At 39.9% G+C, this 60,948-nt stretch overlaps 1 protein-coding gene across 3 annotated transcripts; it reads left to right on the top strand.

The window, feature by feature from the left end:
- Positions 1 to 349: 349 nt before the first annotated feature.
- On the top strand, positions 350 to 39,236 carry LOC110073536 (actin, aortic smooth muscle). 3 transcript variants are annotated; one of them, XM_072985929.2, is made up of 10 exons: positions 447 to 782; positions 5,053 to 5,200; positions 7,282 to 7,410; positions 15,791 to 15,901; positions 18,776 to 18,860; positions 21,795 to 21,956; positions 24,390 to 24,581; positions 26,900 to 27,081; positions 28,813 to 28,976; positions 38,719 to 39,236. In XM_072985929.2, exons 2-9 carry the CDS (start codon positions 5,072 to 5,074, stop codon positions 28,954 to 28,956), a joined length of 1,134 nt encoding a protein of 377 aa, XP_072842030.1. In that variant the 5' UTR covers positions 447 to 782; positions 5,053 to 5,071; the 3' UTR covers positions 28,957 to 28,976; positions 38,719 to 39,236. The 3 variants fall into 3 exon arrangements, with proteins under 3 accessions (XP_072842032.1, XP_072842030.1, XP_020638502.1); XM_072985931.2 differs by lacking the exon at positions 38,719 to 39,236 and having other exon boundaries at positions 350 to 668; positions 28,813 to 30,939; XM_020782843.3 differs by lacking the exon at positions 38,719 to 39,236 and having other exon boundaries at positions 28,813 to 30,939.
- Positions 39,237 to 60,948: the final 21,712 nt, after the last annotated feature.

The following is a 60,948-nucleotide window of genomic DNA, read 5'->3' as shown; positions in this document are numbered from 1 at the left end:
GAGCACTACTGGCAACAGTTCTTGAACAATCTGGTACTATTCAGCCTTGTTGTCTTGGCTCAACTCAGTGCTTGCATAGATAGGCACATAATGAATGTTCAGTGGGCCTTCTCTGACTTAAGTCTGGATCCAACCCAATACAGTACTTCTGCTAGCAGATTAAAACCATGCTGTCTCCCATGTGGACCTTAAGTCCATCAGACACTGAGATAACTTGCAATTATCGCTTAGGAGGTGACTAATTGTGGAGTCTGCTGCCATTTTCAGGCACTGAGTCACCTCATCTCCAGATAAGATGTCTATTTTCTGTCTACTTACTACATAAAACTGATAATGGCATGTACAGTTCATATATCAGTCCTCTACTTGGTTACTTTTCCTTTTGGAAAAGTATGAGTGGAGCTATTAATAGTTAAATAAATGTTAATAAAACCAATCATACATTCCTATTCTGGTTCTAGACGTGTACCTAGTAACCACTTCAACCCATCTGCTAGCTGGGAAAGGAAGAGAAGGAAGAGGTTGGGCCATCTGAAGAACTTTGAGTGGGAAACCATCCAAGAGTGTCAGAAATTGTGCCCTAATTTATCCAGCCCTCCAAGCTGTTGCTTTGATAAGTGCAAGCTGGGGGGGGGGGGAAGCTTCCAAAAATGGTATGGCAGATCTACGTAAGTATTATATGAACTCCATTCCACAAACTGATATAAATGTAATAGAAGGTGAGATCATTTAATTTGTTTCAAAGGGGCTACTGGACATTTTGTCATCTCCTGGTGCCTTTGGTAAGTATAACCTAGATGTCTTTTATATTTGGTGAAACAAGGTTTGATCTGGCAGGAAAGTGGGTGTCTGGTCTTCCTTATTGCTTCTCATTATAAGCAAAGATGCCCAACAAGCATCATATTCAATGGCAAATGGATTTTGAATTATCTTTTTATCATCTGCCTATCGTTAGAACATTTAGGGTGTGCAACAGAGCCATGATAATTGTGGCTACTCCATTTGGGCGCTATAGGTAGCTACTGTTGCAATCTTAAATATATTGATTACAAATGTAATTTTGATAGTTCCTTTTATCTTCAAATCTCCCATGTAGATGTAAGGGTAACTTCATAGTGTGTTACTCCTAAATTGCTTTCACAACTGCATTGGGAGTGTTATGCCCTGTAAACATTTCTATGTTTTGGTATGGTAATTTGAAGTGCAAAACTGACTGAAAAAATAATCCCCCTACGTAAGTGTGTTTATGCTCCCCACTTTTCACCAAATGGTTTCCAGTCCTGGGAGAATTCTCATGCTATGGAGAGTTGATCAGTTCCACGAACATAATAGGTCTACACATTTCTGCGCTTTACAGAAGTGCAAGTTTCCCCACTCCCCGAAGATGATGATGTGTGATAGAAACAAAAAAGGCAACTGCCATGGTGTATTTGTGGTTTGCTGCATGTCACACACTGCTCGCACCATGCTACTTCTAGTTCAGCGAAATGTGTTTGTGCATCTATGTAAGAAAAAGAAAGAGATGGGGGAAGCACCTTAAATGTCTGAGTATTGAGAAAAAGAATAAATATACCAGCATAGCTCACAATAAATAATAAAATCTACCTAAAGAAACAGAATGCATAGAATAGTAGATATGGCCTAGGTTGTTTTTTTTTCTTTCTGTAATGGCATCACATATATGGAATTTAAACTATCAAACCCTCTCTACACATGTAGAGGATGTATTACTAATATACGTGGCCCTTGTTATTTTTAATAACTGCGTTTCCATGCATTTCATCTAGTTATTACCAACTAAAAGGTGCAGGCGTCTTGTTATTTGAATTTGGATTTGCTTACACCTTACAAAATTTGGCAGATATTTTTGCATGCCCAGTTCTGTTCCAAATGTAACTGCAATTCTGGATGGCAGTGTTAATCTACCAACTTTCTGATAGCTGAATTACTGGGAACAGGTTGATAATAAAATACAGTAGAGCTTCTCCATTTGCCACTAAATTGGTATGTGATGTGATATGGTTCAATTGCCATTGTACCATAAGCTCAAATATACTTGTGTACTGGAGAACTATTTTAAGTAGTCAAAGAAAGTCTCGGGTGGAGTAAGGGTTTATATGTGCTTTCCACTTCACTGGAATGAGAATTTTGGAGTAGCTGACTTTTGCTTAGGATTAGTGGCATGGTCTTCTAATTCTTTAGATTGAGGGGCAAATTATTAACATTTGGTCTTGTCATGAGCATCAAGAGCCATTACTGGTGTTTCTCATTAGTTTGTGTATCTCCTGATGCAGATATAAATTCCTACAATTAAGCATGCTAGTTGTCAGAGAGCTATTGAGATCAGTGTAGAGACTCACAAGCCAAACAATGTCACTCCACAGAAAGCATAACATTCACACACAATCAATCAATCAGTCAATCAGTGGAAGACCGGTTTGCATAGTTTGTGGTGCATCATCTAATGGCTCACAAAATATCGTACAACTCTGTTAATCTGACATTTTCTCTTGGAAGTGACAGAAAAATCATGATGTCTTCATTTGAGATAACATACAAACAATGCTTGTTCTGTGGCAAAATTGTTATTCTTTCTGTTCAGTCCATTGCTGTGCAGGAACCATGCTGAACACTAACAGGAGTGTTTTAGGTTTGGGTGCAAGATTAAAAGATCTATATGTCCCCAGAAAACAGAGCTTGTTACAGAATCCTTGTGTCTAGAGCTTGGTAAAACTGCAGTCTGGCTAGAGATTCTGGGCACTATATTCAAACAGTGGCATTTCAAGGCTTTGATTCCAACCTTCCAGACACAGACTGGTTCCCTAAGAATGGCATAAGTGGTGGGAAGCACCCTGTCCTTATATATTGGAATTAAAGACTCCCAAACAAAAGTCACATGTCCATGCTGTTTCTGGAACCAGCCATATCTCACTGCACTTCCCTGAACAGTTCTTTTGATAAGGAATTCACACTTCACAAATATAGCATAGTTCTTGTAAGTAAGCACTTAACAGGAGCAGCTGCCATTGCAAAACATTAACCAATGCTTTTCGAAGCTTTCCATAAAAGATCTATTTTTAGAGCTTTCCTACTAAGACTGTTTATATCACTAAGGATAATGGAGACATTCTGGGGAGGGAAAACTGTTTCTTTATTGCCAGTGTGGAATAATATGTGTGCACTTCATAGTCGCAGCTTTTAATGGTCTGAAATATTCAAGAGTACCACCTGTGGATAGCCTGTGTCAAAAAGGAGAAATCTGTACCCCAAAAATACAAGAGGTTCATGTGTATAAGTAATATCCTGCAGTATGGCTAAGATGGTCATTTGTATAATCTCACTAAATGACTCACAAATAATGCAGTTACCTCTAAGAAGTTACTCGGGATGGAAAGGTTGAACAAAGTTAAGTTACGAACAAAGCTAGTGAGGTGTTTTTGTTGTGATGTGATAAGAAATGTTTCTAGTACTCTTCTAGTTACCTTGCTACCTTTAGGAGATTTTGAGTGGAAGTTTTCAGCTTTCATGCCATCCTCTTATTAATAGTGAATTTTATTTTTAATGAAAAAAATAAAAACAGGTTATGCAGCAACACCACAATGAACCATGAGTAGGAGTCAACTTAAAAACAACAACACTGCAATAAGTAATGAGGGAATTTTTTTTTAAAGTAAAAGTAACTTTCCAAGCTGTGGTAGTGCTGAGAATTTTGATTTCCTCTTGGGGCTAGGGACACTTCTCTAGAAGAGAAGAGTGTCTCTTTTCATATAAAAGATCCCAATGTCAATCTGAAATCTTAATCTGAATATCTGTCTATTTCCAAGGTAATGAGTACTAGTCCATTATCTGAGAGAGATAAACATCTTTCAATTATTAATTACAGGAGGACTCCAGACGAACAGTGGGACCAGTAGCCCCTCCCCTTGATGCCCACATATTAAGCATGAACATCTGAGAAGGGAAAGGTCATTTGTATACATGAGTGTATGTTCATCAGTTTTCTCTTTCCACATAGCTTTTCCATGTCACTGGAACATACAGGATCCCTGGTAATGCAGGGAAGAAAGTGTTACACAAAAACAGTTAGTTGGGTACCCATCAACTCTACAGAGAGATTTAACCAAATGTGCATTGCTTGGACGCAGGGCCTCTCACTTTTTCTCAACTTATCTAATCATCCTGAACACATGTTGAAAACAGGAAGGTTGTTTTCTTCTGCATTTCCCAGCAATTCCTGATGCTAACTCTTAATCTCTTCTAACTCTACTCTCTCTGTTACAATTTGTCTGCCTTGAATGCATCACTCCTATTTCATATGCCACTTCTCTGATACTGTACATTCCTCTCTCTTTGAGGAGGTCTTCTTTTAAGCCTGTTCACCCACCTCTCAATGCTTCCTTCATCTCTTTAGCTCCTGCCAAAGTACTATTAACTAGTACTCTATTTGGTCCAGCAGAAACCTCCACTGGCGGAAGAGAAAGAGGTGATTTTCACCAAGTCCCATTCCCCATGTTATGTCCCCTTCATTTTCAAGGGTGTGGAAAATTTGGAGCAAGATTTTTCAGGGAGCGCAGAGGAGCCTTTGAGAGATGTTCTAGTATATTTTGAGACCTTCTATGTCAGGAATAGCCACAGGCATGAACCGCTGGTTCAGTGGTTTGCGCCAGTTTGTTTATTGGCTGAACAGGTGTTCGGTGCTTCAAAGCCCCACCTCCTCTGGTGGGCTCCCACTCAGAGGCACTGCCTGGAGGAGGCAGGGCAGGAAAGCCACAACAGTGCCTTCAAGTGGGGCTTTGAACACCTGTTTGGTTGATAAACAAACCAGCACGAACCACTGAACCACCAGTTTGTGCCCACCTCTACTCAGGAATCATTACTTTATAGGGTATGTGAGCCTGGAAATGTATGGGTGTTAAAAGCAATGGGCTCATTGGTATATTTGCTGATGTTACTGAGCATCACTGCTTGTTTTGAAATAATTGTGTTCTAGTTAAAGTTTCCAAATAACCCTGACCTACTTTCCCTGAGGTTCTTCTGAACTGTTGCTTCTAGCTTAGGACTGTGAGCAGCCATGTGCGATGAAGATGAAACCACAGCTCTTGTCTGTGATAATGGTTCTGGCCTTTGCAAAGCTGGATTTGCAGGAGATGATGCTCCACGGGCTGTTTTTCCATCCATCGTTGGACGACCTCGGCACCAGGTTAATTTTTATAAAATGTCCTATCAGAAAACGGCACCAACTACCGATGTAGCAGGGGCTTTCTACCACATGCAAGCCATTTTTCCAAGCCACTTGACAGTTACTATGATAGATAATGTGTTGCATGGAAGGAAGGAGGAAAAAAAACTTTGCTCTTCCCATGCAGACATGAAGAAGAGTTCAACAGCTATTCTTTCTATTTCACATTACACACAGTTTGTCACATTGTCCAAACCTTAACAAACTTTAGTTGATCTAAACCACTGGTTCTTAACCTTGGGTTACTCAGGAGTTTTGGACTGCAACTCCCAGAAGCCTTCACCACCAACTGTGCCGGCTGGGGTTTCTGGGAGTTGCAGTTCAAAAACATCCGAGTAACAAAGGTTAAGAACCACTGATCTAAACTATGGCTCGTCAAAATGTGCCAACTTCATACCATAGTTTGTGAAGCAAGCTTGTTTCAACTTGCCAAACTTACAATGGACCAGAGTTTAAAGTTTGGATTCTGCATTTAACTGTGTTAATCTAAACAACAGCAACAACATCTGATGTCTTGGCAATTCTTACTTTTTAAAATGTTTCCCCTTTTTTTACATCCTAAAAAGCATTAAAGAATTTTTAGCAATGCATGAAATATTTCAGATGTTATGTCACATAGCCTATGCAATTAATTTTGGTTAGCCTTATTTGTTGAGATGCTGAATAATGGCCAGAATTCAGGACCATCATAAAGACACAGCTGACCATGAAATTAATGAATGTCTACTAAAAATATACACAGTGGAAGCCAATTTGATCAGCTAATTAGTACAACCCTAAGGAAATAGAATGAGCATTGCCCATTAAATCTATTTCATTTCATTGTCAGACTCCCTTGTGTACTGACTGTAAGGCGTATTTCTTGCAAGTTGCCCCTTAAAATAATTATTTTTATTTTAAAAATGAATAATAATGTACAACTGTACAAATATCAACATCTCTATAGGTATCATGCGCTTTACTTTTTACTTTACTTTTATTAGACATACCCCGCCCCCCTAGACAATGTCTACTCGGGGCGGCTTACATAGATAAAAGACAACACTAGACATACATAATAAAATCCTACAAATTATTTCTATATACATTACCAAGATGGGGAAAATTAAAGAAAGAGAAAAAGAGTTAATTGACTGGATGTAGTCATTAGCAGCTTTTCAATCATACTGTTTAATAATCTGCCATATGAACAAGCCAGCTTTATAGAAAGCAATCCAAAGTGTATAACAACATTGAATAATTTGAACTGGTGTTTTTAAAATGGAAGCTAATAAGAGTGAAGCAGCTTCAACATTTCCAGATACTATAAAGCCTTTAAAAATGAAGTCAAATAATTGGAATATAAATAGGCTGTTAATGAGGATTTCTGAGGAATGTTTTGAGCAGGGGTAGAATTCATCCAAAGATAGAAAGCTATACATTCTATTTAATGATAGGATTATATTTCAATCCTACATATTTTGTTTACTTTGAAGTATGTCACAGTATGTTTGATGGGGTTTCTTTCAGAGATTTGTAATTTGGGATTATGGTGGGTAAAATCTAGTGCACGCTTGCTTGGGAATGAGCCATACTGAAGCAAGACTTACTTCCAAGTAAATACATGTACGTAAATGATACTTTTAATGCTCTCACACTAAAGCAAAACCCATCGTTTTTGCAGGATGATTTCTATAGAAATTGTATTTCTTCTGCCTTGAATAATCAAATAGGCAGTAAAGTGAATACTAGACTTTATAAACTTATCATTAACTATAGTCTCTAAGTTGTATAGTTATAAGTGTCTTTCAATGCTGTTAGAAAAATATGACCCTTTCAGTAAGGTGAGAACAGATTGTACACAGTAAGGCACTGAATATGGTGATATGAAACTGTCAAAACAAGACACAAATTGGAACAGCATATAAATGTACATTTCTCACCTCAATCTGAGGGGAACAGGGGGAAGGGAGGATTCAGAAATTACAGCAGAGGCTATGCTTAGTAAAATGGTTAAAGTCATATTGATATTTTCTTCTTCTTTGGGTCACTTAATTTTGTAGGGGGTAATGGTAGGAATGGGCCAGAAAGACAGTTATGTTGGGGACGAAGCGCAGAGTAAAAGAGGAATCCTGACCCTGAAATATCCCATTGAACATGGGATTATCACTAACTGGGATGACATGGAAAAGGTGAGTGACTGTTGTTTCTTCCTATTGTTTTTTGTTTCATAGATTTCTGCTTTTGAAATGTAAGATGTGGTACCAACGTCCCCTACTAGAGGCAGACTAGAGTCTCCTTACAAACAGCCAATGATATGGGAACTGCTTTCATATTGGATGTTCAAGCTATGCTTGAAAATATATGTAAACCATTGAGCATCTGTGTGGGGCTGACTGTATGGGCATCTTCTACTAGTTGGCACTTTGTGTCCCTGTGTGTGGTGAAAGGCTATACTCCTGGCCTTTGTATTATTAATTTAAGCTATCTTAAATATATTGTGAGCCGCCCTGAGTAGACTTCTGTCTAGAATGGCGGGATAAAAATCCAATAATATAAATAAATAAATAAATAAATAAATAAATAAATAAATAAATAAATAAATAAATAAATAAATAAATAAATAAATAAATAAATCTTGAAAATGTGGGATATCATTCTTCACAGAAATCACTCCCATATTGCCAGTTGTACAGGGAAAGTATCCAGGCATTGCTTACTAAATGACAATAATTGCATGTCATCAAGTCAATTTTGATGTACAGCAGCCCATTTCCAGGCTTCCTAGGTAGAGAGTACTCAGAAGTAATTCATCATTCCTTTCCTCTGGTGACATGCTAGTACTGTGCAGCTTGCCCAAGGCTTCTCAGGCTGGCTCTTATCCTAGGAGCCTTAGTGAGGAGTTGAACAACCTAACTCAAACATATTGAGCTATCCAGCCAACTGCCTTGCTCACTAGAGGCAAATTAAGATATGCTAAGGCTCTAAACTATGTCATATTTAATAGGACCCCCTCAAATGTGAATTATGTAAAACACGGGCTTGAAAAAACCTTGTTTTATATTTGTAAGTTGCACCTTGCTTAGGTTATACATAAACCCAACACAGTTATTTTTGTTTCTTGTGTATGAAGAAGCAAGATCATGGGGGAAAAAGGCAAGGCAGGTCTAGGTGGGGCCTAGTCATAAGCAGAGAGGCCAAGTGCTTAGACTCAAGAACTTTCATAGCAATTCTCACTCACCACATGGGTTGTTCTGGCATCCTGCTATTGAAGTGATTTCTTTACTTAATTGTCATGCTATCTAACAAATTTGTTGCTGTAGCTGAACCTTGGTAGCAGCACACAGGTTGGATTTCCACCTGGAGGCTCAGTGCCTGATCATGGTGGCTACCCAGACCTTCTTCCCCTTCACCTCAGAACTTACCTCCTTTTTTAATTTGCCTTTTAAAATGAAAGATTCTGAGATTTCCGGCTCTTACCTTGTCTGTAGAAGTGGGTAAGCGAGAGAAGACACTACACACTTCGTCCTCTAGATGGTAGCATAGCTTTTCCATATTGCTGGGCTTCCTTTTGGTGTTTTATAGAGCACTAGGCTGTATTTTCCTCACTGAATCTCAATAATTCACCCTCATTATGCTTCAGATCTGCTTTCTGTGCGGTTTTAGTGCAGCCATGCAGTTAAAAGGCAGCATCTGTGCTGCAGTCTTCACTGTGCTCTCCTGATGCCTCGTCCTTCAGGTTGCCAGCTGTGACCATCATGCCAAGTCTCTTAAAAACTCAAAAGCCATAAAAGCACTTACTATGGCTGCCTTCTTGCTCTGTTGCTCCTCCATCAGTCCTTTACCCCTTCTCCTCCTTACCTGTTGCTGGGAGCCAGGTTTATCACAACCTCCACCCCCTCTCCCATTTTCCAAGTGGTGAAAACTACAGGAGTGAATGTTGTTTTGGGCAGAGGTCTGGTTTCCTTGGAATGAGTTAACTAGAGATGAATAGTGTTCTTCCAATGTATGGGTTTGTTTATTTATACACTGTAGGCCCATGACATTAACATACCAAGAGAGACTGTTGCAGCGTCAGATTTCAAGGGCAGACTGCCTAGCTCCTTTAGAGCTTAACAACATTAACAATTTTAAAATCTTCAGTACTACCTAGTTGTCACTAGAGGAGTGAAGGATAGAATGGGATAGCTGGAACCCTGTAAACCAGACCTGGGCAAAGTACAACCCACGAACCACTCCTGTCCGGCCCGCCGGACATCAAAACCATTTATAGCTTTTTGTCTAAAGTTGATCAGTTGCTTATCTTTAACATACTGCAAAAAACCTCTTTAGTATTTGTTAAGATTAACAAGTTTAAGATAAAAACAATCATAACATCACTGTTTCATTTTATTTTTAAGTAAAGTTGGTTCGGCCCCCGAACACAGTTCAGATTTTTCATGTGGCCCCCTATAGAAATTAATTGCCCACCTCTGCTGTAAACCCTGTAAACACATTGCAAAATTTTGTTTTACGTTCCACTTATAATCAGGGCACCTATGTATCTGATGACTGTCCTCTATTTGAAGGTCTACCAGAGGGCAGTCCACTTGAAGGCATCCTCTATTTGATTCCCTGCCTGATCCAAATCCAGTTTAAAGAAGCACAGGAAGAGAAAGCAACAGTCTTGAGGTTACACATTAAGAGTTGGCAGCTCCCCCTACAGTATACATATACATATCTGTTTAAATCTGTATCTAAAACTTTCTGTATCTAGAAATTTTCATACAAATTTTATGAAAGTTTATTCTTATATCATTTGGGGGGCACTTGTTTCTTCTTTCCTGCCAACCTAGCAGTTCGAAAGCATGTAAAAATGCAAGTAGATAAATAGGTACCACCTCGGTGGGAAGGTAACAGCGTTCCGTGTCTAGTCGCACTGGCCATGTGACCACGGAAACTACCTTCGGACAAATGCTGGCTCTACGGCTTGGAAACAGGGATGAGCACCGCCCCCGAGAGTCAGACACAATTGGTCTAAATGTCAAGGGGAACCTTTACCTTTACCTTTTTCTTTTTTGGTAATGAATGTGATTACATAAAATAATGTTCTATTTCTGAGATATGTGCTGAAGAAAAAGAAGAAGAGGAACATGCAACAAAAATTAAACAGCAGAGAAGGGGCTTCAATAGACATGAGGCAATGTATAGGAAATGTATAGACAAGTACGTTTGTGCCCCAAAGGGTCCCTAAGCTCTAAAATGGCTGCTTTAGGTGACATCATGACTGATATTCATTCAAGTTCTTCAATATACAAAACAACAACAACAACAACAACAACAACAAAACCAGTTTTGTCAAACAAATCCCACAGCTGTCAAACATCCATTCTAGCAGATTCCATCAAGGGAGTTATAGCGAGAAGCAGAGTCATTCCAAAGACTATTCCCTCCTCTTTTCTCTCTCTTCCCCCTTTCCTTTTTGTATCAAGCTTGTGGACAAGAAGGATCTTTTTAATACTTTTTAAATGTTCAGTAAATAAATAGATATTCAAAAAAGCCCTCACAATCTTTAGGGACAGATACACCTTTCCATAGACCCACATATGCAAGTGGGGTATGCAAGGGAGAAGGAAAAAAAGTGAACATGAATGAGAGCATGAATAAATCATGGGAACATTTAATTCTAGAGCTGGAAGCTATCCTAAAAGCTCGATCCCCTGAAAAGCAGGAAATCTGCAGTTAAAACATCCCTGGAAGAAGGCCATTCAATCTCTGTTTTATAAGCATCCTATGATGAAAAATCTACCACCCAGTAGGGCGGTTCCTTTCATTGTCAGATAGCTCTATCAAGAACTTTCTTCCAAATGCTTCTTGGAATTTGAGCCACTGCTTTGGGCCCTACAAGCAGATAACAAGGCACACAATTGAAAACACACAAACACACAAAATAAACTTGTCAGAAATGTGTAAGTCAAGCAAAAATGTTTAAATAAATGAGTACCTCAGGGAAAGGGCAAAAAGAAAATGTGCATGAACTTACACACACACACACACACACAAAAACACACACACACACACAAACACACACACACACGCACACACACAGGTCTCAGAGCTGGTGAGGAACAAGAACAGGAAGAAACTGCAGATGGGATTTGGAGAACGTGCAGCAAAACTGAGACCAAGAGATTTTCCCATCCCTACTGATATTTCCTTTTGGTTCTCAAACTCCCCCACCCACTCAAGTTTCTCTCCACTAAACATGACATTTCCCTCTCATTAAGCTCAAGACTTGCTAATCACCACAACATATCCAAGAGTGCCACAGAGCCCATAAAGAGCCTAGTAAGTGAATGGGAAAGAATACTGGAAATATAACCATTTCCGGGGCATAGCACATACTTGTTGGAATGTTACTCATGCTGACTGCATGCACACTGTGCTCACACACATTATGATTCTGTTGATTGCCATGTTTCCATTTCTGTTATGTATTCTGGGCTCTTTATTGCCATATGGTACAGGGTTGTTTTCAGTGAGCCATGAGAAACAGAATCCATGGACAATGAAAGGAAGCATCCTGTGGCATGCTTCAGTTCACAATATTCAAATTTCGGCTGTTCTAGTTTCCAGTGAGCAGCCACTTAGGGCAGCGTGTAAGTGTTAATGCATTCACAGCTACTGCACATTTAATGTAAGAAAGGGGAAAGCATAAGAATGGCCATTGTCTTCTAATGACTTCATAAATGGCTAATGGGGCTGTTCCTTTCTCTTCATATGGCATATGCAAGAGAAACTGCTCACAGCTCCTTCTTGCATTTTAATTCCTAACGTCTAAGAATGCCTTGGCCTCTGGATAGCAGAACTGATCTCTCTTTGCTGTTTGTGAGATCAAGCAAATTAGAGCTGAAAGGAACCTAGCCGGTTATTACAGGCTTTGTAGGGAGGAATAGAAACTTCTTGATTTAGTATGTAATACATCATAGTTGACTCAGGCTAGATTTCATGGTTGTTGTAAAAGCCCAGACCCTTGGAAATGCAAGTTCTTGAATCAGAACAAAAGTGCATCAGTCAAAAATCAAAAGAGCTGATTTGAACATGTGCTATGGTCCCCGCATGCAGAAACATGCCAGACCACAGCATTTTGCGGCCTAGGGCCAATCAGATTATTTTGGCAGGACAGGTAGATAATAAATTGAATTAAATTAAATATGCTGCCTTTTCATGACATTGCAAAACTTGCTGCCTCATCTGATTACCTTATTCGACAAATGGACCCAGAAGTGGGTGATCAGGATTGTAAAGAGTGTGGAAGTGAAGCCCTATGAGAAATGATTGGGAGAACCCGTATCACCTGTTCCAGTCAGGCCGGATGGCTGAGGGGCCTAACACCAAGTGAGGTCCGAAGGGAAATAACTAAAAATCGGCAGTGGCCCCTCTCCTCTGGAACAACTTACCTGCAGAGATCCACCTGGCCCACTCACTGAGAGCCTTCAAGACCAATCTGAAGACATGGCTATACAGGCAGGCCTTCACTACAGCCATCACCTAGCCTATTTCTCCCCCCCCCTCCTTTTTCCATCTTGGACTCTGCAATTAATTCGGATTTTACCTTTAGTTTATTTTTTATGCTTTAGGTAAACCGCCCAGAGTAGACGCGTTCTAGATGGACAGTATATAAGTTAAATGAATGAATGAATGAATGAATGAACAAATGAACGAATGAACGAACGAATAAAATAACCTAGAGAAGAGAGGATTAAGAGGCAGTATGATGACTACCAGCTGTCAAAAGCTGACACGCGGAAGATGGCGCAAGCTTGCTTTCTGGAGCTCCAAAAGCCAAAATATGAACCATTTACAAAAACAGATAGTACAATTAAACATACTTTAGGATAAGAACAGTTCAACAGCAGAAGATTGCCTCAAAGGTTGGTGGACTCTTCTTCACTAGGCATTTTTAAACAGGAATTGGATCACCCTTTTGCAAGGATGCTTTAACTGGGATTTCTTGCAGTGGGAAAGGATTGGACTTGATGATGTTTGGGATGCCTTTCAGTTCTACATATTTAATTCCATGAGTGAATAAGTTACTAGTATAATCAGTTTTGAATAACTCAGTTGCAAGCTCTGGTAGGACCCCAGTGTGATACTTTGTAGGTTTTTTGCTGGAGCCTAAATGTGATTTGTAGTTCTGAGTCTTGAAATCAAGCATATCACGGAAGTGAGTACACCCCCTCACATTTCATAAATATTTTAGTATATCTTTTCATGTGACAACACTGAAGAAATGATGCTTGGCTACAATGTAAAGCAGTGAGTATACAGCTTGTATAACAGTGTAAATGTGCTGTCCCCTCAAAGCAATGCAACACACAGCCATTAATGTCTAAACTGCTGGCAACAAAAGTGAGTACACTCCTCAGTGACAATGTCCAAATCGGGCCCAAAGTGTCAATATTTTGTGTGACCACCATTATTTTCCAGCACTGCCTTAACCCTCTTGGGCATAGAGTTCACCAGAACTTCACAGGTTACCACTAAAGTCCTCATCCACTTATCCATGACAACATCACAGAGGTGGTGGATGTTAGAGACCTTGCGCACCTCCACCTTTCATTTCAGGATGTCCCACAAACGCTCAATAGAGTGTAGGTCTGGAGACATGTTTGGCCAGTCCATCACCTTTAACCTCAGCTTCTTTAGCAAGACAGTGGTTGTTCTGGACGTTTGTTTGGGGTCATTATCATGTTGGAATACTGTTCTGCAGCCCAATCTCCAAAGGGAGGCGGTCATGCTCTGCTTCAGTATGTCACAGTACATGTTGGCATTCATGGTTCCCTCAATGAACTGTAGTTCCCCAGTGCCGGCAGCACTCATGCAGCCCTAGACCATGACACTCCCAACACCATGCCTGACTGTAGGCACGACACACTTGCTTTGTACTCCTCACCTGGCTGCCACCAAACACACTTGACACCATCTGAACCAAATAATCTTGGTCTCATTCCAGAAATCCATGTCCTTAGTCTGCTTGTCTGCAGCAAACTGTATGCGGGCTTTCTTGTGCATCATCTTTAGAAGAGGCTTCCTTCTGGGACGACAGCCCTGGAGACCAATTTGATGCAGTGTGCGGCGTATAGTCTGAGCACTGACAGGCTGACCCCACCCCACCCCTTCAGTTTCTGCAGCAATGCTGGCAGCACTCGTACATCTATTTCCCAAATCCAACCTCTGGATATGACACTGAACACAGGCACTCAATTTCTTTGGTCAACCATGGCGAAGTCTTTTCCGAGTGGAACCTGTCCTGTCAAACCACTCTATGGTCTTGGCTACCGTGCTGCAGCTCAGTTTTAGGGTTTTGGCAATCTTATTTTATTTTATTTTTTTTATTATTTATTTATTTATTTATTTATTTATTTATTTATTTATTTATTTATTTATTTATTTATATATATCCCGCCCATCTGGTCTGGTCGACCACTCTGGGCGGCTTCCAATAAAAATATTTATAATACGGTACATAACAGTGTTATAATCAATCTGACACATATAATAATAAACAGATAAGGAAGGAAAGAAAAAAGAGAGAAAAAAAGTTAAGTATCGACAGAAGGGAAGGCCTGAACATATAACCATGTTTTTAATTGACTTTTGAAAGTACCCACCTTAGGGGCCGCACGAATCGCCGGAGGAAGGTTATTCCAGAGGCTATAATCTTCTTATAGCCTAAGACATCTTTATGTAGAGGAACAATTCTTTTTTTCAGATTTTTTCAATTTTATGCTAACAGTAGCAGTGACTATCAGAAATATTTGTTGCACATGACAGAAGGCTATGGGACAGGGTAAGATCTATGTTTACATTCTGTACCAAGATGGTCCCTGGAATATCCCAATAAGACCATATAACTCCTGTCCTGGCTCATCTACACTGCCTGCCTGTATGCTTCTGGGCCACATTTAAGGTGCTTATTTTAGCTTTTAAAACCCTTCACAGTTGATGACCTTGATACCTGTATGAACACCTCTCCCTCAAAACATCTACCGATCCCACCTGCACCTCTTATATGGGAATGCTCCAGGTGGCTATTCCTGGGGGAGTCCTGGAAGTCATCCACCCATAATTTGGCTTTTTATGTGGTGGTTGCTTCATTCTGGAATTCCCTTCCACAAGAAGTGTAGTTAGCCCCATCCCTTGCAGGTGTCATGAAGCAACTTAAGACCTCGTTGTTCTCCAAGCATTTCTTTAGTTTGCCCCAAAGTAATCTTATTTTCTCCTCTTGGTTCACCTCCTGTGAATGTGTTTGCAGTCCATGGGCTTGTTAGATTATTGCACATGTTGGTTCATGTTTATCATGGCCCTGGAATTTGGAACTTTTCTTTACCAATGTTTTTTATTACTTTTTATTTTTGTTGTTTTTGGTTGTGTTTTGCCACTCAAAGTAGTAGCTTTGCTACTAGTTTGGGGGGGGATAAAAATGTAAAAACAAAACAAAAACAAAAACAAACAAACCCACGTACATAAATGCAATTCTACACACACACATGGCTTCACTGTCTACCTTATGCCACCTGTCTTGTTTAGATTTGGCATCACTCCTTCTACAACGAACTTCGTATTGCCCCAGAAGAACACCCTGTGTTGCTGACAGAAGCTCCACTAAATCCCAAGGCTAACCGAGAAAAAATGACTCAGGTAATGGTTTGGGTATTGTTGTCTTCAAGTCAGGCTGCTCTTACCTCAAAAAGAAACCAACAGTTTCAGTGTAGGAAAGCAATATGATTGCATACAGGATTAATAGGTAACAATTGAGCTATCTGGGGATGTTGTATTACACTTTTGTGAGAAATGTGTTTTATAGTATTGGTCCAGATTTTCCTATTGTTTGCTGAGCCCTTCTTTTGAAATGTCTGTGTAATTAAGTCCCTAAATACCAATCTTGGCATTATTCTGTGTTCTGTGGCAGTCTGTACCAGATAAGACATTATGCAGTATCATATCTACTGGACAACATATTTTTCTGTGGGTCCCCATTACTAAGGTTGAAGAAAGATTCAGTTCAATTGTTAGTCCAAACAACTTTTGTGAAGGGAATGAGAGGAGGTCCTATATTATTCTTTGCTTCAAGCAATAAAATATCTTAGGGCCAGCCCACATGATGTGCTTTACCAGATGCAGATGGGTGATGGTATTTTGTTCTGTATTCTGAGACTTCCAAGGAAGCAGAAGTGAAAATGAAAAAACAAAAAACAAAAAAACCTAAAATATTAGGAAATATTTATAAACAGAGTTTCAATTTCCTCCTGAAAACAGATCATCACCTTGCCAAAATATCTCATCATTGTTCAAGTAGAACTTTTCCCCTCTATGGAAATGAGTGTGACAACTCTGCCAAAGGGAAATTTCACAGCTTTGCAGGCAAAATGATTCCTAATAGGTCTGTAAGGCCTATTACACTTCAGAGGTGGAGACAGATAATGAAATGGCAGTCACCACCTTTTCTCAGAGAAAAGTATACTGCTGAGCTGCTCATTTTGTAAGAATGTGAATTACCAAATTTAGAGGTCTTGTCTGAAAAGAGACTGCTCAGCTAAATGGGGAAAACTGAAAAAGAAGCTAGTAATAGCACTAGAAAAGGTTAGACTGTTTATGCAGCAAGTCCAGATTTCTGCATTTCAAGCAAAACCTGACATTCTTTTACTATGGAACAATCAAAGCACCAGTCCCATTATTTGGCTAAATAATGCCAATATTGATAAGTAAGGCACCTGCACAACTTTCAGATAGGAGGTAAAGTGTTTGGGAGCAATTCTAGCCTTCAGTCCATACTCAGCTTTCGTGTTCCTTATTCCTTACTGAACTTATACGTGCCCCCCCCCCCCAATCCCTAGTTAGCATAGTTATTAGCCAGGAATGATACGTAATGCAGACCAGCAACATCAAGACTGGAAAGCACTGTGATATGGAAGAACCAGTTTAGGGAATACAGTTTCACTGTAAACTAAGCATGACTGCTTCTTGTTATGCAATGTTATATATATATTTGCTTAGTTTACTTTTTAGTTTTTTACAAAATGTTCATCATTTGCAAATTGAAAACTTCCACTGAACATACTTGTAGTTTCACTGTAAGAGAATAATCTCTTTCCTAACATTTACTCTGTTACCAAAATTGGGTTGGGAATTCTAGGTGAGTTGTCAATTTCCCAAATAAAAGAGAGAATTCAGAACTGACACTTACAAGGTCTTATGAAAGGGTTTATTCTGCAGAACAAGAGATACACATGGAGCTCATGCTCACAAAACAATAATGTGTCTCAAGAAAACAGACAAAAAAGACTCATTTTTATAGGTTTCCATCCTACTAACACACACACACACACACACACACACCACCACCACCACCACCACCACCACCATATGTTGTTTTATTCCATTTAGGGGAGAAATTTCTTGCAGGGAGTTTCTTCAGTGCCTCAGCGCCAGTCCTCTTCCAGTACGCATCCTGTGCATATTATAAGAAAGTGGTCTACCAGTTCTTTTTACATATGATAAGGCCCAGGAAACTGTATTGTTTACAAAAAGCCAAGACCCAGGAAACTCAGGAAACTGTATGTTTGTGGTAATTTCTTACCTTCCATTGTTTACAGGGAATCAGATTGAGATTTTTTGTATCCCCACACTTTTATATCATATAGGTGGTTTGACCCCTGAGCTACACTTGAGATGGCACATATATCCTTTCCCCCCGATATGTTCTACATAGGATATTTTCATGAAGCATACAGTGATACAGAAATATAGAAATTTCCTTTAAAAGATTCTAGCAACCTTTATTTTAAAAAAAAATTATGAAAAACACGAGTAGACGTCAATTTAGCCCACTTAATGCCTCCAGATGTTTTGGCCTAAAATCCGATCTATCTCTGACCAATGGTCACTGGGATTGGGCTGATATGTGTTGTAGATAAAGATATCAGGACAGATTCAGGCCGGAAAAGGGTGACATGGCCCATTTGCTTGTTTCCAGCGGTGTCCAGCCTAATCTGCCAAGTGGACAGATGGAATCTGGCTCACAGAAGCATTGGAGGTAGCCTTCCCCTGACTTAATGTCATCCAAACAGAAAGGCACATAGGGCAGGGTAGCTGGGGTGGAATCCCTGTGTTATCTCCAGTCTTGCATGGGAGGCTGGGGCTGGGGAACATCAACTGCTCCCCAGTCAATGTGGCTACATATCAGTTAGCTAAAACATGTTCTTCTGAACAAGGACAAGAGATTGGACGTCCATCTTGGATGAGACAAATCTGTGCACAGTTGGAATTCCTGCAACTATCATGTTCTAGCCGCCTAGAGTGGTCTTAAGTGACTAGATAGGCGGGATACTAAATAAATAAATAAATAAATAAATAAATAAATAAATAAATAAATAAATAAATAAATAAATAAATAAATAAATAAATGCATTATATTGCTGCTGGAAAATGATATCTAAAATCAGGTAATCAGAGCACTGCTGCATTCTTTTCTCATGGCTGAGCATCCTAAAATTCTCATATTCCTGCCTACAGATCATGTTTGAAACATTCAATGTCCCAGCAATGTATGTAGCCATTCAGGCAGTTCTTTCTCTATATGCATCTGGCCGAACTACTGGTGAGTTTAAATTGATCAGTTTGTTGTTCATAATATGTTTATTTAATGACCAGAAGAAGAAAAAATAAAATAAAGAAAACATCCACCAGATATTCCAGAAAAAGAGATTGTCTCCCAGGTTACTGAGATTTATTTTTGTTATACTGTAAGTCCAAATGTTTCTGACCTCACAAAGACTTTCCTCAAGGATTATCAACAAAAAATGTTGTGTTATGTGCTGCCAAGTCAGAACTGATTCAGCAACCCTAAAGGGATTTCAAGGTAAGTGAGGTATTTAAATAATGGTTTCACCAGTTCCACCATCCACCTAAAGTGAGTTTCCATGGCAGAGCCAAAGAATCAAACCCAAGTCCTCTGAGCCCTATTACTGTATCCACTACCCCACACTGGGTAATATATGGGCAATAAATAATATAATGTATTAATTTATTAGGTTTATACCTCACCCTTCTCCCACAGATGGGGCTGAAGGCAGTTTTATTATTATTATTATTATTATTATTATTATTATTATTATTATTATTATTATTATTATTATTATTATTATTATTATTATTATTATTATTATTATTATTATTATTCAAAAACATCAGACACAGTTAATCAAAATTATAAAAGCATTGACTGGTATTATATAACAGATACAAGTTTTAACCAAAAACCTAAGTATCTGTTAAATATTGGTGCAGTTATGTATGCTTTTCCTAATATTGCCAATAATAGTGTCATTTCTGAGATCTGCAGCTGCTTATAATACTGTGTGAAATCTCTCTCTCTCTCTCTCTCTCTCTCTCTCTCTCTGTGTGTGTTTCAACCTTGTCCACAGGTAAGAGTACTCAGAAGTGGTTTACCATTTCCTTCTTCTGGGTGTGTGTGTGAGAGACCCAGGACTGTATAGCTTGCCCAAGTCTACACAGGTTGCTTTGTCTCCCAGTAGACACATTGAGAAATAGTCTTCCCAATCTTTGGCTCCACAGCCAGATACCTAATTCACTGACCTATACAGTCAGCCACAATGAAGTTGATTTTTTAAAAATCAGCCCCATGCAAATCAAAATCTAACATTTAAAAAGCGAAATTAAAAACACAATTTAAAACACTTCTGTTAAAAATATTAATTACTGTACCCACTGTGTAGAGAAAACCCTTTCTTCAGCAACCAGCAAAATCTACCTGAACCAAAATTTTTTTTCCTGCTCATCCTATTGCTAATATATAAAAGTGGGCAGTTGCCACGGGGAACATCTGGCAATGATCCCTGGCTTCTAGTAGGACTGATTGCTGTGTTTCCTCCAGGAAGTTATTGAATTGCCTTCCTTTATATTTAGGTAAGATCTTTGCAAGTCCTTAAGTGTGTATTGTTTGCAAGATACTTAGGTTTGGTACATGGGCAGTCTGTAGATCAACTAGAAGTGGGGGCGGTAGAGCTGATGGGAGGCAAGGAGGCTAGCAGTAGCAATGGGGGTGTGGGTAAGGGAAGGAAAGGGAAGAGAAACAGTGGGGTTGGCAGAGTTGGTGGGGACAAGGAAGCAAGAAGTGGTGGCAGTGAAGGAAGGAGGGTGATGCGAAAGAGCGGGGCTGGCAGAATGGCCACAAAGAGGCAAAAGAAGATGGGAAAAGACTTTTCACAAACATGGCTCAAGCAGAGGTAGCTTAATATAGAAAACCCAGTACAAGTCTGATTTTTTCAGGAAGGTTAAAATATAATCTTCAGTGGCTGTCTGTCAGAACTGCCCCAAAAGTCGCAAAACCTACATAGAGGATTTTTTTCATGGCTTTCCTCCAGCCCATTTGGGCTAACCTGAAAGTTCCCCACTGCTGTCCACCACCTACCCTGTTTTCCACGGCTTAACAGAACCTGTAGGATCTCGCAGGAGGACCTACAGAAGGAGCATATTTATATACTATAGTTCCTATTACAGCAGCAGCACTAAATGAAATCAATTTTTCTTGCTTATGCCTCATCAAAACAAGAGGAAATGCATCTCCAAAAAAAGGGGGTAGTTTGAATCGCTTTGCATATACTAGTTTATATATTTGGATGCAAATCTAAAAATAAATTTCCAACTTTCCATGGCTGAAAGGGAAGCCAGATCCCTTAATGTATTCGTGAAGGCTTTCATGGCTGGGATCTAATGGTTGTTGTGGGTTTTTCAGGGTTCTTGGCCGTGTTCTGAAGGTGGTTCTTCCTAACGTTTCGCCAGTCTCTGTGGCCGGCATCTTCAGAGGACAACAAACTGTGCTCCTCTGAAGATGCCGGCCACAGAGACTGGCGAAACATTAGGAAGAACCACCTTCAGAACACGGCCAAGAACCCTGAAAAACCCACAACAACCATCAGGTCCCTTAAGTCTTAGTCTCTAACAACTATACTCTAACAACTACACAACACTGGTTGTCAAAAAATAATCTTCAGAAAACTGTACCTGTTGTTACATCCCATGGCTTCTCAGGGACAGGGGACCTGTGGCTCTTTCTTCAATATCACTTTCTTTCTTGTAAACAACTGCTCTGTTTTTACACCTTTTAAAAAAAAAAAAAGAAAATGCATTTTGGTGGTAAATCTATGTGTTTATATATAAGCATATGGGATTCTTTGCAAATTGTTTGGGACTTTTTTTTAATGAAAGGCTATAGAAATGTAAGATGATTATCATTAGCATCTGTTCTGAGAGAACAATGATGTGCAATTTCTGACTCTTTCATGTTTCCGTGGGAGGCAATTGCTTCTTTGTATCGGCCAGCAATTTTCCCTCTTGCAGAAGGAGAGTTCCACTTAGAATGGAGACAATAGGAATTGTCATTTGTAGTCTCTCCTTTCAAGCCCAGTTGTTGTCAAAGAGTTTAATTTAACAGATGGATAGACTGGGGAGGGATGAGGTTTACATAGAGAAGAATGCTGCTGACACATGTCATCTTGCTCCTCTCTTGCAGGCATAGTTCTGGACTCTGGGGATGGTGTCACACATAATGTACCTATCTATGAAGGTTATGCCTTGCCACATGCTATCATGAGACTGGACTTGGCTGGCAGAGATCTCACAGACTATCTTATGAAAATCCTTACAGAGAGAGGCTATTCTTTTGTTACTACGGGTAATTCTCAGCTTTTATACAAGCCATATGTTTACTTTTCTTTTAAGCTACTTTGTTCTGCCACATCCTATGAGATAAATAAGCATTATGTGCAAGCTATCTCTTTCCATTAAAAGCCCACCATTGACCTGTACTGGCATGGTGTTACTAGAAAAAGCCCATAAAAACCAGGCAAACACTGTGCACTTTTGAAAAGCTGTATTTATTTTCTTAATAAAGAGCATAACCCTCTTTATTCTCTATTCAGATAAGAAGGTAAAAGACAGGCAATAAAATAAGAGGATATCAATCTCCAGAACCTAGGTTTACTTTTTAAAAGCCAAAATACACCATTTTAATACCTGAGCCCCCTATAAACTAATAATATATGAATTAATGTAAAGCAATTGCCTCACAATAGACTCAACATATAGAGGGTAAAGCATTATGGAATATCAGAAGTTGTGACTGAGGAGAATTAGAACTTCAGCATCACAGGAAAGCTTGAGGAATGAGCCTTCCACCTTTCTTCCCCTTGGGGAAAGAGTCTCTCCCCCTGCACCTGTTTTACAAACTCCTCATGCACTGTTGTTGTAGGGTTTTTTGGGGGCTGTTTGGCTGTGTTCTGGAGGTTTTTCTTCCTAACGTTTTGATGGTCGGATCCCAAAGGATCTCCTGTATGGAGAATTAGTGCAGGGAAATTGCCCCAGAGGGAGACCACAGCTGCGATACAAGGATATCTGCAAGTGGGATCTGAAGGCCTTAGGAATGGACCTCAACAGATGGGAAACCTTGACGTTTGAGTGTTCAGCCTGGAAGCAGGCAGTGCATATGGCCTCTCCAAATTTGAAGAGACCCTTGTCCATCAGGCTGAGGTGAAGGGGCAGTCCCGAAACCAGCAAAATCAGGGAGCTGGACAGGGGACAGACTGTGTTTCTCTTCAGTGTGGAAGGGATCATCACTCTTGAATTGGCCTTTTCAGCCACACTAGACTTTGTTCCAAGACCTCCATACAGAGCACCTTATCATAGTCTCTCGAGACTGAAGGATGCCTACTGACACAAGAACACAGACAGAGTAACATACAGACAGACTTCTAACTCCTATCCTCTGAAGATGCCAGTCACAGAGACTGGCAACATGTTAGGAAGAAAAACCTTCAGAACATGGCCAAACAGCCTGAAAAACCTACAACAACCATTGGATCCTGGTAGTGAAAGCCTTCGAGAATGCATCCTCATACACTATTCTATCAATTCTCCTCTCTATCTTCATACTCCTTCACAGACTTAACTATTAGCTGATCTCACCTAAAAAAATACCAAGCACATTTTTCCCAACTCAATGGGATTGTCCTAGTCTCTGTCTTCGGTCTTGTTGCCATTTCAGAGAGACCTACTTTAGGCCTGTTTCTTCCCTACCTAAGCTTCCAATATTTCTTGCTATGTGCAGTGGTTCTAGGAGGTCAAACTAGATGGTATAGTTAGTATGTCAAATAAAAGCAGGTCTTTCTTAAGGCATAATTTTTTTTAAAAAAAAAACCTAGTATGAGCTTTTGTCATCTCACAAGTTGCAAATCAGTTTGCTTTTGTTTTTTGATTGGTTAAAGGTAAAGGTAAAGGTTCCCCTTGACAATTTTTGTCCAGTCATGTTCGGCTCTAGGGGGCGGTGCTCATCCCCGTTTCCAAGCCATAGAGCCAGCGTTTTGTCCGAAGACTATCTTCCGTGGTCACATGGCCAGTGCGACTTAGACACGGAATGCTGTTACCTTCCCATCGAGGTGGTCCCTATTTATCTACTTGCATTTGCATGCTTTCGAACCGCTAGGTTGGCGGGAGCTGGGACAAGCGACGGGAGCTCACTCCGTCGCGTGGATTCGATCTTACGACTGCTTGGTCTTCTGACCCTGCAGCACAGGCTTCTGTGGTTTAGCCCACAGCGCCACCACGTCCCTACAGCGCCACCACATTGGTTATCAGAAGGTAAACATGAGCTTCATTTGCAAGTCTGATTCTTCAGATATTTAGCTGCGAAGGAGCGGTGTGACTGGATAGAAAATACTGTAATAGTAGGAAATCCATCTTTTGCTTAACATGTAATTTGAGCCTAGAATAAGAATGCTATAGATATGAATTGCTTCTAAACAAATGTATGTTAGCCATGTGAACAAGAACGCATGGTAACAGATAGGACATATTGTAATACAATTTTATATATCATAATATTGACCTCATGGTTGAAGAGTGCTTTAGAGAGTGAAGAAAAGGTTAGGGTTCTTTGCACTTTTTTTGTAGTAGGAATTCATTTATTATGCATGACAAGAAAGATTAATTTGTTATCCCGTTCAGAGCTAGGAAAAGTTATGATTCCAACAGAGCAAGAGTGGTACGTCAGGAAAATAAATGAATCTAGTGCCTCTATAGTCTTCTTACCAGTCGTTGTTGACGTCTACAGCGGAGCGCGAGATTGTACGAGACATAAAGGAAAAACTCTGCTATGTGGCTCTGGACTTTGAGAATGAAATGGCTACTGCTGCTTCTTCCTCTTCCCTGGAGAAGAGCTATGAACTCCCTGATGGTCAAGTCATCACTATTGGCAATGAACGATTTCGATGCCCTGAAACTCTTTTCCAGCCTTCGTTCATAGGTGAGTGTGGGCTTTCCCCCCTATACCTATGTAGCTTGTCTGAATTAGAGGTCAACAAATTGTTATTTTGTTTGCCTTATTTTATGTGCACTAGGAATCTTGAAATACCACAAATAGCCTCTTAAACCAACAGATGTTATCGTCATGATTATTGCACGGACATTTTACTTTGTGGGCAAGAAAAATAAAATGGTTATGAAAAGAGATGAAATAACTCTTGCACCTGCTTCAGGGACTGGAAATAACTTATTAATTGGGGGAGGATTTCTATGACATGTCATATTTTTTCTGCAAACTGTTTGAGTTTATGGCTGGGTTTGAACATGTTTGTGAGTAATCTGGGGAGAAAGGCCAGATTATTCATAAACATGTTGGAACTTGCTCACAAGTTCAAATGGAGAGAAAATGTGAAATGTCAACTAAATTTTCATCCCTTCTCATCCATTTTAACATTACAGTATATTCATTAATTCTTTCGGTTACACAGGGTAAAGTGCCACCCGTAAGATTATTTATTCCTTTGCCTTTTGTATGGAAGCCCTTCTCCCTCAAGGAAGAAGCACCCCCACACTCCTAATGAAGGACTGACTGTATAAGCAGTGGATTCCCTAATTGTTCACCCTAATTGTTTTTAGACTACATTTTCCAGACATCCTTGCCTACATGGGCAATGGCCAGGCCTTTTAAGCAATGTAACATATCTTGGACCACAAGTTTGTGAACCCCTCCTCTATATAGAGATAATAATTTCTTGGACCACTTTTACACAGACTTTAGCATAATTATAAAGTTCTTGCAGAGAGTATAATGAGTGAGTGTAAAGAGGAACCTCATTTTCTTCATCTATTTCAGGTTACAGTGAACAATTTATTTCACACCACAACTATTTCAGGTTACAACAAATGATATCCAATACCTTCCCATGACAGTTGCAGAACTAAAATCTACTGGATAATGTATTTTGAGAAATACCCTTAGAATTTTTGATGTGAAGCAAAATCAACCTCTTAAAGAAGATGCTTTGGAGATGCAAGATTAAGCTTAGGTGATTTTCACTGCTTGTCACCAGGGACTTATATCTTTGTAGAATAGCACCAAATTTCTCTTCTGCTGCAGAATAAAATCATCTTGAAGTTAAAGGATAATTAGTTTAATTTGCAATACATGAAATAAAGGGAAAAACAATATGGGGTGCAAGAGAAATTCACATTGAGCCATTCACATTCACAGACTAAGAAACTTGCCCAAAAAAACCCCAGACATGGGAAGTCTAAAAGAATAATTAATTTTTAATAATAAATCAATAATCAGATTAACTTCTCATCTTTAATTTACCCCACTTTCCATTCCTGCCTTTCATCATATTTAACTTTCAATTTAGATTGGAACTTTGAATTTGTATTTTCTGATTTCCCACATTCCCCTCAGACCATTACTCTCGCTACTGTGTTGACTGGAGTTGTGCCTTCTGGGATATAAGTGGAGAAAAACTGGTTGGCTGCCTGCATGCTTGCCTGCAATGACAAAAGATGGAGTTACCTTGTCCAATGTTATTTTGTTGCTTCGACTGCGCTGTGTCTGAGTGTTAGAAGACGGAAAGAGATGGGTGATGGCACTATTGTATTATGCAGAAGCACATGCACTCATTACTCGCAAGGCAGGAAGTGGCATCTCTGGTGTGTTCTCTTGCAGATGGAGCAAGCAACAGACACATAATTTAGCCAATAAGAATTTAAAAAAACAGCAACAGAGCAAATTTATACAGTATAACACTTCCCCAAAGTAGGTTGACTGTAAGGAACAGAAGAACAATTGACGTAGCAAGATTGTCCATGCAATGGCAAGGGGTTTGTTTGTTTTCAACCTTGGTCTAAACCCATCACATATGTAATGAGTGTGGGGAAATTGAGAGCTGCAGGGTAATGAAGATAGTGAAGCAGAGCCTTCTCCATGAGTGACATAAACTTGTGTATAGCCTCTCCTGCCCCCCCCAAGCACTTTCAACATCTCCAGTATCAGAGCATGGTGTGAGAGACAAAGATTTCTGGAGGAGGTAAGTTCTTAACTGATTCATCAATCCTATATGCCTTCCTGTTAAAAACAACAACAACCCTGGATCACGATCATCCTTGTGTTAATACTGAACTGGGAAATCAACCACAAAACCAACAGCACTACAGATCATTTCTGACTGTCCCCCTACCCATCAAAACTAAAGAGGAAGGCATGGATTCAACTTGTATCCATTTATTCCTATCATGTGTGGCTTACTTAGAAATGCTCAGTTAATTAATTCATGTGATTTCGTTTCATTTCAGGGATGGAATCTGCGGGTGTCCATGAAACGACATATAACAGCATAATGAAATGTGACATTGACATCCGCAAGGATCTTTATGCTAACAATGTGCTCTCTGGAGGAACCACCATGTACCCTGGCATTGGGGACCGCATGCAGAAGGAGATTACAGCTTTGGCTCCCAGTACTATGAAGATTAAGGTAAACATCATGTTAAACATTAAAGCAGCTAGCAGTAACAAAATAAAAGTAAAATAAAAATAAATGAAAACATAAAAACAGATTTGAAAATACAACTCAACATAATGATCCAAATTTTCTTACCTAGTTATGCTGGTGTAGCACAAACAGGATAACTTTGGGAGCAAATAAACTAACTATAACCCCAAACTAGAAAATCACCACAGATTTTACCAGTTGCATACTAAATTGTATGACTCAGTGTGCAACTGATAATGTCTACATTGATCCATTAATTTGGAGCAATTTGCTTCCTAAAGTTCTGCCATTTGCATAGTTATGAAATAAAACTTCAGCCAATATTAGACAAAGTAAGAAGAGCATCCAATGGATTAAAAGTCCATCAGCAAGACCACAGGCGAAAAGCAATAGGCCCATCTAAGTAAAAGGTCTTTGCTGTTTGTGGAAGGAGAACAGAGGGGAGTCTCTCTTGCAGCAATAAGCTGCAATTAAATGACAACCCTACCGTGCTTTTAGAAGTGGTGACAAAAGATACCAGTTTTGCAAGAGAATGTGACTTTTCCTACTGATGCATCTTGCATTCGGTGTGCTCGGTTTGGTGATTCGTCATTGGAAGCTAAATACAAGCTTCACTGCCTTCACAAGCTTATTTTTATTTTATCTATTATAGTAGACTTCAGTCTAGATGGGCGGGTTATAAATTGAATGAATGAATGAATGAGTGAATGAATGAATGAATGAATGAATGAATGAATGAATGAATGAAATACCAGTACAAGGCTCATTGCTGAAGCATGGACCACTGAGAAGTCTGACTGTAGGACGGAAAACAGATCATGTCCAAGGAATACGCATTACCCATATAGTCTTGTTTGACTTTGAACACTTCTTCACCTCACACTAAACGTATCTCCAAAGCCAACAGGCCCTCCCAGCTTGGCGAGCTGCAGCATTCTGGACTGTCTAACAGTGCTGCCCAGAGCTGGTGTGGTCAAAACCTAAGGTGTTTGGGGTTGGCGGACTTCTTTTCTTTGCCTCTTTTAAGTACCTATTTATCACAGAGTGTGCCAGAGTCAGTTTACAAATATTGCTGCTCTCCTCAAGCCTTTATGAGCAGGCTATAAATCCACATCAGTCAATCAATATATAAACATAAATACCTAATTAAGTAGGGAACAGTTATGCAAATATGGCATGTAGCAGAGGAATGGAGTTAACGTTATTATTCTAATCATTCAGATTTGACTTAATTTGCATATAACCTTGCAGTTATTGTAAATATACAGGCATGGACAGTAGACATGTTACATTGCCTGCATTTTCCAGAGTGAGAATAAATGGGGCTAGACAAATGGAAATGAGACATACTAGCCCTGTTCAGGAACTAAATAACCCAGTTTCCTCAACTGTTGTTGCTTTCACTTTAAAAATAAATAAATAAAAACATTAAAAAAGCAATAGAAAAAAAGGGTCAACATTGATTGATTTTTACTCGTGTGTAGGTTCTGCATGCAAGGAAGAACCCAGATATCCCAAGATTCTTGCTTGTAGGAGGAAACCTGAGCATAAGCCCTCAGGTTGCTGAGCTATTCTGTGAAGATAGTGACCACGCAGGGGACAGGGCGGTGTGCTCCTTTTTAAGCATCTTGAGAACTGGGTACTCTTAAAACCTGAGCAGGGTCGTTGTCACCTGATTAATGCATCCTCTCCTTCACTTAACTTTTATTCTAGATGATTGCACCTCCAGAACGTAAATACTCAGTCTGGATTGGGGGCTCCATATTGGCTTCTCTGTCGACCTTCCAGCAAATGTGGATCAGCAAAGATGAATATGAAGAAGCTGGTCCCTCCATTGTCCATCGCAAATGCTTTTGAGAACTGCAATATATTGTAAGGTATATCTGATGATGTCTCTTCAGTTTTTCTTTAGGAAGAATTGGATGCATTAAGCTTTCTCCACTGCTTATTCTGAAAGCAAATTAGAAGGTTATGTTGACTTGAATATATGTAGTCATTTCTGGAATATATGTAGTCATTCAGGAGGGCCTGGCATGCTGTGGTCCATGGGATCATGAAGAGTCAGACACGACTTAATGACTAAGCAACAATAATAATTTCTGGTCACCTGCAATATGCCTCAGATTCTCCATTCAAATGACAGGGGCCTTCAGCATTTACAGCAACCAAAGCATGCAGTTTAGTAATTTTTCAAGGATTTTGTTTTGTTTTGTTAACATCCACAAGGAAATTCCAAATATTGTTGAACAGTGGATATCATATGTCACCATCCATAATAGAAGGGAAAATACACAAAAATAGTAGCAAAAAGGGAAAAAACACAAAAATAGTAGCAAAATTGAAATAAGATGTTTAATGTGATATATAAGATCCAAGGGATTCTGTTTGACAATTCATTTTGTGTTTTTTTTTTCAAAAACCCTATGACTAAAGCAGAATTTTTGTGACCTTTCCTTGGCCAAGTGAAATCTCTGTGTAGAGATTTTGATTAAGTTTGTCTTCGCTAAAGCCAGAATTCTAACTATTTCATCACAGCCTATTTTTTGGCCTTTCAATTTATATTGAAAGTAATGAATAAACCATTTGCTATTGAAGATACTAGGACTTTTCCACTTGGTAGACTGAGATCATCCACTGGTGGCCCGTTTTTGTTATGAGAAAATCAACGTGGGAATTTTTCTCCCATTGGTAATTCTCTCTGTTGTAAGCAGGAATAAAAGAAACTTCTCTGGCCCAAGAAATATGCTTGTGGTTAAGGGAGGCCACATGCTAGAAATGGCAGGCGTTAAAGATCAAGTGGATGTAGTCAGAAGTAAAATGGTGGGGCCGGGATGGAATCCTCTGTCAAGTCCGTATGCATTGGTCACAGACATATACACACACCTGTACACATGCATGATTTCACATGTGCGTATGCATTCACACACCCACAGGATTCGTCTTTTCATAAAACAGAGTGAACCCTGTGCCTCAGAGTAGGAGAAGTGGTGCACTGTACAGAGACATACAGAAAGAGAGCTCCTGTTACTTTTTGCAGTGGACGACCAAGTGGAACAGATGCGCCAAACAGGATTTGCCACAGAGGAAAGTTTGGGGCCCTTGGGCTGTTTGGCAAGTGCCACAGGGGGCAAATGGTTGGCAAGTCTCCTTAGAGCAACTACTCAACCATGTTGGTTGCTCTCCAGTGTCATTAAGATTAACAGCTTGGTAAGGATTTCAAACATGGACTCCCTATTTCTAGCACAGCCCTTTAAACACCATGCCATACTGGCTTCCAGGATGGTACAAGTGTGGTGTTGTTACCTTTTTAGCAGAATGCCTATGACCTCTCTCTACCTGCTTCATAAGTTATCTGCTTAATTCACTCAACAAAGGCCTGAATCCAGCTGGTATTATTGATGAGATCCACTGAATCAGTAGAATTGTATTGATTCACAGTTCAATAGCTGATTCAACAAATATGTTCTAATTGCCACAACCAACTGGATTTAGGGCAGAATGCACTTTTTTAAAAAAAAAATCTTGCTTTTTTGTAGTGTTCTGCATATGATGTATATGTCAAACCAATATACACACACGCCAAAGCCCCATGGAATTTGGAATGACCTATTTCAAGGTACATTGTGTAGAGGACTACAGTCTAATTTTTAATTAACCTTCTGATGCTGCCCTTGTTAGGCAAAGGTAATGGTTACTAAATAAGAAACGATCCTTTTAAATATTCTATCATAATTATTGGGGGTTTCAATTAACATGCAATTAACCATGAAATGCTAATGAGACTTGCATTAACTGCATAGCAACTGGCTTATCTATTAAACAGATATGAATAAACAACCATAACAGTCTGCTTTAATTTGTTTATGAAAATCGTGGGGGTAAATTCAAATGGAGTGTTAACAAAAAGGCATTCTGAAACAAATTTTGCAGCAAACTGAATTGGCATGGGATTTGAGTAATGTCCCCAAACTCAAGCATGCTAACTAAACTGAGACCATTTATAAGTAAATAACATTGTATTTATCATTCTCTAAATACCAAAGAAGGTCACAAACAAACAAGACTTCTTTTTACTGGAAATATATTTATAGATTGAGAAATAATGCACATATACTGTACAAATTCATGTTAAATGTTTACAGGTGAAATAGGTCTATACAGTTAACACAGAGAAGACTGAGAAGTGATGGCGCAAGTAAAATTTTGGCTGCTGCAAAGGATGGGTCCCAAACCCCTTGACTGAAATTACAAGGGAGATTTTGCCTAAAGATTAGAAAGAACATCCTAATGAAGAGAGTTCTTTTCATCAGGAACTGGAACGGATGGTCTTAGAAAGCAAATGACTTTCATTTGGTCAAGGTTAATAAGCAGGCTTGATGGCCACTTGCCAGGGATGCTTTAGCTGTGGATTTCCTGCTAGTAACTAGATGTTGGGACTAGATCAGTGATTCTTAACTTTGGGTTACTCAGGTGTTTTTGAACTGCAACTCCCAGAAACCCCAGCCAGCACAGTGGGTGGTAAAGGCTTCTGGGAGTTGCAGTCCAAAAACACCTGAGTAACCCAAGGTTAAGAATCACTGGACTAGATGACCCATAGAGTCCCTTCCAACTCCATAGTTCTATAATTCTGCTTGATTGGAGAAGAAGCTGTTTTGAAAGTGAAGCATTCGTATCAAATATCATGTTCTTTCTTTTACTCCTGCAAAATAGCCCTTACCCTAGTTTCTTGCATACTGTAGGTTGGTAGAGTGTTATTGTTGTTGTTCATTTAAACCAGTTTATGTCAGCAAGAAATTCAAATGTTAAATCATATTCTCTTAGTCAGCATAGAACTCCCCACAAACTAGCCCTCATTGGGGAATTCTTACCTGAAAATATCTCTTTCTCTCTCTTTTCTCACACTCAGCAGCAATGTAAGTTCTAAATGCCAGAAACTATATTCTCGGAAACACACACCAGCATGGGAGCATTTCATATTAACTGCCTACTAATATTTTTAGCTTGGTATCATTCATTTGTGTCATGCTGGTGACAAATGGATGCAGTTTGTCCAATAGCAGAGATAGTGTTGTATCACTGGGTTTTTTTTTCCTGCTGTTGCTTCATGGCCACAAGGCCTTTCCAGAGAAGTAGTGTAGATCAACCCTGAGAACTACTTACGGTACACAGATACTACACAAACCATTTTAAATGCTTAGAGAATAAATTGGCCATCTTCATCAAGCACTAATCATTTCAACTCAAGTCCATTCATCTGTTTTTATTTCCTAATAATAATTCTTAGCATCACAGTGTGCATACATACATCAAAAGTTTATCATTTGCATCTTCAATTTTTCCATGTAATTTAAATCATTAAAAAAACCAACAGCACCCCACATGATTATTATTTTCCTTTGCCATGTATTAATTTCAGGCCTGGAGTGATGAATCCACCATGAGGCACATTTTCACAAGTTAATTTTGGAAGGACACATGCCAGTTGCCCCAAGGAATGAATAAAGGGGTCAAATGAGCTGCTGAGCATTGCATTGCCCCACAGGGTGCCAACATGCATCAGCAACTGTGCTCTGAATTATTTACACTGCTTGCTATTATTTATGTGACTGGGAAAATGTTCTTGAATGTGTATGTAGTGGTGACTGTGTTGACTTTAGACATTCCACGCCTGAACTGAAGTCAAAATTGTCCTTTTTTCCCCCTGCGCCAGATCTCTATTTTAATGTCACACAGAGATAGATACTGTGTGCCTAGAAACTGACCCTCTCTGGAATCCACTGCCTGAAGCTGTTGTTTCCCATTGTTTCTGAACAAGGCTGAAAAATCTGACAAGCTCTCCAATACAGTTTCCCCTTTTAAAAGGCATGTGGTTAGGTAAAATGGCACTCTGACACGAAAAGAGTGAAAAATCAGCAGATGAATACTACCCCATCAAAAGAATCTTTTGGAAACAGTTCAGAAAATGTCATTTTCTGCCCATTCCAGTTGAAATATTGCCAAAACATAGTGACCTCAAAATGGAGTCAACTAGATATTAATCTCATGAATATTATTTTCACACTAATACACCACACACTGAATAGTCTAAAATTAATTTTCTGCCCTGCCCTGTTTACCTGCTGAAAAAATATATTGATCATATAAAATGATCATTGACCATACATAACATAACCTTAGAATATAATAAAATTAAATACCCAACCATTTAATCAATAATTATTTAATCATTAAATGTTTACTTCATAAATAAAGCACTAAAACAGATGAAGTTATTTCTACTTCCTTTTAAAGTATATTATTATTTTAAAATTTGATAATCACATTTTCTAAACTGAAGTAAACATTCTTAGGACAGCGAATCCCTCTATTCCATGTGGGTTTTCCAGACAATCCCTTTTTTCATAAACACTAAAAAGGGAAAATGTTAGCATTGCCTTAAACTGCAGTTAAATCTCCAAGTTGGCGGAGTTATCAGTTTTTGTGCAATTTATGGAATAGATAAAGTGCTGGCTGTTGTCTCTATTTTGTACCTTCTTGAAAATACTCAAGAGTTTGCTAAAATTGAAACAAATATCAATTGTAGCACTTCCAGCTGCATTATTTTATCTTCCTTTTGGCTTGTGTGATCATATATGTCTGTCCTTTGGAGCAGTTGCTGGGCATGTCTAGTTGACATCACTGATGATGTGCAGAGTGGGGTGTGCAAGTTAATCCTACTCTTTTTACCCGCCTTCTGTTCACACTGCTAAGAACCAGAACTGCAAGGAAAATTGTAAATTATATTTTTTCAAATATATAATTTGCAAAATCAGTGTTATAGCACAGTGCTATTCCACTAAACTGACACAGTATTGATTCAAATGCTTACCATGTCTTAAAAAGAGAGAAAGAGGATCTGAATGCTGGTGAAATGGGTGGGTAAGAGGGTGATGATAATGACAGAGGATGGTGGGAGACAAATCCAGGAAATCCATTTTCTGGGATAATTAAACATTTCTGTGTGAATAGTGACAGTGATTTAATTACCAGAGTGAGATATAGAGAAGTTCATATCAACCCATGACAAACTTCTGGGTGGTCACATCCCAAGTGTTAGCAGGCTGTGTTCTCAACAGTGATGCCTCAAAATGAAACCCTGATCATGAGACTAACCCTCAACACATTAGAATTTTTACTGGTGTCACAAAAACAACAGCCCACATGTCATTTAATGCATCTTTGTTTTTATCTTTGGCCTAAGTGTTAAGGGCTCTTGAGAATATAGCCTTTGCTGAGTCACCATTTATGCTCTTCAAAGTGTTTTTTTTTTTAAAAAAAAACACAAGAATCTTTAGAGGCCAATACACTTCATAAGATCACAGCAGGATTTTGGTGAATTGGCTCCAGTAGGTGGCATACCATATGACACAGCATCTTGATGAGAAATAAGAAGTTGGTATTCTTTTCCAAAGACAGCAGGTCAGAATCAGCCAGTCTGAGAAAGGGAGGCAGCTCTGTGAGAAGCAGATCAACATCTTCAAAATTCTATTAAATAAAATTACTGTGCTGATTGTTTTTAGAAAGTGCAGACAGTGGCAGATTCTTGAAGGACAGTGTCCATGAATGAAACTGCAATAACCGTATATACATAACTGGAAGGCTCCCCTTTCTTCCCCTGTTTCCGGCAAAAAAAAACAAACATTCTGTATTCAGACATCCTTGTTCGGTAGCTATATTCATCAGGCCAGCTGGGGCTGAGATCTGAATTCTTTTTGCTCAGAATATGAATCTCCCTTTTGCAGCTGATTTCATTTTCACTGTGGAAGACACTTGATTATACATTCCCAAACAAATGCAATGTGGATTTCTATTCAAAATTATTTTGGATGGGAATTAAAGTATATGCGGACAGCCAAAGCAAGCAATCAAGAGAATTTCTCTTCTCATTCTCCCCCAGCACTGCTTCTTCAACCTTTCTCTGCACCTGCACGGCTTTCCTGACTCTGCCATACGTTCTTAAACAATCTGCTACTTTCCTCAGTATTCTGCAATGCATCCCTAGTGACAACCCGTCTCTCCACATGTGGGCTGTTTTGCCATCCTAAACATTTACCATCACCTTTCCACAACTTCAGAAACCCTCTGGATGCTCTCTGGCTCCCCCTACATGACATATATAAAACAGCCTCCCTGTCCATTTCACTCTCTACTCGGCTGCTACCTGATACACAGGGCAGGGCGGATGTAAGGGCATGCATGATACCCGGTCAGGCCAGCATTGGCAAATGCCCTGCAGTGCTTGGAGCCTGTTGTCCTTTATTCCTCTGTGAGATGGGAGGAGATTTGGAGGCATCGCTTGCTGGAGCGCCATCCATCCTTGACCCTGAGAACAGGTCTGAGGAGAAGGACAAACTGCCAATTGTTCAGAAGGGAGCACAGAATAATCCAGTGTATGAGGGGGATGGGAATTAGTGAGAGAGGACCAGAAAGGGAGGGAAGCAAGAAGGGGAATGGCAGAGAGAGAGAGAGAGAGAGAGAGGAGGGGCAAGGAGAAGTTATAAGGAGGGAGGAGCCCTTGCTTCTGGGATGGGAGTGGATATGGACCAAGGACTTCTGGACTGATAGATGGGAAAGGATCAAAGTACCGAGAGAAGAGGCCAATTATTGGAGTAGGTCTGCTATTCCCATACATCCCTCTTACTGGGAAAAAACTGAGGCAAGAGAGTGGAGGAGGAAGATTAGGGAGGAAATGGAAAAAGTTGAGGAGCAGAGGTCTAAGAGAAATGAATGGAGTGTTCTGGCGATGAAGATGGAGGAGTTGAAAAGGTCTGGGAAACATTGGATTGGCCCGGGGATACCCTCTGGGATGACCTTCTCAGAGATGAGGCTGAGCCCCTGTTGCCTGGCCCGCTGGCCACGTTAAGAGACTTCTAGTCTACGTCTGTAGAATTCTAGTTATGGCAACCCCTTTGTTGTTGAAGATGGGAAAACCGGTACTGTACTATAAGAGTGGTGGAATATACTAGATGGGCAGGATATAAATCGAACAAATAAAAAAAAAACTGTTGACAGAAGGAGACAAGGACACAGAAATGTTTACGGGCATTAGTTTATTTGTTCAATGCACAATAAATGTTCCATTGTTGAAAGAGCAATCCTCGACTAAAGTCTTTCTTGCAAAGGAGCCAGGGTTGGCTCAGGTACATATTGAACCCTCACAACCTCTCCACTTTGCCTGAGAATGGTAGAACTCGTGCAGAACTGCATTCTTCTCCTTGCACAAGATCGCCTCACACACAGGGGCTAGATAAGAAACAGGGATAAGAAAACACACAGGAAAGAAGAGAGGAACTCTTTTTAAATTTGGAACTTGATGGAGGTCAGATGAATACAAAGGTGCTCAGTACCTTCACAAAGAATGACAAGTCTGTGATTGGATGGTAAATACCAGCTACCATAGAATCAATTTAAGATAAGGCATTTGATCCTTCTTTGTCTCAGTTATAAGTCATAAGAAAAACCCCAAGCATTCTGAAGGGTGATGCTATAGATTCATTAAGTTCAGCATCCATCAGTGGCCAACAGTAGCTTCCAGGCAGCTAGAGAGCAGACATATTCTGTTGTTTCTCACCAATTTATCTGGCATCCAGGGAGAGAACTGACTTTGAAAATGGAATTCTCCTGTCACTTGGCTCCCTTGGCTAATGGCCAATTCATGACACACATGCATGAATTCCACTTTTTAAAAATGCTCATGGATTGAACTACATAATACTATACTGAATTTTATAGGTTAGTTATGCACAGTGTGAAACAGTGCTTTCCTTGTTTCTTCCTGGGGTGTCCAGATGAAGGAAGAAACATTCTCCAAATAAAACTGTTCATGTGCATGCAGCATTTAATATTAAAGATGTCCCAAGAGTGGTCCTTAAATCTTGCTAGGAAACTTGCTTACCATCTTCTGAATGATTAAATAGCATCCCTTGGGCTCTTTGCCGGTCAATGCCTGAACAACGCCATTGCCCTGGGAATTCAAGGTATTGGTTACCCTGCAGCTTGGATGCAGTATTTTTTTTGCACAGAGAAGATCCACATCACCTCTGCAAGGCACTGTTGTAAATTGGGAGGAATATCTCCTTCCCACATGGCAACTTTATTTTTTTTTCCCTGGCACCCTCATAAATAGCACTTTTAATTGCACACCATACACTACATCAGTAGTCTGGCTCACACACAGAGTGAGCATTGAATTAACGTGACACGACCCAGAAATGCGAAGGGATTTCTTTCATTACTAGCATTTTAATGCAGGGAAGAACATGAGCTGTGTTTCCAAGGCAACCATCAATGCTAAGGGAGCCAAGCAGACTAAAGAGCACGTTCTCATGTGGAGGAAATCAGATCAGACAATATTCTTTGAAAATATACCTATGAAACACAAAAACTTCTTTGCAGAAAATTAGTTAGGCGGCGGTAGAGGTGACAACACAGAGAGTTTAGGAAATACTGAGGATTTTTCTAATGCATTTATACTGAAATAAATGTGCAACGACTAGCAATTTTAGTATTTTTTGGGGGGGCATGAGGTATATTTATTGTGTATCAAGAATATTATTTGAATACTTTTGAAAAAGAATTTGAAAAAGCCCTGCAAAAGTCACATGCATTCAATTTCCTCTTTCTGAAGATCCATTTTCTCAATATTCTTAAGTCAAAATAATATCTGTTCAACCTCAGATAACATCTGGAGAACATCTGCGGACAACAATATCTCTTAGTGCCATATTTGATCACTTGGATAACTGGATATAACTGGATAACCTTTGCTGAAATACGCCAAAGAGGTGGAAATAGAACTATTAGTTAAAGTCACTTTCACACACACACACACACACACACACACACACACACACACACACACACACACACACACACACACACACACACACATTTTCCTTCTAAGACATGAGTGTGTGGATTGCAACCTTGTATATTCGCCACATATTCTATGAGCAAAGGTTCATTAGTTATTTATCTGTTTTTATTTTTGAAAAATGTATTTAAAATATTTAAATGACAACTTTCTTTTAAACAGGGGTGAGCAATTAATTTCTATACGGGGGGGGGGCACATGAAAAATCTGAACTGTGTTCAGGGGCCGAACCAACTTTACTTAAAAATAAAATGAAACAGTGATGTTATGATTGTTTTTATTTTAAACTTGTTAATCTTCACAAATAATAAAGAGGTTTTTTGCAGTATGTTAAAGATAAGCAACTGATCAACTTCAGACAAAAGGCTATAAATGGTTTTGATGTTCAGCTTGTTCAGTGAGAGAAGTCCAGTCTGTCTTGGGCTTGAACAAGTGCTTGAACACTGGACTGGAGCGACGGCTGGCAGGCCAGACAGGAGCGGCTCGCGGGCCGTATGTGGCCCTTGGGCCACACTTTGCCCAGGTCTGTTTTAAAGGATCCACTGTGGCTTTAAAAGAAACCAAGTTAAAAGTTAAAATAATAAATTATTACAATGTTTAAAAAGAATTAAACAAATATCCTATTAAAGCATTATAAATAAGAGCAATATTAAAAATAAAACAACAGAATACAATATCCCTTTAAAAAAAAATCTTCTTACATTTAGACAACTCTGCACATAAAGTGCAGGAAGCTCACTGGAAGGATAGATCCTGAAGCTGAGGCTCCAATACTTTGGCCATCTCATAAGAAGAGAAGACTCCCTGGAAAAGACCTTGATGTTGGGAAAGTGTGAAGGCAAGAGGAGAAGGGGACGACAGAGGACAAGATGGATGGACAGTGTCACCGAAGCTACCAACATGAATCTGACCCAACTCCGGGAGGCAGTGGAAGACAGGAGGGCCTGGCGTGCTCTGGTCCATGGGGTCCCGAAGAGTTGGACATGACTTAACGATTAAACAACAAAGCACACAAAGTACCTGGGAGAGCGCCAATAAAATTCATGTTAAAACGAAGAGAGTGAAATGACCTCTGGCGTAGGTAGTAAGCAGAAGATACCAGAGTATTTTCCTTTGGTGATGGGAATTTGTATCTCTTAGTATGGCACAAGATAAATTAGAGCATGTATTTGAACTGGAAACAAACAAACTTCAAACAAAACAATAAACCAGCAGTCAAAGGAAAGAGAGCTGTGTGTGGCATATGATCTCTCCTGCACTCTCTCAGATAACCTTCTGCCCTTCAGGTACAGTGGATAATGATGTTTCATAATGAATTTTAAGGTAAGAATCAATAGTTAGGAGTGGTTAAATTCTGTAAATGGAATGGGAACAAGCAGAGGTCATTGTCTTTATTTCCTCAAGACAAAAATGTGTCTTGCCTCAGTGCTGATTGCAAATTTCATCTGGTACGTAATACTCAGAAGTATTGAAGAGTATCCACTTAAGCTCTTTCAGCTACCTCTAACAATAGAAATAGTTATTAGAGTTGGGGCTTGATGACCCATGAACCAAGAATTTCCCCCCGGTGGCACGAATCAATTCGTTAGTTCATTGGGTCTTTAAAAAACAAGCAAGCAAGCAAACAGCCTGTAGGGCTATCAAAAAACAAACAAAACAAAACTGAGTTCCCCACCCTACAGCCTCCCCCACTTCTCACTGCTGTTTACCTTGCCCAGCTGCCTCCTTCTCCTCCTCCTCCTCCTCCTTCTCCGAAACAGAAGCTAGACTGCCAGAACCGTGGCTTCTGTCCTGGCAGACTAGCTTTTGGAAGGAGCAGTGGAGACAGAAAGAGGAAGACTGAACCAAGCTTTGCAAAGACAGCAGGGAATGGGATCACTTTGGTCAGGCTTCTCCCATCTTTCTATGCCTGCATGAACATAGAAAGAGAAGGGAAGTCACGCCCAAGGGATTCAGAGGGGAATCACATTACTCAGGCTTCCCCAGTCTATGCCATAGGCAGGGGAAGCCTGACTGAAGGAACTCCCCCTGCTGGCTTTGTGGGGGGGGGGATTTCTTCAGTCATGCTGTGGTGGTGGGTGAAGCCTGACCAAAGCAATTGGGGGGCACTGATTGGTTCAGACTTCCTCTTTCTATGTCCCTACGACTGAAGGAATTCCCCCCACAAAGCCACCAGGGGGGGGAATTCCTTCAGTCAGGTTTCCCCTGTCTATGCTACAGGGGCATAGAAAGACACAGGAAGCCTGACTGAAATGAAATCTCTCTTCCCCCCCCCCCGCTGTCTTTGTAAACAGGGAGGTGGGATTTCCTTTGGGCAGGGATTAGCAAGCAGCCCCAAGGGAAAACCACTCTCTGCCTATGCCCCCAAGGAAGAGCTGATCCAGAGGGGCATAAGCATAGAGGGATAGATGAAGGGATTAATATATAGAATGGTTATATTTGTTGCTTCATATTCGATAGGGTCTCTGGACCTGAAGAACACGAAGCAATGAATATCTGACGAATAGTTGAATATTGTTTTTATATTAGTCCCCATGTCTAATTGTGATCATTGCCTGTGGGGCTGGAAAAATACAGTCCATCATGCTTATCTTTTAACCCTGCATGTCATTTGCAGTAGAATTTACTGCACTAAGAAATAGGACGTCAACCATTGTAAGTAAAAATGCCCTTTTAAAAAACTTACAAGCATCCTGATTTTTCCCAGACTGAGCAGCTCTCTCCATACATTTTTCCACATGAGAAATGGAAAAACCATATTTCAAATCCCTCCAACATATGGAAACAAACACTGTACTCTATATAGTGAACTTGCATTTTGCTTCTCCTGAATTGCTACTTATGACAACTGGCTACCAGAAGTTGCTAATGTTCCTGGATCTAGTTAGAAGGAATGAGAAATGTTTAATGTTAGATTTACAAGGAAACATGCATTACTATGTAGTAAACTAAATCTCTGTTAATGAGGCTGGGGTTAGTTTTTACTAATGCATTTCTTAATGTCTGTATTGGTTTTTCCAGCCCAAACAATTCTGAAGAGACACTTAATCATTCAACCACCTCCATTCACTGTGCATCCGTTCTCTAAATCAGGTAAATTGCTGAGCCAAAGAAGAGCTGATTTAGGATCTAATGTGAAAGTTTCACGTTGCTGTTGATTGTATTTCATGATATTGACTTCTCTGTTGCAAGGGTCTGCATTGTTTTCCTACCCAGGACTATTGGACAGCATGGTTTATTTCAATAAATATATTCTGCATGATGCTAGGTTAATTGTGATTTGCATGAATTATTATTTCTGGCTAGAAGATTAATTTGCATTTTAAAGCATCTATATGGTGGGAAGGACACCATAAGGGAACAAGTGCCCTTCCACAAAGCAAAGTTTCAAACAGCTGTTTAGAATTAGGATATTCTGTCCAGACTTAGACTTGTTTATAGAAGAGCTGAGTTATTTATCCTGGATCCAATCCAGGATATTTATTGTGGTTCAGAGTGCCTAATCTGTGGCAGTTTGTGGATTATTCAAAAGGTTACTTCCTCCCAGAATGGTTGGGGGCATCCCCTCTTGCTCAGTCCACAAGCCATCTGTGCACCAAATAAACTTCAAGTGTGCCTGTTTGAATCAAAGAAACTTCTGCACAGCAGAAACAACAAATAACTGCTGATTTTCCTTTCCAATCACAGCCTTCTTGACATACTAGATGGCCCCCAAAGGTTCCCGAATCCTACCCCTGGGAGTAGAATTTTGAGCCTGCAGGAGGAAGAGTTAGGAAAGCATGATTTCTGTGAGCAGCACATCCCAATTCCTGTGCCCAAGCCAAAGTTTTCTTCCAACACTCCACTTACGATCAGGCAGAAATTACCATAATTATATAAGTAACATAAAACTGAGAAAAAGAAGAAAAGTGGGTAAAAATCTCACAGGAAGGTGACAAATGACGGCTCACATATTATCTCTCTGATTAATTTTGTACTGTTACTTATTATCTCTGATTAATGTTATCCAAAAGATATCCTGTATGAAGAATTAATGCAGGGAAATCGCCCCAGAGGGAGATACAAGGATATCTGCAAGCTGGGTCTGAAGGCCTTAGGAATGGACCTCAACAGATGGGAAACCTTGATGTCTGAGTGTTCAGCCTGGAGACAGGCGGTGCATCATGGCCTCTCCCAATTTGAAGAGGCACTTGTCCAGCAAGCCGAGGCAAAGAGGCAGTTCTAAAACCAGCAAAATCAGAGAGCTGGAGAGGGGACAGATTGTACAGTATTTGTGTTCAGTGTGCAAGGGATTGCCACTCTTTTATTGGCCTTCTCAGCCACACTAGATGCTGTTCCAAGACCTGTATTCAGAGCACGTTACCATAGTCTCTCGAGTCTGAAAGATGCCTACCTTAATGTTGTAATTCATGAACTAATACATGTTAACACAGATGAAAAATAAATGTCATCTGAAAGGCACTAACAATCCAGATCAACTGAAGCACACTTATGATAGCAAGAGTGATGAGGGTATTGGTTAATTGCTGAAGGTCATTTGTGAAGGAATGTGAAATATTGCTAGAACCTACTGCCAGCTGTCAATTTATGCTGTTACTTTGTTGACAAGTCTGCTTTCGGATCATAGAGCAAAACATCCTATCATGTTTCTGAAAAAGCTAATAGTCTGTAAATTAAATTTACTATGCAGATATTGTGTCATTTTATACTAGTGGGAGTAGCTGGTGTCACATAAGTTAGAATAAATTTTTGTTTAATATATCAAAACCCTCAAATTGAGTTACCCAACTATGCGAGCTGAGTGTATTTTATCTGCTTTGTCTGAGTGAAGACATAGTTACTGGGTTTCATAGGTATCACTGCTGCTGTGATGCATCCTTATACTTTCTTGGGAATCAAATGCATCCATTCTCTGTGACAGTTCATGTTGCCACTTAGTGACAAGAAACATCTTACATAGCTATGCAAATAGCATAATTTTCAGAGGCAAATTGTCTCAAAATGAAAAATTACCATAGACATCATCAGTTGCACATTGAGTCACACATCTCAGTATCCAACAAAATAAAGTCTATGCCAGCTTAACTAGGCAAGAGGATTTGGGGTAGTGATTGAAGATTGTGCCTGAGTTCTCAAATGAACCGATAGAAAAATCAAATCACCAGCAAGTGCACCCAAAGGTCTAGTTATGCACATTTTCCGAACCAGAATATCAAGCAAATTCCAGTGCAATGCTCCATAAAACTCTCGCTTTAGAGTAATTTAAGATGATAAACCTAGGTAAGCATATCTAGAAGGCACAGCAGGCCTTGTTTATTTCTAACTAGAAATGAAAATGATTTTTCCAAGTTTTTCTCTCTTCAGAGCTCATACACGTGTTGAGTAAATATTATTTTGAATCTGAATATGTGATTCTGTTTAGTCTGATTGTCTTGCATTACTACCTAAGTTTCAGCAAAGCCAACTGCTCTGGATCTCAATATATATACACTTCTGCATCTTAGAGTCTCACTCCTGGCATAGGATACCAACTCTTGTACCCAATCCAGAAACATTTTCTCCTAATGAATGCACAGAAGTAGGAGAATTGTACCTCTTCCAAAATTTGCGAAGACAACTACATGTTGCTCTATCGTATGGGTGGCCATGTGGGAAACACAGGTTTCCCACTCTTTGGGAATCCTTATCCTTGCACTATATCCTTGCAATCAGGCTAAGTTTCAAATTGCTGTTGCATCATTAATTCACACTGTAATTTTAATTTATGATTCTCATTCTACCCATGCCAGAATATGTTAACTGCATAAATTGCTTTCGTTTATATGGGAAGCTGCCAAATGTGCTGCTCAGATTTTTAATTACTTCAGATAATGTTGGATGCTACTAATAATAGCTGACAGAACTTTGGTTATTGCAGAGCTGATCAGAGGAAACCAAGACAAACCAGATAGAAGAAGGAACAAGTCATCAACGTTAATGTTTTCATGGGATGGCATTTCAAGTTATACTTTGCACAGCTATATATGTCAGAGCTGACACACCTCAGTTTTCTGCTTCCTGAGCATAGTGGGAACATTCATGTCTCCTATACCAATTGTCTTCTGCATTCCCAAACTGATAAAAATTTCAGCCTATCTAACACCTAGACATGTAAACATAATGCAGGTACTCTGGTGAAACTACATTGTGAATATAGTTGTATATGCTTTGTATTGGTATGCATGGTGAGGGTAGTGTTTGATTGACAGTTGTCAGTTCCATGTGTGTGTCTCAAGAGATTATTAAATAGTTGGGACATGTGATGGAATGCTTGTGAGTAAAACTGTGAATTGATTGGTGGATAGGGTTCCACGCTGGAGAGTGTCTATTTCATATAAGACAATATTGTTATTAGAGAGTGTCAGAAAGTGCTACGATTAAAATGAAGTAAATTTGAATATGCAGAGAAAGGCAGAGAGTTGTGTGGTTGGTTATAGTTGAGAGGGTGTGTTTCCGTGAGAAAGCTGTGGAAAAAAATGTGTCCTAAAAGATATGACACTCTCAGGTTGGAAGGCGTCCAACATGCTACTGAGGAAGAGCGGAGGACAAGTACAAGTAGCTCCAGTGCTAATGAAGTGGTTGGGCCAAAGCCGAAAGGATGCTCAGCTGCGGGCACGCCTGGAAGTGAATGAAAAATTCAATCCTGCAAAGAAAAACACTGCATAGGAACCTGGAATGTAAGATCTATGAACCTTGGTAAGTTGGATGTGGTCAAACAGGAGATGGCAAGAATAAACATTGACATCCAGGGCATCAGTGAACTAAAATGGACAGGAATGGGCGAATTCAGTTCAGACTATTATCATATCTACTATTGTGGGCAAGAATCCCATAGAAGAAATTGACTTGCCATCATAGTCAACAAAAGAGTGGGAAAAGCTGTACTGGTATACAATCTCAAAAATGATAGAATGATTTCAATAGGAATCCAAGGCAGACCTTTCAACATCACAGTAATCCAGGTTTATGCACTACCCACCCATGTTGAAGAGGCTGAAATTGACCAGTTCTATGAAGATGTACAAGACCTCCTAGAACTGACACCAAAGAAAGATGTTCTTCTCCTTATAAGGGATTGGAATGCTAAAAGTAGGGAGTCAAGAGATAAAAGGAACAACAGGCAAATTTGGCCTTGGAGTTCAAAACAAAGCAGGGCAAAGGCTAATAGAGTTTTGTCAAGAGAACAAGTTGGTCATCACAAACACTCCTTTCCAGCAACAGAAGAGGCGACTCTACACATGGACATCACCAGATGAGCAGTACCGAAATCAAATTGATTATATTCTCTGCAGCCAATGATGGAGAAGCTCTATACAGTCAGCAAAAACAAGACCAGGAGCTAATTGTGGCTCTGCTCATCAGCTTCTTATAGCAAAACTCAAGCTTAAACTGAGGAAAGTGGGAAAAACCACTGGGCTAGTCAGATATAATCTAAACCAAATCCCTTATGAGTACACAGTGGGAGTGAAGAACAGATTTAAGGAACTAGATTTGGTGGACAGAGTGCCTGAAGAACTGTGGATGGAGGCTCGTAACATTGTACAAGAGGCAGCAACAGAAACCACCCCAAAGAAAAGGAAATACAAGAAAGCAAAGTGGCTGTCCAACGAGGCCTTACAAATAGCAGAGAAGAGAAGGGAAACAAAATGCAAAGGAGATGGGGAAAGCAACAGAAAATTGAATGCAGACTTCCAAAGAATAGCAAGGAAAGACAAGAGGGCCTTCTTAAATGAACAGTGCAAATATATAAAGGAAAATAATAGAAAGGGAAAAACCAGATCTGTTGAAGAAAATTGGAGATATTAAAGGAACCTTTTGTGCAAAGATGGACATGTCAAAGGACAAAGATGGTAGGGACCTAGCAGAAGCAGAAAATATCAAGAAGAGGTGTCAAGAATACACAGAGGAATTATACCAGAAAAATCTGGATGTCCTGGACAACCCCTATAGTGTGGTTGCAGACCTTGAGCCAGACATTCTTAAGAGTGAAGTCAAGTGGGCCTTTTAAAGCATGGCTAACAACAAGGCAAGTGGAGGTGATGGCATTCCAGTCGAACTATTTAAAATTGTGGTGCTGGAGGAGGGCCTGGCATACTCTGGTCCAAAGGGTCACAAAGAGTCGGACACGACGTATCAACTAAACAACAACAAAAAGAAATTAAATGTGTTTAATCTATAAAGGACAGAAGTAAAGTAAATGGCTTTTTGACTATATGCTAACTAATAACTTGACAGCTTGTGATATTGAACTTTCTTATTATGGTGTGTATTTTAATAAAATTCCTTTTGCTTTACAAACCATGTTTCTTATTTTTGAAGATAGTAGTCAAAAGGCATTATACTCATGCACACTGCCAGTCAGTGCTGGGACACACAGCTTATGTTGTGTTACCAGAGTAACAAAGGCTGTGTGTTTCACCACAGGCAATGTAAAATAAGCCCTTCGCTGTAGCAGTATTTAAAAGGCAGGGGAAAAGGAACACCTGTCATTTGCCTAGTTTGCTGGTGAAGATAGTTCAAGAGAAGAAATCTCCATTCTCAAGTTAAACAGAAATGCCATAGTGCTTTTTGAGGCAGCACACACTGGGTAGATGATGTAGATGAGAGCCACAGGTACACATCTCAACCTTCTTCAGTTTTGGAAAAATCAGTCTAAGATCCTGGCAAAGTAAATCATGAGACTCTGGGAAAAGCTGCAGGTTACCTACAATGGATCCTGGGGAGTCCCAGCTAGGTGACTTCTAGGATTACTACCTACTTTATGTTCCTGTGACGTTTGCCCCTCATGGCCCCTGTTTGTCTTCCAAACACAGAGCACATGAAGGCAAACCAAACACCTTTTCACACGCTGCCACCAGTTGATCACTAAATCAACGTACTTAGGAAACATGAAGGTCCATTCAGTTTTCACTTTTTCTTAAAACAGGTTTATTAATTACAGATGTTTCTTTAATAATTCATAAGTACAATATTTACTTCAGGTTCATCAAGCATCAATCTTCTATTTAAATCTCACAGGTTATTATTCACTCCTCAGACTAATCACACCTCAACTATCTCTCTCTCTCTCTCTCTAACTCTGACTGAACTCTACTCTCCCTTCTCCTCTCAGGCTCTGCCTTTTTAACATCTTTGGTGGCCCCACCTCTCAACCACATCAGCACAGAACATGAATAATGAACGCATAACCTATTCAGCATAATAAGCGTGAACACCACAGTTCCACTCTAAGATACGAGAAGAAGTGTGACTGCTTTTCCACACTCTTTGGGGATATTATTTGTTACATGCCACTACATTCTTTACCAAAGTGCCTTTTTTGTCTTTTTTTTAAAGAGCATGATCTTGAAAGTGAACTTCTGAACAGGTGGCCCCATAATGACACTAACAATAATCATCATGTTTCGTCAAGTCAATTCTGACTCACGGCAACCCTTTCTAGGGTTTCTCAGATAGAGCATACCATTCCCTTCTTCTGGGGGCTCCATAGGACTGTGCAGCTTGCCCAAGGTGACAGAGGCTGACTCTTCCCCCTGGAGGCACAGTGGGCAATCCAACTTCCAAACTCTGGCTCCGTAATCAGATACCTAAAGCACTACTTAAGAGAACAGGTGGAAAAAATACATAAAATAATAAATGAAAGGATAATAATAGTGTTGCCCATTTAATGTGTGTTTAACTGTTATTTAAGTATACATTAAATGGTCAATATTATTATTATCCTTTCATTTATTGTTTTATTATACTATATTTTCCAGCTGCTCTCTTAAGAAGCAATTGAACACCTTTCTAGTTATATTTGTTATTAAAAATGGTTAACTATATTAAAATACCATTTGGATGAAAGTGTGCTATATGAATGCTTTAACCTTGCTTCCGTGAACATATAATGTTAGATATGTTTTTACTCCACTATCCCACACAAGTAGATATGACTCCTGGCTGCCACGTATTGCAGTCATCCATTGTACAACATATTCATTTCTGAAAACAAGGCAACAATTGCTAAAATAAACAGGTATATGATGAAAGCTGATTTTTTAAAATTTCAACCTCCCCCCCCCCAAAATTCAACAATTTGCTCAACAAATTCTAGTGCCTTCTACCTACCAGCAGATGTCACACTTCTACAAAGTTGGCAGAACAGGGAACCCGATGCTCCACCCTTCTTTAAATCAGTACATTCCTTGTATAGTACTTTTACAGTTTAGAAATAAAAATGTGCTCTCGTGCTTCTTTGTGTCAACAGGCTCTGTTGATTTTATTGTCTGTAGGTTTTTATTGCTATCTTTCCAGAGCACATGAATTTCTCAGAAAATAATCCTCTTGAGAATATTCCTATCTGAATCTTCTCCTCAATAATGTATAATCTGAGGAGAACATTTGCACTTATCCTGCTGTAATACAGTATCACAGGTGCTCAAGATAAATTCTATATCCTGATAAGAGGCAACAGTAATAGCCTCTTGCCTCTGGGTCTCTCACTATGGAGGACCTATACTCATTTCTATAGCCCATGATAATTTGATTAAGATGGTAGCAATTGTACAGACGTCCTTTCTCTTCCTGGTTAAAAAAGGGAAAAGACTTGTTCTTCTTCATGGTCTATGTGAACTAAATGAATGGGTTCTACTGCACCTGCAGAGAGATGTTTGGGGAATTTCTATAGCATTTTGGCTGAAGCCCCACCCATGTACAGCACATGATCAGTCGCTTTCCCTCTGTTAACTGAGTTCCTTTCTTAATGCTGGGGGAGCAGTACCATTTGGGAATTTCTCCATCTTCCCCACCAGTTAGCTCAATAGCTTAGCCCTTTCTCCCTTTTATCTCTCTCTCTCTCTTTATCTTTCTTTCTAGAAGAACTGATCAGTAGCTCAGTGGCTTAGGTCTTCGGCTGCAGAGCCAGAGGTTGGGAATTTGATTCTCCACTGTGCCTCCTTGATAGGAGCTGGACCTGATGATCCATAGGGTCCTTTCCAGCTCAGCAGTTCTAAGATTATAAGAACAAGAAGTCCTTACCTGTTTATAACATCTTTGATGACTTCGTACTTCCTGCATTTCCATTTATGGCACCTCAGCCTCACTTCAAAAATTTGTTTATCTTGCAATGCGAAGATCTACTTAGACTCAGTATTACAAGACACCATAAAGAGGAATTTGGCAGCCTTCCTCACCTCCCAACAAGAGTGAGAGAAATGGTTTTGTTAAGATCTCAGTACAAATGTGTAAGAAGTGCTGGCTGATTGTTAAATAAGGCACAAACGGTCCATCTAAGCCTTAAAAATTGGCCAATGACCATGAAACAAAATTGCAGTTATTCCGGTTCATTTTGCTTTATTTATTTATTGTTCTATTTGGTTTGCTTCTTGATTTATAAGAAATGATTTATAAGAAGTTAAGGAGGAAAAGAGCAGGGATGCATTACCTACCACACAAAAAGTATTGTATAAGATTCCCCTCTAGAGCAATGCCACTTTCTATTGCAGAACAAGTTGTTAGAGCATGTTAGTGTTAGCAAAGAAGATATCCTAAACCCCACATCCAGAATAAAAGGAGGACTCTATAAGCATTGTGGCCCCATATGTGCAGCTCTGTTGTCTGCAGTCATAAATCCCTGAAAGTGTCTGAGATGCACTTATAATCAAGGCTGTTGTTTGGACAGAACCACAATATTTTCAACAGTGAAAGAAACTTCTGACAAATGGCAACCTGAGATTAGTTAAATATTAATTTGCCATTTCTGAAATTAGAGAAGTGCTTTCTTTAAGAAGATCCATAGATTTTAATTATGCAGTTAAATTCAGCCCTCTCAGGATTTTAAATCACTTTGTGTGCTTTTTTATTTTTGACAGTTGTCTTACTCCATTATAACTTTGCAATACTTTGAAGTGTGAATCCCTCTAGGTATGAGTTGTCTTCCCCCCCCCCCTTTGCTTTTTGATTCCAAACCTTCCAAGGTTCTGTTTCCATTCTTGAGTCTAAGTGGCAGCACTGCGCAAAGTATTTTACTTTATTTGCTGGACTGGTAAAGCTACAGGTCTATACATATTTAGTTGTGAGTATGCCAGATTAAACTCAGTGGCTTTATACTTATGAATAAATCTAAGGGATAAAATTTCTTTTGGAACTGAAGAACTCTTAGCCCCATAATTCATCAGAACCCCTGAGACTGAATTACGAGATTGGAAGCCCTCAAACAGGCAGAAGGTAGAGCAGCCCCTCACTACCATGCCGTTCTTACACTGCTTCTTCAAACCATTAGAAAAGTATTCCATTGAACCATACGAGCTGCCATATCATATCTCTCCATACCCTCAATTTTCTTTTCTCAAGGCTAAACATGCCCAGTTCTTTCAGTCTTTCTTCACAGGGCTTGGTTTCAATGCTGCTAATAATGTATTCTTGAAGGCTTTCACGGCTGGGATTTGATGGTTGTTGTAGGTTTTTCAGAACACAGAACACAGAACACAGACAGAGTTTTAACTCCTGTCCTCTGAAGATGCCGACCACAGAGACTGGTGAAACGTTAGGAAGAAAAACCTGCAGAACACGGCCAAACAGCCCAGAAAACCTGCAACTAATCATCCTTGTCTGCCTAATCTGAACTTGTTCTAGTTTCTTTGCAATCTTCTTAGAGTGTGGTATCCAGAACTTGACATGGTACTCTAAGATGAGGCCTAACCAGTGTTGAATAGAAGGGAACTAGTACTTCATGGGATTTGGAGACTATACATCTGTCAATGCAGCCTAAATAGCATTTGTCTTTTTTGCAGCCATATCACATTATTAGCTTGTGATCTACAACAGTTCCAAGATCCTTCTTGCATGTAGTATTGCTAAGCCAATTATCCCCCATTTTGTCCTTTGTTTCTTTTCCCTAGATGTGGAAGTTTGGACTGTCTTCCAGGGTATTAACTATTCCACTCAGTTTGATCTGCATAAATTTGATCCACATAAGTTCTTTAATTCAAATTGGGAGAGGCCATGATGCAATGCCTGCCTCCAGGCTGAACGCTCAGATGTCAGGGTTTCCCATCTGTTGAGGTCCATTTCTAAGGCCTTCAGATCCTGCTTGCAGATGTCCTTGTATCGTAGCCTCTGGAGCGATTTCCCTGCACTAATTCTCCATACAGGAGATCCTTTGGAATCCGACCATCAGCCATTCTCATGACATGCCCAAGCCAACATAGACGTTGCTGTTTCAGTAATGTATGCATGCTAAAAATTCCAGCTCATTCTAGGACTACTCTATTTGGAACTTTGTCCTGCCAGGTGATACCAAAAATGTGTTGGAGGCAACGCATATGGAAGGTGTTCAGCTTCCTCTCCTGCCGTGCACAAAGGGTCCAGGATTCGCTGCAGTACAGGAGTGTGCTCAGGACACAGGCTCTATAAACCTGGATCTTGGTATGTGTTGTCAGTTTCTTATTAAGCCATACTCTCTTTGTGAGTCTAGAGAATATGGTAGCTGCTTTGCCACTGCATTTATCCAGCTCAACATCTAGGGAAAGAGTGTCAGAGATCATTGAGCCAAGGTACACAAAGTCATGAACAACCTCCAATTCTTGCATGGAGATGGTAATGGAGGGAGGTGAGTCCACACCCTGGCCCATGACTTGTGTTTTCTTCAGGCTGATTGTTAGTCCAAAGTCTTGGCAGGCCTTGCTGAAACGATTCATGAGTTGTTGGAGGTCTTCAGCAGAGTGGGCAACAATGGCTGCATCATCTGCGAAGATGGACTTTGGTCTTTGCTGTCATTCTGGAGAGATTAAAGAGCTTTCCGTCTGATCTAGTCTGGAGATAGACACCTTCTGTTGCAGTTCCAAAGACATACTTCAGCATGACAGCAAAAAAGATTCCAAAAAGGGTTGGTGCGAGGACACAGCCCTGTTTTACTTCGCTTTGGATGTCAAAGAGATCTGATGTTGAGCCATCAAAAACTACAATGCCTTTCATTCCCTCATGAAAGGACCTGATGATTTTAAGGAGTCAAGGTGGACAGCCAATCCTTGTTCAGCAGGAAGACGCAAAGAGGCAGTGACGAAGGCAGCAAAATCAGAGAGCTGGACAGGGGACTGATTGCATTTGTCTTCAGTGTGGAAAGGATTTTCACTCTCGAATTGGGCTTCTCAGCCACACTAGCTGCTGTTCCAAGTCCTCCATACATAGCACGTTACCATAGTCTTTTGAGACTGAAGGATGCCTAATCTAATCTGAATCTGAAGTTCTTTAATTCAGAAAATCTCATTCTTAATAGGGCCTGTAAACTCATAGGGCTTCCTTTCATAGGGCTAAGTGCCCATTTCCATGTTTGCCCAGTTGTCTGTTTTTCTCTTTGGCTCTTGGTTATCATATTACCAGGAGCCTACCAAGATCTAGGCCCCTTTATTCAGAGTCCTCTTATGCCCATTTCCGTAATCAGCTGCCCAGATGCGGGTCTGGATCCCCTCCCAACTCTTGCCCATTCTGTCCTTATGGCACCAAAATGGCCTCCCGGGTCTCAGATGTTGGCCTTTAAATCTCAGATAATGATGGCTGACAACCGTATAAGGTAGCCTCTTGTCATAGTGCACTACTTGGTATGATTCAAGCTTAATAATTAGGCTGTGATTTTTTTTCCTTTGCAAAAGAAAAGTAACTGCATGTGAGCATCCTTGTGTTTCAAGGGTTTGTGACAGATGTTTGGATGGAACTAGTTCAGCTGCATTTTGTTCCAGGGTATTTCATCAAATTTTGAACTAGCATCTGCAAGGGGCCGTGTTCTGTCAGTCCTTATTATCTGCACTGAATTGTTTTTCTAGGTTTGCAACAAAAACACTGGCTTTCTTTTTATAATTTTAAACAACACGCCTTTGCTATGATAACAAATGCTATGGAACAAAAGTAGCAAACAAAGTAAAATAAATTCTGTTGAGAAGATGCAGAGGAAGAGCCCCCTTCCCCCCAAAAATAAATAAAAAAATAAACCAGTTTTGGAAAATCTTACAGGAACAGCTTTATCATCACTCAAATCATAATACAGTACAACACTATTGGTATTTTCCTTTATTGCTGTCTAATTCTTTGGGCCTACAAGCAGCACATTTTGTACAATTTTGTGGTGCATTGAAATGAAAATGCTCAGCCTCCCAAGCTTTCTGTCCTACAGAGTTCTTCATCTTTATTAATGGAAACAGACAACAATTATCAAATGCAGTATGCTTGGCTATTCCATTATCAATTCCTAGTCTTTTAATGAAATCTCCTTCAACTTGCTGCCCTCTGGATGTTTTAGGTTGACTCGTCACCATTCATCAGTGTTGGCCAAGAAAAGCTGAAACCTAAAATGTCAGGAGAGCACAGATGGTTGTTGTAATATCATACTGGCCTGAATCTATCTAAGCTTGTCTGACTTCAGCCTCTAAACAGAGTTTGGTCTGTTTGATACTCAGATCCAAGATCCAAGTAATACCTGGATTTGCATTCTCGAGGGCTCTCACTGCCGGGATCTGATGATTGTTGTGGGTTTTCCGGGCTCTTTGGCCGTGTTCTGAAGGTTGTTCTTCCTAACGTTTCTCCAGTCTCTGTGGCCGGCATCTTGAGAGGACAGGAGTAGGAACTCTGTCCGTGCTCTGTGTTTTTATAATACAAGGATTCTTCAGCTAGCGCTGTGAAGGAATCATGCTTGAAACTCTGAAGAGCTGTTGCCATTCAGAGTTGACAGTGCTAGACTAGATGGACAAATGATCTCACTCATTATGATTTTTTAATGTTCTTTGTGTAATGTTTTTGAATAAGTAGAAGGCATTTATCCCTATGAGGAGGGATTCCACTGTTTCTGTCACTGGAACCCATGCCCTATTCATGAGGGAATGAATGAATGAATGAATACTTTATTACTGTCAAAGACCAGTAAAACCAAATCAATATAAAATAGATACATATAGTTATAGTTTGGTGAAGTCAGACAGGGTAATAAAATTCCATTAAAACATAATAAAACAATCCATTCTTTCCAGTTAATAACAGCATGTATCCTTAATATAAGTAAAACCTCAGAGTTATATTAAAAACATATCCATCTAAATTCACCTACTAAAAACATTTGATTACAAAAAACCATTGCTGCCGCACAGAATTTGGCCACTTGTCTTGTAATGTAAGGGGTAATGTCAGAGAGTAGCAGCTGGAGATTCATGAGGGACATATCAGCACTACATTGCATTGGAAACCAACTCACTCTCACACATACTTACATGCCTCCAGCTTACACCTAGAACTACTCCCCTGCCCAGGTCCTCTACATACAGCCAAATTTTCCAATCTAACCAGATCTGCTCAAAATACATACAGGTTCAAAATATATACAGTTAAAATAGACATTTCTTGAAGTACAACACCCACTCAGCATGGTGAAAAAGCAAACTGAAAGAACCAAATTCGTGCCCAGAAACAACCTGACACACAACAAACAGAGAAAATAACAGAAAACCATCAGTAGTCACCTACTGTTCCCAACTAAGGCATATTAACAATCATCTGCAGCCCATGAACAACAATATTTCTCTTTAACAGGCCTTGGGTGGCCAGTCTATATTTGCCAACAGAAACTCCTTAATCTAAAACAACTACTGGCAAACAAGAAACAACATAAAATGAAGATGGAGATGGAAGAAATATCCTATCACAAACTTAAAGGCCAGTTGTGCCCCATATCTACAGTGGCAGCACCAACAAGGATCCCAACAATGTCAGCCACAGCATCAGAGGTATATTTTCTTGTTCCTCCTCTTATGTAATTTACGCCATCTTCTGCCAGTAGTGCCCCACTGTTTTTTATAAAGGAGCAACAGAACAATCTCTGTGCAAAAGAATGAATGGACACAAATCAAACATCAGGAATGGCAACAAAGATTAATTGGTTGTTGTGGGTTTTTCGGGCTCTTTGGCCGTGTTCTGAAGGTTGTTCTTCCTGATGTTTCACCAGTCTCTGTGGCTAGCATCTTCAGAGGACTGGAGTAGGAATTCTGTCCATGCTCTGTTGCTGTTTGTTGGATAGTTGACTATTTATAGCTGTGGGAACAGGTTTTTTTTTCAGGAGATAGGGTGAACAGCATGTTTTTGTTGTGATAAGGGGGGGACAGATTATCTGTCACTGTGATTGATGGGTGTCGTTATCACAGTGACAGATAATCTCTCCCCCCTTATCACAACAAAAACATGCTGATCACCCTAGCTCCTGAAAAAAAAAAAAGAAATTAGCCATATAAACAAGGACCAGTGCATTCCTAATGGCCTCAGTAGAGAGCAAGGATTCCTAGCATACAATATATTTATATTAATTACCCAGTTTTCTGCAAGAACCTTTATCAAACAATTTCTGATCTTGCCAGACTCTAACTGTCCTCATCTCAGAAACATTTTAGTATCTCTGTGACAGTGAAGTCCACCTGGCTTTCAGCTAGTCAGAACCTGCTAAGTGAAGTAATTAACATTCCTGTGTTAACAAAGTATTGTCACTTTGTCTATTTTCTGTATCCCCACCTGGTCTTGGAGATACAGTATGTATAAAAACACAGGATATTTCCTTATCCTCTACTTGTGATACTGAATTTTGTTCCACAGAAATAAAACTGCTAAATCTTCTAAGTGGCAAAATATTCTTTCTCCCTTTTTCTTTTGCCAATACCTTGGCTGAAATTCTTTTGCATCAGCTCCTGAGGCTCCAATGGAATTATTTCCACAAGAAGCTGTTGGGCAGCAGGGGCATAGAAAGGGGAAGGCTGCAACTGGTAAAATCATCCTGGTAGCAAATATTTCAGCCCTCAGTGACCTCCCAATATTAAAAGTGATTTCATCTGTGTGATTTTTGTTTGTGGGAGGAAAGCAAAACTCAGTTCTATGTGTGGAATACTGCCTGTCATTGGCCAAAATCCTACTGTGAAATACTATGTTTGTGAAAGAGATTGTGCTATCTGTTTTCACTTTTTCCCCACCATCTGTTGTGCAACTGGGTATGCAACCAAGCATGTGACCCCAGATTATATCCAAGAAGTAACAAACAGCTGGCACAATTATGCACGCTAGCTGCACAATTTCTGGTTTTTGCTGCACAAACCCAATAGGATTTTGGCCATTCTTAGGAATGGATTCCACCATTCACTTGATTTCAGTTGGAACTGCTCCCAAGTAAGGGTGATTAGCTTATCTATTTATCTGTACAATTAGGTATTTCTGAATGGTATTCTGGAATTTTCTGGATTACTCCATCTTTAAGGGAAATGTATTTATAATAATAATAATCTTAAAATACAGAGCTTTGGGTAATTGAATCCAGCTCTTGTTAGAGAGGCACAGTGGGGAACTGAACTCCGCAGCCAGATACCTAAACCACTGAGCTATCTAGTAGTTATGAACTTGGAATCTACACCTGCTCTCTAAGACACTATTCTCTCTTTTATTCATTTTCAAATATTATTTTCTTTTTACTCATTTTTTTCTCCTGTGATCTTTGCCTTAAATACTTAGACATAGCCAATGTTTCCTTGAAGGTTGACCATAGCTCATTGCATTTCATGTGTATTCAATAAATAAAGGGCAAGTAAAAGTCAGTTAGTAGACTGGTAGTAATGTTGTACCAAAAACACCCCAGTTAATATCATACTTTATATTTTGACCCCTGTTTATAGATAAACAAGACAAGAATTAGCCAAATACCTAGCCCACTCAGACCCACAATGGACCAACCTCATCCTACATCAAAGACTCAGGACATTTTGTAAGCAAGATCAGCACCGTAAAACTCAACCCTGGGGACAGACTGATCATCTTTGACATAGTATCCCTATTCACTAAGGTACCGATAAAGGACACTCTGACACTCATCCAGCAGATCTTTCCAGAAGACATCAAGGCCCTTTTCCAACACTGCCTAACAACCAACTATTTTTAGTGAGACAATGAATTCTATGAACAGATAGATGGAGTGGCCATGGGGAGCCCCCTCAGCCCTTTTATAGCAAACTTCTACATGGAGCATTTCGAAAAACAGGCCCTGGCTTCGGCATCCTTCGCACCCACAGTCTGGTTCCAATATGTGGATGATACTTTCGCAATTTGGAACCACGGTGAAGAAAAATTGGAAGAATTTCTAAACCAACTCAACAGCATCCACCCAAATATACAATTCACCATGTAAAAAGAAATAAAGGGCCAACTCCCTTTCTTAGATGTCATGGTTGTATGCAAAACTGACCTCCTATTGGGACACAAGGTCTACAGAAAACCCACCCACACAGACCGGTACCTACACAAAAATTCCAACCACCATCCACAGCAAAAAAGAGGCATAATCAAAACACTAGAAGATTGTGCAAATCGGAACTGAGAAGCTCAATTTCTCAGCACCGAACTCAACCATCTGAATTGGGCCCTACAGGCAAATGGCTACTCCAAAAATGAAATCACAAGAGCCATAAAATCAAGAAAACAACACCAAACTGAAGAAGAAAAACAGCCATCCGCAAATAAAGTATTTCTGCCATACATCAAAGGGGTCACAGACTGCATGGGGAAACTTTTGAAAAAACACAACCTACATACAGTATTCAAGCCTACTACAAAAATACAACAAATGTTATGGTCAGCAAAAGACAGAAGGGACCCCCTCACCACTGCAGGAATATACCGGATACCTTGCAGTTGTGGCCAAGTATATATTGGAACCACAAAACGAAGCATCCACACCAGAATCAAAGAACATGAGAGACACTGCAGACTAAAAAACCCAGAAAAACCAGCAGTAGCTGAACATGCCCTAAACCAAGCTGGACATGAAATTCTATTTCAAAATACTGAAATACTGGACAATACCAGCAATCATTATGTTAGACTGCACAGGGAAACCGTTGAAATCCACAAACACCAGCAGAGCTTCAACAAAAAAGAAGAAAGTTTAAAACTCAACAAAGCTCGGCTACCAGCACTGAAAAATACAGCCTGCAAAAGGTCAACGAACTCTACCCAGCCACAAGGACCGGTGATCACTACACACAAAAGACCAGTTAACGACACCCATCACTCACAGTGACAGATAATCTCTCCTCCTTATCACAATAACACACCCACAACAAAACCCACTTATCACCATAATCACCCATCTGCTGAAAAGGACAAAAGCTGATCCCACAGCTATAAATACAGTGGTGCCTCGCATAACGAGCACACTGTTTAACGATGAATCCGCATAGCGATCTATTTTTTTAGATCGATAATGTGATCGCATTGCAATGTTTTAATGGGCAAAACATCGAATTGCGAAGATCGGTAAGTGTTTCGCTTACCGATCTTCGCATTGCGATGTTCCTAAAACAGCTGATCGGCGGTTCCAAAATGGCCACCGGGTGCCCAAAATGGCCACCGCAACCATTTTCACACAGTTTCCTCTCTTACTATGGAGGAACTTCGCTGAACGGTGAGTTTGGGCCCCACAGGAATGCATTAAATGAAGTTTACTGCATTCCTATGGGTTTTTCCGTTCCGTCTCTATGCATGGCACCACTGTACTCAACTCCCAAACCAGAGCACAGAGTGCTACTCCTGTCCTCTGAAGATGCCGGCCACAGAGACTGGCAAAACGTTAGGAAGAACAACCTTCAGAACATGCCCAAAAAACCCACAACAATCACAAGAAACAGTATCTAGACATTTCTGTGTTACACATATATGGAGCACTTATATACAGTGGTGTCTCACATTACGGCGTTAATTTGTTCCAGAGAAATCGCTGTAGAACGAAAACATCATAATGCGAAATTAAAAAGCCCATAGAAATGCATTAAAACCCGATTAATGTGTTCCTAGGGGCTTGAAACTCACCGTCCAGCGAAGTTCCTCCATAGGGCGGCCATTTTCGCTGCCTGTGAAGCGAGGAATCCATCCCAGAAAAGGGCGGGGAGCTTTTTTTTTAACCTGGCAGCCATTTTGAAACCGCTGATCAGCTGTTTTAAAATCATCGTTTTGCGAGAATCGGTTCCCGAAGCAGGGAACTGATCATCTCAAAGCAAAATTCCCCCATTGAAACCATCGTAAAGCAATCACTTTTGCGATCGCAAAAAGTGTGTCATAATGCGGTTTCGTTGTTAAATGGGGCGCCCGTCTTGCGAGGCACCATGGTATATGTTTACATATGTATCGCCACTATCAGCATAGAGTGTCCATCTACACTGCATGCAGCAGCTTTCTTGTAAGTGGAAAGGACTCCAGGTCAAAGGGGGGGGAATCTATATTCTAGGCTGCCTTTACCCCATTAGACAAACATCTGCAAGGATGTCCAAATGAGACCTACCTGTGGAGGTAAATGTCTTATCAAACTACTGAATAAGAGCTGCATCCTGCACAGGAAGCATAGCTGATGTCTGCACAAAGCACCACTGAACAAACTGCAAGTTATGGGCTTCTCTCCACAAGCAATATTGAGTATGCAATGGGATGAAGCAAAATTAGCCCTCAAACAGAGAATAATGGACATGGAAAGACAGATGGATCTTGGTAGATGCTCCAACTTTAGAGCGACGGACACGCACATATATCGCGTGCTCCCCATGGCCTATTTGTCACCTCTTGAGACATATAAGTTTAGGAAAGCCTTTACTCTGGCTAGATGTGGGGCCTTTCCCTCAGCAGACCTGGAAGGCAGGTTTAAGAAGATCCCAAGGGAACAGAGACTCTGCCCCTGTGGATCTGGTGAGATAGAATCCATTGAGCACATGATGCTCAAATGTAGCAGGCATAACAAGATTCGAAGAAAATATATTACACCCCTCTTAAAAGACATGACAAGCCAGTCAGACTCGGACTACTATAACCAATTGTTAATTGATCAAAATCGGATTACTACAGAACTGGCAGCGAAATTTTGGGCGGCATGCCATAGTAGGCAGAATAGATAGCCAAACTTAGACATTGGTCTTACATTGTCATATTTGTAGTTTTAGTGTCTTTTGCTTATTTGACTTAGCTTTTTATAGTATATGTCAGTACTTGAAGCTCTGCATTTAATTTTGTTTTATTTATATGGCTCGATGCTGTAACAACAATAAAGTAAGTAAGTAAGTAAGCACCACTGCTGCATGAGAAAATACTCCGGAGATGTTGCTTTGATAGTAGCTGTGAAAGGAAGCACAGCCTTCTGCCATTATGATGATTATGACCTAGTTTATCACATCAGTTCAAAGACAAAAGAAGGTGATAATGTTTGAGATGACTTTTTTTTAACATTATTAATTGGATTTTATTACCTGCCCCAGAATGCAAAATGAAATTGGGGCACTATTTTCCCAAAGCTAAATTCACAGAGAGCAGCAGCTGCCCCCCCCACCAAACAGCAGAAGCCGAACAGTTAAAATTTAACACACAAAAAAATTCTGTCTAATGCTGGGCTTCATCAGTCTGTACTAGATTCCTATGAACTATTCCAAAATACTGTGGTTTCACATTAAGATGATGCATTACCGGTGTGTCTGTGCTAGGCAGAACCCTGGATGCCCCCCTGAAAAAGCTACTTTCTCTGCTTGACCATCTACTGTGCTATAAATGGTGGAGGAAAGCACAGAGGCCCACCATGTTGAACTCCAGAGCATGGGCAGACAAATGCCAGGGATGTGTCAGGCATTAAATAAGCCAAAGCCTTGATGGGTTTGCGTTTGTCTGAACTTCCCACATGTCTATAGGAGCCCATGATCCCTTACGTTTGTGGAGCTTGTGGGCCCGTGTGAAAAAAATGCACACATTTCAAATGCATGCAAAAGACTGCTCAACCTACTTAGATGACACACAAATATTTTGAAGTAACATGGCCTGGTCCCAACTGCCTGTGAGGGAACTCCATATGGAACATGTTATTCTAATCTAACACAGAA

The sequence above is a fragment of the Pogona vitticeps genome, chromosome 1 (assembly GCF_051106095.1).
Source record: "Pogona vitticeps strain Pit_001003342236 chromosome 1, PviZW2.1, whole genome shotgun sequence".
Taxonomy (NCBI): domain Eukaryota; kingdom Metazoa; phylum Chordata; class Lepidosauria; order Squamata; family Agamidae; genus Pogona; species Pogona vitticeps.
The sequence above is the reverse complement of the archived record's forward strand: the minus strand, read 5'-3'. Positions and strand labels throughout refer to the sequence as shown.

Excerpts from the sequence above, each read along its gene's own strand:
- LOC110073536 (XM_072985929.2), top strand. The coding sequence starts at position 5,072 with ATGTGCGATGAAGATGAAACCACAGCTCTTGTCTGTGATAATGGTTCT. Across the intron at positions 5,201-7,281 it reads TTGGACGACCTCGGCACCAG|GGGGTAATGGTAGGAATGGG; the intron begins GTTAATTTTTAT and ends TTAATTTTGTAG. Across the intron at positions 7,411-15,790 it reads ACTGGGATGACATGGAAAAG|ATTTGGCATCACTCCTTCTA; the intron begins GTGAGTGACTGT and ends TGTCTTGTTTAG.